Source organism: Rhinatrema bivittatum, chromosome 8, assembly GCF_901001135.1.
Source record: "Rhinatrema bivittatum chromosome 8, aRhiBiv1.1, whole genome shotgun sequence".
Classification (NCBI taxonomy): domain Eukaryota; kingdom Metazoa; phylum Chordata; class Amphibia; order Gymnophiona; family Rhinatrematidae; genus Rhinatrema; species Rhinatrema bivittatum.
In genome coordinates this window covers 180,687,988-180,748,900 of record NC_042622.1, presented here as the reverse complement: position 1 = coordinate 180,748,900, position 60,913 = coordinate 180,687,988, and the positions used below count along the sequence as shown (strand labels likewise).

Below are 60,913 nucleotides of genomic sequence, written 5' to 3'. Positions count from 1 at the left end.
CCCACTCTCTCTCACACACACACAAAACCCAGGCAAGATCCCATATACAAAACATAGGCAAGCTCTCCCACACCCATGCATCCCAGCCAGTCACACCCACATACACACGACCCAGACAGACTCCCCATCATAAGTAGAAGGGGGGAGTCTGTTCTACTGCTCCTTCTCATGTGCCTGCCCTGCGCCATTGGAAACTTTCAGGCTAACACTTCTATGATATCCTCCTGCATCGCGTGATCAGCACTGCCCCCGTGTAAGTCGCACTCGTTTTGAACACCGGATGGCCGGCACAGGTTCGGTAGGGATCGCTCTCTTTTTATTTGACGGCCTTCCGGGCCCCTAGACTTTCTTCAGCTGCCAGTGGGACAGGAATCCACTGGCGGCCTCATGAGCCCCTTCCGCCGCCGCCGCACCTGCCAGCGTACACACCCGGGAGCCTTTGCACAACGATGAGATGATCCCTTCCGGCTCACGCGTCTTTTGTTACCTCACTTTCGGTTCGCTTCCGCCGGACGCGTGGGGGGGGGGGTTGGGTATTACGTAACATCCTCTTTTTTTCCATCTCCTCCCCCCCCCCCTCCATGAGCATGCTGGGTAAAACATGGATGCTTTCGATCTGTTCCGTAAGCTGGGAGCCGGCGCGAAGTTTGACGTGAAGCGCTTCAGCGCAGACGCCGAGAGGTTCAGGGTGAGGGGCGCAGGGGCCGGCCGGGTGGGAGCCTGGGGTTGGGCGCTGCCGGTTTGGTCTCCAGTGTTGCTACGGGGGCTGTGATTTGGGAGAGGATGACTGGAGGCGAGGGCTATCCTGAACTACCACCATACTGTTCTATCCAACTACAGGCTGATCCAGCCTTGAATTTGCCCCTCTGGATGCATGGATTTGTAGTTTGGATTTTCTTAAGGAACTGGCTGGGGGAAAAGTGAGAGCTACAAGTTCATGCATGCAGTGTAGGACTGGATCAGCCTATTCAGTTCACGTCCACATTAGCTGTAAAACGTCCCACTGCCCTTCTCCTTCCCTCTTCCCTGTTTAGAATAATCGCCTGACTTCAGGAACTCCCTAACAGCTCCTCTGTTTTAAAAACTGTTCACGTTAAGAAACATTATAGTACACAGTTCTGTTGCAGAATTGTAGCATTTCTCTCCCCAACCCCAACTCTACAAAATTACTTTCATGAGGCTTACAAATGCTAGAAGGTCTGATATAAACCTTGGTCCCTTATAAGAGAGGAAAGCTGCTATTTCACAATGAAATGGATTAATTTTAATGTTTTGATTATGATGTCAATGTCTATATAGACAAAACTTGTTATGAGTAGATGACTTTAAAAAAAAAAAAAAAAGGTACTCCATCTCAGGATGGGTTGGGTGGTATACATTACCTGTTAAGAGCATAAGAAATGCTAACTGGGGGGCGATGCAATACAGTGCGCTCAGCCCGCTGTTGGTCACAGGTTAAATAGGTGCTAATCCACCCCCTAATGCAATAGTGGGATTAGCGCCTATGTAACGCACGTCCCACAGGGAGTGAATGAGTTAGCACTTACACATGCAAATACATGTGAATGAAGCTATTACTCATTCACTCCAAATGCAGGTCTGTTGGAGCAGGCGTTAATAGCTGAGCACACTGAACAAAAGTACAGAAAAGCAGAAAAAACTGCTTTTCTGTACTTTTTTTTAAAGTTAAAAAGAAAAAAAAACCTCTGCTGACCGCTTTGAAGACTGACGCCGATATGCTTGGCGTTGTTTTCATAACCGGCCGGCTGCGGTAATGAAAACAGACGTTGAGTTTATCGGCATCGGTGTTCATAACCGGCAGACCACCGGCACCTCCTTGCTAGCGCGACCCCTAATTTTTTTTTATTGCATGGCGCCCCCCCCTTGCGGGCACCATGCATGTGCTAAGAAAGCGGGCGCTGAAAAGTCAGCGCCTGCTTTCTGCAAATTTTATTGCATCGGCTGGTGGGTTAGGCCAATGGTACATTGAGCCCCACATCCTTTCTCTGACAGTGGCCAGTCTGTCAGGTCGATCCAGTAAAGTGTGCTCCGTCGGAGCGCACTGTCACCCTGCTCTGGACGCGTGTTTTCCCTTACCCCTTATTCAGTAAGGGGAGGAAAACACGCGGCCCACCCGCGGCACCTAATAGCGCCCTCAACATGCAAATGCATGTTGATGGCCCTATTAGGTATTCCCGAACGATCCAGTAAGTAAAATGTGCAGCCAAGCCGCACATTTTACTCTAAGAAATTAGCGCCGCCCAAAGGTCGGCGCTAATTTCTTCCGGCGCCAGGGAAGTGCACAGAAAAGCAGTAAAAACTGCTTTTCTGTGCACCCTCCGACTTAATATCATAGCGATATTAAGTCGGAGGTCCCCAAAAGTAAAAAAAAGTAAAAAAAAAAAAAAAAATAAAAAAATTTGAATTCGGCCCGTGGCTGTCGGGCCGAAAACCGGACGCTCAATTTTGCCGGCGTCCGGTTTCCGAGCCCGTGGCTGTCAGCGGGCTCGAGAACCGACGCCGGCAAAATTGAGCGTCGGCTGTCAAACCCGCTGACAGCTGCCGCTCCAGGCCAAAAGGAGGCGCTAGGGACGCGCTAGTGTCCCTAGCGCCTCCTTTTCCTCATTTGCATCGCGTCGCCTAATTTAAATACTGGATCGCTCGCACCAGCGAGGGGCCGGTGCGCACGCCGGGAGAGCGGGCGTTAGTCCACTCTCCCACGGACTTTACTGGATCGGGCTGCTAGTGACTTAAAAGTGCCTGTTGACTCCTGAATAGGAAAGCCTGTTCCATGTTGCTTGCTCCCAGAAGGAGGAGGTAATCCCATAAATGCATTGTACTTTTCAGCTTTACATTTAATATGAAAAATATTGAAATCTGTTACAGAGGTAAAATTATATATATACATATATATATACATTTTTTTTGACTCATCAGTTTCCTCCTCTTATACTTTCAGCTCAGTCAGAGCCAGGGCTTGGATCTGGCACATTGAGTCTACCCCTGTTTTATATTCCCAGCCACCACCGACATACCTAGTCTGGTCATTGCAGTCATTGCCCTGTGTTGGGAGCCATGCACCAGAGCTCCTCCTGGAATCCTGCAGTAATGGGTCACATCTGGCCATTACGTGTCATTTTTAAGCTTCCTCTGTCCACCCAGAGCATCACCAACTGTAACTGATCCAAGCAGTAAAAGAACTGACTTGGGGATTGAACTGGTAATCTTCCGAATGGCAGTAGCACTTGTTACCTGAACAACTAGGATAATCCAAAATTATAGTTTTAAATATGCGCTATCGCATTTAGATTGTAAACTCCCTGGGGATAGGGAAATATTTACAATACCTGAATGTAACCCACTGATCCACAGAACTCAGCAGGTAACAACTGGACATGCACAGTGGTAGCAGTACAATAATAAGACATACAAACTAAAATTAGTACATTTGTTTCCTTAGCAGCAGACTGTGATGTCATGCCTGTTAGCATTTTATTTATTTGGTTTATATTCTGCTAGTTGTACAGAACAAAAGGCAGAGCTGTAGACCAGAATTTTATTAACTCTATCTTAGGGGTGGGCAGTTCTGGTCCTTGAGTGCCAGAAGCCACTCAGGTTTTCATGATATCCACAATGATACAGGGAAGCAGTGCATGGAAGTGCATTTCATGAATATTCAGTGGGGATCTCTTGAAAACTCAACAGGCTTGCAACACTACTGCTTATCCCTTCTCTAGCTATTCATGTCAAATAATGTTGTAAGAGGTCGCTGGCAATATATTTTTATTTGGGTAAATGTTCTTTTAATTCAGATGTTGCATTGTGCCACTTCTCTTTAAAACTCTTGAAAATCTTCATCATTGTGCAAAAATATTTACATAAGTGGCATAATTTCAGGTGGTTAAACATAAGGACCAGGAATTCGGCTCACAGCATGCAGCTGGACTTGATTTTTTTGGCAGCAGACAAAAACCCTTGGAAATGGAAAGAAGACCAAACAGTAAAATAAAAAAGCATTCCTTAAACAAAACAGAGGAAGCTGAAGACCTGGGTGAGCCCATCAAAAGTGAATTAACAAGGAAAAGAAACAGAGATCTACGAGAACCTGGAAAGAAAGGGAAGAAAAAGAGAAAAAGTGAAGGTATGTTTACAAAATGTAAAGCAGTGCAGATATGAATTATGCAGTAATTAGCTATAATTTGAAATGAAAATGAAAGTTTCTTTTGGACTGTACCAGGCTAGAGAGTAGTCTTAGACATTATAAATTTCCATGTGCTTTTCTCCTTTGCATTTCAGGAATGGTAACGGATTTGTTTGGTGAGGACACAGAAGGTGATGGTATACTCTGGATGTCCTCCTTGGCAGCAAAACTGAAAGATACTGGAAACTCGAGAGAAAAGAAACCCACAGCAGAGAAACTGGAGCAGCTTAGACAGGAAAAGGTGTGGGCCCTGGTTCATTCAGCCTTGGGGGGGGGGGGGCGGGGGAAAGAAACATTTTTGGATCATTCATGCCTTTCAGTAAGCACGTTTTTATCCTTGTTGTAAAGAAAACTAAACTATTGCCATGAGAAGGAATTAGATATCCAAGGTGTTGTCCAGCTGAGATTAACCTTCTGTATATAGGATGAGCTAAGGTGGGTTCTAGGCTACTCCTTCACAAACACTGCTGGTTTTCATTTGAAAGCTGGTGAGGGCTACATTCCTGTCCATAGGTCAGAAGGTCATGACAGTTGACCTCAGATTGATAAAAGATGGATTGGTTGCAGCATTACATGGCACCTTAGCAGCTGGCAAGAACTTTTGCGCAGACCTCACTGCAGGTATTGTGGGACTGTCAAAGTGTCACATCAGTTAAGGGAGGCTTAAAAATGGAACTCCATTCCTTTTTGCACATTATTTCTTGCAAATTCACAGTGTGCATTTTTGTACGTGGCAGTGAAATATATACACAGTCAGTTGTAAATAGGAAACCAAGCCTCCAACAATTACAATAAGTATATTACCATTTCAGAATGGTTTTATCAAGCAATACAGATTTGTATGCGTTGTCACATAAATGTGGATGCATTATTGTGCATGTAAATAAAATACAAATGAAGCAGTTCCCTGTAGGTATCCGGATCAGTCCAGACTCCTGGGTTTTGCATCCCTGCCACCAGTTGTAGACAGAGAGAGTTTTACTGGCACTGCTACATAATCACTTGTGCCACCTGCAGTCCCTCAGTATTTCTCTGTCTCTTGAAGATGGTCGATGGTGCAAGATCTGCAGTAAGAAGACCACATTTCTTTTTTGTCTTTTTGGGTTTGCTGATTACGAGCCTTCCTCCCAAAGGGTTGGTGGGTCCTGGAGGGACCATCCCTGTTAGTTGAGGTGAACGAGCTGGGGGTTGGTGATCCTTGTATATGCTCGATCCTTGCTTCCGTGGGATGTAAATCTAGCGATCCATATCCCTTCCCTTCATGAGGCTGCTCTGGCGGCTGCTGGCTCAGCATAGCTGGTTTGATTTTTTTGGGCTGTCTCTTCTTATTTTTGTTGGACAGCTCTATGTTCCAGCCACTGAATAAAGTTAAAAAAAAAAAAAAAGGGCAGAAAGCTAGTGAGAGTTAGTCTTGTCTTCGGCCGACTTCCTGCCTCTTTACTTGGGCGGCTGGGGAGTACAACACTGTGCTTTTCAGTGTCTGGGGCTTCTTTGGGGCCAAGAAGATTCCCGCCTTTGTTCCCAGATGGTGTGCGGCTCGGCGTGCTCGCGTCTCAATCGCATCGGGTTGTGCGCTTCTTGTTCCGGCGGTAAGGGGCGGGGCAGTCAGATTCTCTGGGGGCCACAAAGCGAAGGAGAATAGTGCCCATTCCTGTTCCTCCAGCCCCACACACTGTGTGCCGGCTGGAAGAACTGTTTCCTCTCGCTCGGGAACGGTGGCCATTTTGAGAGCTCATGCGGCTCAGGCTGTGCCAGCAGAGGGGGAGGGCGATTTCCCTCCGAGGCGCTCCCCAGTCTTTTGGGCTCCGGGGAGGAGCAGGAGGGGACAGAGAAGGAGGGTAACATTTTCTTTTTTTTCTTTTCCTGAACATACCCAGATCAGTCCAGAGAAGTGGATTGTGTATCCCTACCAGCAGGTGGAGTCAGAACAAAACTTTGGGCACTGCCATATATACAAGAGTGCCACCTGCAGTCCCTCGGTATTTCTCTGACTCCAGCAGCTGGAAGAGAAGCACCTGCAGTCTTAGTAACTTTTTTCAGTGTAGGTAGTTAGATTTTTTTTTTTTTTTAAATTTACGGATTTTTTTTGTCAGGTTTGCTTCCTGAGGCGTTAGGCACCTTCGTGGGCCATCCCTCAGTTGAAGCCAGACTTTTGGGGGGTTGGTTACCTCTGTCTGGGTTTTGTCCGTTGTCACTCGGGGTGTGAAGGCCAGGGGCTCCTGGTTACCCACCCCCAAGGCTGCTCCCCCGAAGCTGCTTCTGCGACCCTCTGCTCTTAGAGGACTTAGTAAAGTTTGTTTAAAAAAAAAAATTTGAAACTGAGATTCTCTGTGCTAGCGTCTTCGTCTGAGGTAAGGAGCTGGGTCGGGACAGCCAGCCTTTGCAGGCACTCCAGGGTGTTTGGCAGCCTTTCTGTGAGATTTCCCTCTGTTCCCGGGGCTCCGGGTCGCTCAGAAGGGAGGGGGTAAGTGTTTCTTCGCTGACCAGGTTTTTGGCGCGGCTCTGCGTGATCGGCAGCCCAGCGGTTTTGGAGCAGGCCTGTCGGCATTTTTTTCTCCCGCCTCTGACTCTGCGCGCCTTTTTGTGTCCACTCCGGGGAGGAGGGGAAGATATCGCGGCCTCTCCTCCTTCTCGGCATCGGAACGCTGGCAGCTCGTCGTTTTTCTGCTTCGGCGCTTCTTCCCTCAGCTTGTGGACCGCGTGGCTGCGCAGTCATTCATGGGGCCCCACTCTAAGTCCGCGATCTGTCGGGTGTGTGGGGTGCGAGGGCAGGCTTTGGATACGGCCTCCCTCTGTTTATCCTGCTCCTCATGGATGGAGGGTTCGTCGGGGCCTTTGCCCTCCCCCTGGGTGGGGGGGGGGCTTCACGCCGAGGCTCAAGGGAGAAGGATTCCCCTCCAGTCTTAGCCCTTGTGGGGGAGGATATCGCTGGTGGACCGGGTGAACCGGTGCCTCAGGATCCCATGCTGGGGGATGGAGACCCGGATGGGTTTTTGCCTGTTTGTTTTATTAATGCACCAGGCTTTCCTGGCCAGAAAGCAGGCGGGGTTTAAGAGACTTAGTCAGTCTGGGGGTCTCCCTTTATTGCGGATTCACAATAGGGTGACGTTACGCAAGGTTCCTTCCTTTGTTCCTAACGTAGTTTCGGCCTTCCATGTAAATCGGACAGTGGAGCGTCCGGGGTTCTCACAGGGTTCCAGTGGGGCGCCTCAGGGACAAGGATCTTTTTCTTTTGGATGTGCTTTGGGTCTTATTGCGTATTCTAAAGGTTACCAATGACTTCTGACACTCTGATCATTTGTTCATTCTTTTCGGGGGCGCAAAGAAAGAGGACAAAGCGTCTAAAGCGACCATTTCTCGGTGGATTAAAGAGACTATTACTTCTGCGTACTTAGTTCGCGGACGCCAAGTGCCTTTGGGTCTCCGAGCTCATTCCACCAGGGCTCAGGCTACTTCCTGGGCAGAGTGTCAGTTACTATCGCCTCAGGAGATCTGTCGGGCAGCTGTGTGGTCCTCTTTGCACACGTTTACTAAGCATTATCGACTGGACGTTAAGGTTTCCGATGAAGCGTTCTGAATTGACCAAAAACCACTGTCCCTCGCTTCGCCCCCAATGAAACAACATAAGCAAATCAACTGCTATAAAAAACTGCTCCAACAATCACATTCTGCAAAAAATGAGCTCCATGAAAAAACTAGGCAAATTCTAGCCAACACAGTCTTTCGGTAACTGAAGTAAGGGGTGGGCCTCTGGACTGATCTGTGGTATTACAGGAATGAAAATTAGCGGGTAAGAACCAATTTTCATGTCTGTCCCTGGTCCTTTTCAGCCCGTGGCTGGCAACTCAAGGCCTTTTTCTTCAGATTTTGTGTTGCTCCTGCATGAGGCCTATTTGGCTCGGCAAGGGGGCTTCTGGTATGGGGGCCCGGGTCCAGCCTTCCGAGAGCTGCAATTTGAGTCCCATATGCGTTTTTTTCCCCAGACGAAAACCAGCGCTTGTTGGGTCCAGTTCCATCTTGAGGGAGCCCGGCTGATAGTTCTGATTACCCCCAGTGCACAGCCTGTCTGTTGATCCGGAGGCGGTTGGTGTGGATCACGATTTTTAGGGGGATGACCCTAAGGTGGTCTGCCTTTTTTTGGTAAGTAGGAGCTTGGGCCGTTGGTTCTTCAGGTTTTAGAGGAGCTTGGGGTCAAGGTTCCGCAGGAGGTCTCTGATCTAGAAGGAGTTGATCCGGTCCTGGACGGGCTGTGGGGCTTGGCAAAGGTCTTCCCTTATCATAAATCTGTGAAGAAGCTGGTGGATTGAGAGTGGGGAACTCCAACACTGGTTTAAGGGTCAGGAGGGGTGTGGCGAAGCTTTATCCTTTGTCTGAGCAGACGTTGGACCTGCTTTCCCTCCCTAAGGTTGATGCGGTGGTTTCGGCCATTACCAAGAAGACAACCATTCTGGTTGAAGGGTCCGCAACACTGAAGGATGTTCAGGATCAGAAGCTGGAGGTACAGCTCAAGAGAATTTTTTAAGTGAAGGCTTTGAGTTTACGGACGGCCATTTGTTCCAGTTTTATGTAGCGGACATATCTGCGTTGGGTGCAGCACCTTCAGGATGCAAAGGCAAAGCCTGGAGAGGAAGCATTTAAGGCAGAGAATTTAGAAGCGGCCATGGCTTATGTGGCTAATGCTCTGTATGACCTGGTAAGGACCTTTTATAGGATTATAGTGTTAGCCGGGAGGTTATTGTGGTTGCGTAATTGGTCGGCAGATGTATCATCGAAGTCTCAGTTGGGGTCTTTGCCTCTTGTTTGGGGAAGACCTGGAGGAATTGATGAAGAGTTTGGGCGAGAATAAAGTACACAAACTGCCTGAGGATGAACCTAAGGGCAAGAGATTTTTTTCAGGCTCGTTCCCGTTTTCAGGATACTAGAAGGTCTCACCCGGCAAGAGGAGCGGCAGGTCCGCAGAGGCAATTTCACTCCGTGGCCAGTCTCGGGGTCAATCCTTTCGGGGAGGTCAGAGACCCTTCAGGGACACTGCAAGTGGTAGCATAGCCAAGACTAAGTCTTCGCAATGAGGCGAAGCCAGCCCATTCTGTTGTTCCTTTTGTAGGAGGTTGTTTGGCATGGTTTTACGAGGAGTGGGCCAAATTTATGGAGGATCAGTGGGTTCTCAGTGTAGTAAGAGATTGCTACGCATTAGAATTTGCTTGGCCCATCTGGGATTTGTTTCTGGTTTCCCCTTGCAGTCCTATAGACAAGCAACTGGTGGTTCAGGAGACTCTGGACTGGTTGCGGAAACTAGGAGTGGTAATTCCGGTTCCATAGGAAGAAAAAGGCTCAGGAAGGTATTCCATTTACTTGGTTGTTCCAAAAAAGGAGGGGACTTTTCGTTCAATCCTAGATTTAAAAAGGGTAAATGTGGCACTCAAAGTGCCGCGTTTCCAGATGGAAACCCTGAGGTCAGTCATAGTGGCAGCCTGCAAGGGCGAGTTCCTGGCTCCTTTGGACTTGACGGAGGATATCTGCATATACCCATTCTTCCAGATTATCAGAGGTTTCTGCAGTTCATGGTTCTGGGTCAGCATTTTCAGTTTCAGGCTCTTCTCTTCAGGTTAGCCACGGTGCCACGCACGTTCACCAAGGTGATGGTGGTGGTAGCGGCGGCTTGGCATTGGGAAGGGATTCTGCTGCACCCTTATTTCAACAAATAGCTTATCAGGGCAAAGTCAGAGGATATTTGTCGTCAGTTGGTTCAGAAAGTGATCCACACTCTCGAGTCGTTTGGCTGGGTGGTAAAGTTAGCAAGGAGTTACTTGGTTTCCTCACAGTCCCTGGAATATCTGGTAGCCAGGTTCAACACTCTCAGGGGCAAGGTGTTTCTCTCGGGGGAGCGGGTTCTGAAGTTCGGTTATTGTGGTTGTTGATGCCCAGAGTCTGGGATTATTTGCAGGTTCTGGGCTTGATGGCTTCGACCCTGGAATTGGTGCCGTGGGCATTCGCTCATATGAGGCCTTTGCAGAGGGCTCTGTCTTGTTGGGACCTGCTTTCGGAGAAGTTTCACCTTCATTTGCTGCTCAAGGGTGTTGCCAAGGACAGTCTGTCTTGGTGGCTTCTAAGTTCCAGTTTTATTCGGGTGTAGAGTTGGAGATCCCGGATTGGGTGATTCTTACTACTGATATCAGTCTGTCTGGTTGGGCTGTGGTGTGTCAACAACAGTCCACTCAAGGCTGCTGGTCCATGAAGGAGGCTTCCTGGTCTATCAATCGGTTAGAGACCAGAGCAGTCTGTTTTAGAATTACGGGCTTTTCTGCCATTAGTCAAAGGTCGGTTGGTGAGAGTCCTATCGAACAACGCGACAATGTGGCCTATGTCAATCGGCAGGGAGAAACCAAGAGTCTGGCACAAGAATTGATTCTCTGGGCAGAATGTCATCTAGAACGGATAGCAGCGTCGTTTATCACGGGAGTAGAAAATGTCCAAACGGATTTTCTAAGTCATAGGTTATTAGATCCGGGGGAGTGGGAGCTGCCTGAGTCAGTGATGCAGTTCATCTGCAAGAGGTGGGGCTGTCCCCATGTGGATCTGATGGCGACTTGTCTCACTGCAAAGGCAGCTTGGTTTTTCAGTCGGAGGAGAGGGCATGGGGCCAAGGGAGTCGACGCTCTGGTGCTGCCTTGGCCTCGAAGTTCTGCTTTATGTTTCCTCCTTGGCCTCTAGTAGGCAAGGTGGTGAGTCGGATAGAGAGACATCCAGGCAATGTGGTGTTGGTAACCCAGAGTGGCCATGTCAGCCATGGTTTGCAGATCTGGACAACTTAGCCGTGCACAGTCTGTTACGGCTCGCCTATCTGCTGGGTCGTCTTAAGCAGGGACAAATATTTTCAGACCAGGCTGCTCACTTTTGTCTGGTGGCTTGACTTTTGAGAGGCGGCGATTGATACATAGGGGATATCCTGAAGCAGTCCTTACTACGCTCCTTAAGGCTAGACGGATGTCTACTTCTCTCTCCCCTATGTAAGAGTCTGGAAGGTTTTTGAATCCTGGTGTATAGCTAACGTGAGCGTTATGATCTTCAGTCTCTCAGATCTTGACTTTTTTCTTCAGGAGGGTTTGATCAAGGGTTTGGCTTTCAACTTTCCGAGGGTCCAGGTAGCTGCTCTTGGTTACATAGGAGGTAAAGTAGACGGTTGCTCTCTTTCCTCTCATCCTGACCTAGTTCGGTTTCTTAGAACAACCGAAAGCATTATCACATTTTAGTTCATTGGCCCCTAAGTGTTACAGGAAAAAAAATATTGGTACCTTCTGGAGGGAGCAGTGATCTCTAGAAGCTGTGTGTTTCCTAGCTTTAACTAGTGGTCACTATTGCACTAGAACTGTTACTCCCTCCCAACTGAACTGAGAACACAACAAAATTTAAAAACCTTCAAAAAAGAACTAAAAACTTGGATGTTCACCAAAGCCTATCAAAACAACCTATAGCTCTTTGATACTTCTTCCCTCCCAATCGACCCATATAAACATGCAGACCCAATCCAAAATATGTAATCTAACCTGTACAATATACAACCAAGCTATGTTTATAACGAATAAGATAACTATGTTAACAAGCGTATGAATTTTTGAACACTCTCTTAAACATCGAAACTTTGTAAACCGTTGTGATGGCGAAACCGAACGATGGTATATAAAACTCGATAAATAAATATAATCCCCACCAGAGATTTTAACAATATTTATTTATTTTAAAATGTTTATATTCCGCCTCATCAATGTTTGATATATCTTTTACGTCTTGGTATATGCAAAAACTACAAAAATGGATAGAAATAGCAATGTGAAAACCACTTTCTAGTTTCAGGAAAAACTTTTTGACTGCTTGTCTTTTCTGTTTTGTATTCATTTTTGTAACTTTCCAGGTAAACCATTTCAGAAAGAAACAAAAAATTTATGTTCAGGGAACTGATATTCCTGAACCGGTTGCCACATTCGAGCAGCTTCATCAGGAGTATAACATCCATCCTAGGATCATGCAAAATGTTCAGGAATCCGGCTTCCAGCTGCCCACTCCGATTCAGATGCAAGCTGTTCCCGTTATGTTACACGTATGTTATTCCTTCTTCAAACTTGCTGTGCTATGCAACAGCTTAAGAAGTTTCCCCCTTTGTAATATTCTAGGAGGAGGGGGGGTAAAAAGCCAAAGGCCGTTAGCCACATTAAATCATCTTTGGCCACTGGAAGGTAGTTAACCCGGCTTTAGGAGGAGTTTTGCCACCTTCTTACTAAGAATGTCAGGCACCGTAACATAACACAAGAAAGGGACTAATTGAAGGTTGTGTGGTATCTAAATGGAATGATGGTTATATTGAGCACAAAATATAATTGGGATAATTTCACTGGGATTAAAAAGGACAGACTCTTAAGCCTGTCTTGTCACAGTTCTAAGCGTACTGTATCTTGAATATATATATATATATATATATATATATATATATATATATATATATATATAAAAATATATTATTTTTTTTTTGCTTTGCATATGCAGGGACGTGAGCTTCTAGCTTGTGCTCCCACTGGATCTGGGAAGACCTTGGCTTTCAGTATCCCTATCCTGACACATCTGAAACAACCCATGAATAAGGGCTTTCGGGCTTTGATTATATCACCGACAAGAGAGCTGGCCAGCCAGGTGTGGTAAAATGATTTTATGTTCCTAATACTACTAACCTGTCATTTTGCTAGCAAAAAATCTTTAAGTCACTTTTTTAAAATCCTGACGTCACTGGGAGCTCCAGCGACGGTTGAAGAGCGCCTCACCATCAGGCGCCGCGACAAAGGGGCTCTCTCCTTTGTGCACCCCTTCGTGCAACCCTTGTGCTTCTAAAAAAAAATCTTTTATATTTTTCTGTTGTTTAACCTTTATTCCAATTTTTTACCTTTTCTTTTCGCTTGTTAACAATTTTAATTAGAAATGTTCATTGTATTAGACTATGGAAATTTATTTCCTGCTATTCTGTTTAATGTAAACCGGTATGATTTACATCGGATGTAAGAATGTCGGTATATAAAAATTAAAAATAAATAAATAAGTATAAATTATTCATCTTTTTCATGCAGTTAGAAGTTTAAATGTTTCCCAGCAATTTGGCAAGCTTTATTTACAAATCATTAGTTTAAAAAATATTTCTCTCATCCTATATGCATAAGAGCAAAGCTTCTCAAAATGGTGTCCAGAGCACGTGTGCATGTGTAATTTGCTTCGTAATGACAAGACTTGACTATTAGAATTCTTTATGAATTGGCTTACCAAGAAAAAGTCATTAAATGTTTGCACTCAGTGCTAAATGTTCCTGCCTGTATTGTTTCAGGGACAGGGTGGACTCCCATTTTTTAGAGAAATTATGTTGGCTCCCTGTGGGCAGCCACCTTCAATTTAAAACAGTGTGTTTTGTTTTTTAAATCCATTCACAGTCTGGGAGCCTTCTGAAGCATCGTAATGAATACATTTCTGGGCAGCAGTTCCTGTACATACCCCAGATCAGTCCAGACAAGTGGGTTTTACATCCCGACCAGCAGAGAATACAAAATTTTCAGGCTCTGCTACATAGCAGAGAGTGCCACCTGTAGTCCATCAGTATTTCTCTGCCTCCAGCAGATGGTAGAGGAGCAATCCTGCAGTCTGGAATTTCAAAAGAAAATTAAAAGAGAGAAGAGATTAGGTTGGAAGAAAGAAGACTCCTAGCAGGAAGGTTCCCCGAGGTGTTAGGTTCCATGGTGACCAGTATTCGTCTCCGCTTGAGATGAGAATTATAAATATATCTCAAAACAATCGTACTCTCACCTACAAAAAAGTTCTGATGAACTAACTACTTCGTTTTAAGCAATTAAAAAATGAATTGAGAAGAAAGAGGTAAGTTTCATATTAGAGATGCACGCCTCCGCGGCGTTACGTCCTTCTTGTAATATAATCATTAACTTGCCTCCTTCCTCCTTTATCTATTTTATTTGTAATTCAAAAAATTTTTTTCAAAATGTTTTTTAAAATATATGAATTTTTCTCTAAAAATCAATTGTTTTCTCCACCTTGCATAATTGGATCATTTGAATTTTTTCTTACCAAAAAATTTTTTTTATGTTAAATGTCCAAGGTTCTCTGTCCCTGTGCTCGGGGAGAATTATTTAAATCCTAATTTTAATCTTATAAACGCCATCTATTTCAAATCTCCTGTTTAAGGGAAATTTTATGTGAACGCCAATCTCTTGCACTTTAATTTGCCACTAAACAGGAGATTTGAAATAGATGGCGTTTATAAGATTAAAATTAGGATTTAAATAATTCTCCCCGAGCACAGGGACAGAGAACCTTGGACATTTAACATAAAAAAAATTTTTTGGTAAGAAAAAATTCAAATGATCCAATTATGCAAGGTGGAGAAAACAATTGATTTTTAGAGAAAAATTCATATATTTTAAAAAACATTTTGAAAAATTTTTTTTGAATTACAAATAAAATAGATAAAGGAGGAAGGAGGCAAGTTAATGATTATACTACAAGAAGGACGCAACGCCGCGGAGGCGTGCATCTCTAATATGAAACTTACCTCTTTCTTCTCAATTCATTTTTTAATTGCTTAAAACGAAGTAGTTAGTTCATCAGAACTTTTTTGTAGGTGAGAGTACGATTGTTTTGAGGTTCCATGGTGAGCCATCCTTCGGGGGGGGGGGGCGGGGTTTGGTGATCCCTGATCTAGCTCAACCCTCGTCTGTCGGGGGTGGGGGGAAAGCTGGGGGTCCTAGTTCTCTCACCCTCTTTGGGTCCTCATCACCCTCGGTGGTCAGCTGCCGACATCCAGAAACGGAGGTATTCAGGTTTATTTCTCCTTCCTTGGTTGCTGTTTCTGGGTGTCTGCTCCTTTAAAAAAAAAAAAAAAAGATAAACAGCAGTGTGTTGGCTGAGCAGCTTAACAGCCGGGAGGCAATATCGGGTGAGAGGGGGGGTCAGATTTGTGCCAACCACCAGGTTGGGTGCTTGAACGGCGTCTGAGCATGGGGATTGCGCCGGCGGCAGTTTCCTGCAGCAGGGAGTTATTTTTAGGTCTGATCACGACTGAATGGCACCACCCACTCAGCATGGAAAATTCTGACACAGCTGAGTGTGCGCCTCAATGCAGCCGTATTTTACGCTAATTATGTCTCTGGAAGGATTGGGACTTCCGCGGGACTTTCTGGGGGTGGTCGGTGCACAAGATCGGCTGGGCCGGTGCAGGAAACCTGGGGGGGGGGGGGGTTGGAGGAGACGGCAGCCATCTTAGCTCCAAAGGTCGGGAGCCTCGGGACTTCCCTCCCCTGCCCTTTCCTGTTGGAGATGGAAGGGGAAGAGGTCCAGGGGGATGTGGATCAGGATCAGTATTCCATTGATTCTGAAGAATTCTCCACAGATTTTGTCCTGCTCCTCCATAAGACCTATTGGGCCACGAAGGAGGCAGGATCTAAGCATTCTCTCCCCCCCCAAAAGGCCCGGGTGGCTAAGAAGCCTAGGGCAGATAAGCAGTTAGGAATGGGGTGGGGGGGGGAGGGATTCTATGACTTCTCAGCCTCAGGCAGTCCCCTGGTGACGATGGGGACACGTCAAACGAGGTGGATGACAACGATCAGCTACAGGGAGGTCCGATGGGTGATCCGGATAAGGAGCCTGTGAGCATTTTGGTGGATTTGATGCAGGATGCGGAGAACATCCCGATTGCTCTGGGGGATGATCCTAGGGTGGTGAGATTGTTCCATAAGGAGGAAGTAGGTCTGCTAATTCCCCAGGTTTTGGATGAGTTGGGGATTAAGGTCATGCAGGAGATTCTGACAATGAGGGAGTGAACCTGGTCCTGGATGGACTGCGGGGGCCATCTAAGGCCTTTCCTTTACCAAAGAAGGTGAATAAGTGGGTGGATCGAGAGTGGGAGTCTCCTGAGGCAGGCCTGAAAGAGTGATAGCTATGGCTAAGCTATATCCCTTGCCGGAGCAAACCTTGGAGTCATGGAAGATTCCCAAGGTGGATGCGGCAGTGTCAGCAGTGACAAAGAAGATGACCATCTCGGTGGCAGGTTCAGCCGCTCTGAAGGATATCCAGGATCGAAAACTGGCAATTCTGTTGAAGAGGCTATTTGAGTTTTCAGCTTTAAGCCTTCATGCGGCGGTCTGAGGGAGCTTAATATAGAGAGCCTGCTTGTGCTGGGTCCAGAAAGCACAGGAGACTGTGTCGGCAACAAATGAGCCCACTCAGGCTGCCTGCTTAAAGGTGGGAGTGGCCTATGTGGTTGATGCCCTGTACGACATGGTTCGGATCTCCACCAGGAATATGGTTTCTGTAGTTGCAGCACAGAGGCTTCTGTGGTTGTGGAATTGGTCAGCGGATGTATGGTCTAAATGCAAGCTATGTAACCTCCCCTGAAAAGGAAGCTGCTTTTTGGAAAGGATCTGGAGCAACTGATGAAGCAGTTGGGAGAGTCGAAGGGAAATAAATTACCCGAGGATAAGAAGACCACCAAGAAGACTTTTCCACCACGTGCTCATTTGAGACGCAAGGAGATTTTGATTAAGCAGAAGTTCTTTGCCTAAATCGCAGAAGCAGAGTTCGGGCAGGCAGCAGTCCTTTTGAGTGCAGCATAGGCCTTCCCATGACGGTGCGAGCCAAGCAGCCGGTGGAAGTAAGATTGGCCATTGAAGGCAAGCTGGTCCACTCGACTGTCCCTCTTTTATGAGTGGACCAGGATCACGTCAGACCAATGGTCCTGGAAGTGGTAAGAGATGACTATGCCTTAGAATTTTTTTGTCTGCTCAGGGAAGCCTTGTGGTCTCCCATTGTAGATGCAGCACCTGCATGCAATTGTTCTAGTGCCCCCTCAGGAGCGGGGACAGGGAAGGTACTCAGTGTATTTCATGGTGCCCAAGAAAGAGAGGACTTTTTGGCCTATACTCTATCTTCATAGGGTCAGTGCGGCACTCTGGGTGCCACGCTTTTGGATGGAAATGTTGCGGACGGTGATAGCGGCAGTGCGCAAGGTGGAGTTTCTGGCGTCATTGGATTTGATAGAGGCCTATCTCCACATTCCCATTAGAGCTGACCACCAGAGATTCCTGAGGTTCATGGTGTTAAGGGAGCATTTCCAATTTCGGGCCCTTCCCTTTGGGTTGATGACAGCGCCGCAGATGGTCATGAAGGTGATGGTGGTTGTGGCAGTGGCACTTAGGAGGGAAGGAATCCTGGTGCACCCGTACCTGGATGATTGGCTTAGCAGGACAAAGTCTGAAATGGAATGTCATCATTCAGTTCGTTAGTCAGCTCCTACGTTAGTTTGGCTGGGTGACAAATCTGGTGAAGAGTCATTTGGAGCCGTCCTAGTCATTTGAGTATTTGGGAGCTTGGTTCAATATCCAGGTTGGAAAGGTGTGTCTGACCACGGAGAGGGTGGTCAAGTTGCAGGACCAGGTGCTCAGACTTCTGCAACTTTTGATTCCCAGAGTTTGGAACTATTTGCAGGACCTGGTTCTATGGTGTCTACGCTGGAGTTAGTTCCATGGGCCTTTGCTCATATGTGACCCCCTTCAAAGGGCCCTTATATCCCATTGGAATCTGTTTCCTTTACTGCTTCAGGGGGATACCAGGTCTAGTCCATTACCTGCTATTAGTTAAGTTGACTTAGAAAATAGCCACTGCTATTACTAGCAATGGTAACATGGAATAGACTTAGTTTTTGGGTACTTGCCAGGTTCTTATGGCCTGGATTGGCCACTATTGGAGACAGGATGCTGGGCTTGATGGACCCTTGGTCTGACCCAGTATGGCATGTTCTTATGTTCTTGTGTTCTTAGTCTCTCATGGTGGCTGTCTCGTCCTAATTTGAAGAAAGGGATAGATCTGGAGGTACTAGACTGGGTGGTAGAGACCACTGATGCCGGTCTCAAAGGTTGGGGGGTGGTTTGTCAAGGGAAAACTGCCCAAGGACAGTGGTCACCAGAAGAGGCATCCTGGTCAATCAAGCGATTGGATATCAGGGCAGTACGCAAAGTCTTTCTCACCTTTCTCCCTCTCATTCAAGGACAGACAGTATGAGTGTTATCAGACAATGTGACGACTGTGGCGTACATCAATCGTCAAGGCAGGACGAAGAATTGTCTGGTGGCACAGGAACTGTTTGTTTGGGCAGAGAACCATCTAGCGGGACTGGTGGCGTCGCACATGGCCAGAATGGACAATCTTAGCAGGCAGCGTCTGGATCCAGGGGAATGAGAGTTGTCGGTGGAGGCCTTTGCCTTTATATAGGCCAGATGGCGTAGTCCGGAGATGGACCTCATGGTGGTTCCAGGAAATGCGAAGACAGTTTGGTTTTTCAGTCGCAGAAAAGAAGTCGGCTCCCAGGTCATTGACAGCCTCATTCAGCCATGGCTGACAGAGCTACTGGTATACGTGTTTTCCCCGTGGCCTCTCACAGGTCGCGTGTTGCTTCACATCGAACATTATCCGGGCAGGGTGATTCTGGTGGCAACAGAATGGCTGCGCTGGCTGTGGTTTGTGGACTTGGTTCATCTCGTGGTGGGCGGTCCCATTCAATTGGCCCACCTGCCTGGGTTGTTGCAGCAGGTATCTCATCTTTTCAGACCGGGCAGCTCGCTTTTGTCTAATGGCTTGGCTTTTGAAAGTTGACATTTCCGCTTGAAGGGATACTCGGAACCTGTGATTACGACTTTGCTTCAGGCAAGGAGACCCTCCATGTCTTTGGCTTATATCCAGGTTTGGAGAGTATTTGAGTCGTGGTTTTGCAGAACGAGCTGCAACCATTGAAGGTGCATGTTCCTTAGGTTTTAGCCTTTTTACAAAGTGGCTTATCTAAGGGATTGGCCTATAATTCCCTCCAGGTTTAGCTGGCCACTTTAGGGTGTCTTCAAGGTAAAGTGCAGGGAAGACTGTTAGCGTCTCATCCAGATGTGTGGTGCATTTCCTGAAGGGGACGAAGCATCTGCGTCCTCCGATCCGGAGTATATGCCCAACCTGGAACCTTAATCTGGTCTTTCGAGTTCTGTGTGGTTCTCCCTTAGAACCAATTAGAAGGGCTTCTTTGAAGGATCTAACGTTTTAAGTCAGTTTTCTTTGTGGCCATTTGCTCGGCTAGTAGGTTATCAGAGTTGCAAGCGTTGTCATGCAATGACCCTTTCCCACGCTTTTCGGAGGATGGTGTGTCGTTATGTACCATTTCTTCCTTTTTGCCTAAGGTTGTTTTCTCAATTCATATTAACCAGACGGTCGAGCATTTGTCACCAGATGCTCTTCTGGTGAGGGAGCTTCACTTAATGGATGTGCAGTGAATTCTCTTGCGATATCTAAAAGTGAGGAATGCCTTTCAGAAATCAGATCATCTTTTTGTCATGTTTAGTGGAGAAAAGAAGGGAAATAAAGCTTTCAAGGCCATGATTGCAAGATGGCTGCAGGAAGTGATAAATACAGATTACATATGTAAGGGTCAGTCAGTTCCGGAAAGGTTGTGGGCGCATTCCACTAGGGCGCAGGCAACTTTCTGGGCGGAGTGTCAACTGATTTCTCCGCAAGAGATTTGTCAGGCAGCGACACAGTCTTCTCTTCATACTTTTATCAAACATTACCACTTGGATGTGCGGGAGCCGGACGGAGGAGGTGGCTTTTGGGTAAAGTGTGTTGCACGTGGGTATTTAGAGTTCCCAACCAGTGTAGAGGGACTTGGGTACATCCCACTTGTCTAGACTGATCTGGGGTATGCACAGGAAAGGAAAATTTGCTCTTACCTGCTAATTTTCATTTCTGTAATACCACAGATCAGTCCAGAGATCCATCCCCTTCTTTCGAAAGACTTCCTTGCTTCTGGATGTTGCTGAGATAGTGTGTAATCATATGCAGAGTTCTTATGAGTGTACATAGGTTATATTAGTATAATTCTTGTTTCAGACGGGGGGGGGGGGGGGGGTCCTAGTTTTAGGGGGCTTCAACTTTTGAATCTCTGTTCGCCCAGTTTTTTAGGGTTTGTTGATTTGGACATCTTGGCTTCGGTACAGGTCAATACTGAGAGACTGCAGGTGGTACTTTTGGTTATGTAGCAGTGCCTGAAAAGTTTTTATTCTCTGCCTCCATCTTCTGGTAGGGATGCAAAACCTACTTGTCTGGACTGATCTGTGATATTACAGGAACTAAAATTAACAGGTAAGAACAAATTTTCCTTTTTGCTCATCACAAACTGCCTTGTTAATAGGACCATCTCTAACATTAGTTAAACTGAGCTCTACAAGAAAATTATCTTTTTCCCACATAGGCCCCTATTGTTAAAACCATTTGCCATTGGATGCCCAGACAATTATTCTGAATTTTTAGGAAATTGGTAAAGACCTTTTTATTTACTCCAGTTTTTTCTTAGACCTTTGTAAGTCAATTTTAAATCTGTACCTCCCTGAGAATATTTGTAGCATTTAATAAGTTTAAATAAACTGTTCCCATACCTTACCTTATCCTGGTTTCCCATACAGAAGGCGGGGCCTGGAAGCCGAGCATGTGTTGCTGCTGCCTCCACAGCTACCCTGGTCAGGTCAAGGACCTGGCCCCTGCTTCAAGAAGAAAAGATCTGGGGAGGGTTGTGAGAGAGAGAAGATCTGGGCAGGGGCAGAGTGGGTGGTTGTGGAGGATAAGAAGAAATGAGATAGGAGTGGTTCGTCTTTTTTAAAAATCTTTATAGTTGGCTAATCTAATACATTGTTCCCTGTATGTACCCGGATCAGTCCAGACTGCTGGGTTTTGCCTACCTTCCAGCAGATGGAGACAGAGAAAAACTTGAACACCTCCTCTTAAACCGGTGTGCTACCTGCGTCTCTTCAGTATTTCTCTGTCTCCAGCAGATGGAGGTGGTGCAAAACCTGCGGTCTTGAACTTACAAAAAAAAAAAAAGTGGGATAAGAGATTTTTATTTTTTTCACCTTGGCAGATCAGGCAGGACAACAAGGTTAATCCTCCCGGGGGGGTTAGCAGGTCCTGGTGGGACCATCCCCCCTGGTAGCAGGTACCCGGAGCTGGGGTTGGATATCCTGCCTGCTCCTTCATTCTGTGAGGCACTAGGAGTGAATACCGGTGGTCCGGTCCCTCCTCCTCCCTGGTCCTGGACCCAGAGACAGCACCATACAACATGCTCTGGTAAAGTTTTGGGATTTTATCTTTAAAAAAAAAAAAAGAGCCAAGCGCTCTCTTTTTTTCTTCTGCCGTGGCGACCATCCTCAGCTGCAGTGCTCTTTAGTGCCTGCATTTTCGTCTCCCAAGCTCTGTTGCCACTTGCTTCTTCAGCTTTTCTTTTTCGGCGGCCATGCCACATGCCTCACGGTGCTCAGCCTGCGGGCAGTCAGCTTCGTGGCTCTTCCTCGCAGGCCTCTGTTCCCAGTGCCTCCCCAGCGGGGAGGGGACATCAGATGTTCACGGAGTAAAAGCGGCTAGGTCCCATGGAGCGGGCAAACGGCCAGACAGACAGGAGACCGCAGCTGCCCCGTTCTCACCGAGCACGGGAACAGCGGCCATTTTGAGTTCCTTTGTTGCTGCATCATATATAGCGGCTGGGGGAGGGGATCTCCCTCCTTCCCTTTCTCCCGCTGATTTGAGTCCTGGGAGCCCTCAGGGCTCGTTTTTAGAGGGCTGTTATGATGACTCCGGACCCCTGGTGGGGTATGTTAGGGGTGAGCTGGCCTTTACCGCGGATTTTGTGCTTTTGATGCACAAGGCGTATCTGGCGAGCCAATCTCAGGAAGGTGAAGCATCAGTGTGCAGGCCAGCAGTCAGTCCTCTGCCCTCGAAGGTCCCCAGGCGGCTGGAGCCACAAGGGGCAGTTAGACTGAGGAATAGCCACTGCCATTAGCAATGGTTACATGGAATAGACTTAGTTTTTGGGTACTTGCCAGGTTCTTATGGCCTGGATTGGCCACTGTTGGAAACAGGATGCTGGGCTTGATGGACCCTTGGTCTGACCCAGTATGGCATTTTCTTATGTTCTTATGTCCCGGTAATCCTCCTCAAGGGGACTCTGGCTCCTTTGAACCTCCAGGGTCTGATACTTCCATGCCACCCCCTCCCTTCACCAGGGTAGATTAGGGTGAGGAATTAGAGAACCCCTTGCCGTTGGATGGTGACGATCCTAGGGTCGTGCACTTACTTCAGAGGGATGAGCTTGACCCGCTAATTCCACATGTTCTCGCCGAGCTGGGGATTTCGCTTCCTCAGGATGTTCCAGGCCACGACACAGTGGACCCTGTTCTGGCTGGGTTGCGTGGTCCGCCTACTACGTTCCCCTTTTATCCTATGCTCCAACAACTAATGATCCGTGAGTGGGATACTCTGGAATCCGGCCTGCATGTGGGATGAGCTATGGACAAGCTCTATCCTCTGCCTGCGGACTCCTTGGAACTCCTGAAGGTTCCTAAGGTGGACGCTTCGGTATCAGCTGTCACCAAAAGGACAACTATTCCGGTGGCAGGAGCGGCGGCCCGTAAGGATCTTCAGGTTAGAAAGCTCGAGATCCATCTCAAAAGAATATTCGAGGTCTCGGCGCTCAGTGTTAGGGTTGCTGTCTGCAGCAGTCTTATATAGTGAGCGAGCCTGAGGTGGGTTCAACAACTCCTCTGTTCAAAAGATCTCTCTCCTCAGATAGAGTGTTTGGAGGCAGCGGTAGCATTTTGGAGTGGATGCCTTATATGACCTCCTCCATACCTTGTCCAGGACTATGGTGTCCGTGGTTTCGGCCAGAAGGCTCTTGTGGCTACGCACTGATCGGCCGATGTTTCGTCCAAGTTTCAGCTGGGGGTGCTCCCCTTCAAGGGCAAGTTTCTGTTTGGGGAAGATCTAGAGCAACTGATCACGTCCTTGGTGGAGAATAAGGTGCATAAAATGCATAAACTCCCTGAAGACAAGCTTAGAGGGCCTAAAAGTTTTCTCCCTCCCTGCTCTCGCTTTCGAGGTCACAGGCGTTTGTCAGAGTAGGGAGCGCCCCCCCCCCCCTCTTCCCGGGGCAGAGACAGTCACGGGTAGATCTCAATCTTGGTCTCCCTTTCGGGGACGTAGACCAAACCGTGATGCATTCAATCAGGGGTCTTTGGGACCCAAGTCCTCTCAGTGAGACAACACCGGCCCATTCCTCTGTTCCAGTCATAGGGGGACAGCTGTCCCTGTTTTACGAGGAGTGGGTCAAAATAATGTCGGACCAGTGGGTTCTAAACATCATAGAACACGGCTATGCATTAGAATTTGCTCGACCTCTGCGAGACCTGTTTCTGGTCTCTCCCTGCAGGTCACCAATAAATAAGCAGATCATGAACCAGACCCTGCGCCGGCTGGAAGCTCTTGGGAGCCATTGTTCCTGTTCCTCCAGACGAGTGCAGGACCGGGAGATACTCCATCTATTTTGTGGTGCCCAAAAAGGAAGGTTCTTTCTGTCCGATCCTGGATCTCAAGAAGGTGAACAAAGCTCTCAAAGTGCCACATTTTCGGATGGAAACCCTGTGCTCAGTTATTGCAGCAGTGCGCAGCGGCGAGTTCTTGGCTTCCCTAGACCTCACGGAAGCATATCTGCACATCAGGATCCACAAGGAGCATCAAAGATTTCTCTGCTTCATGGTCCTTGGAATGTATTTTCAGTTCCGTGCCCTACCATTCAGTTTGGCGACAGCTCCTCACACCTTCATCAAGGTGATGGTGGTGGTGGCGGCAGCTCTCCGGTGGGAGGGAGTGCTGGTTTATCCATACCTGGACGACTGGCTCATTCAAGTGAAGTCAGAGGATCTTTGCAGGCTGGCAATATTCAGTCTTACACCGCCTGCACTCCCTCAGATGGGTCATCAATCAGTCCAAGTGCCATCTGCTTCTTTTCCAGGTCCTGGACTTCTTGGGAGCGCGATTTGATTCCAGAGTCAGCAAAGTCTTCCTCAGAGCTGACTGGAGAACAGAACTGATGTCACAAGTTCAACATCTCCTGACAGCCATTTCCCAGAGTCTGGGATTACATGCAGGTTCTTGGCTCCACGGCGTCCACTCTGGAGTTGGTCCCGTGGGCGTTTGCTCATATGAGGCCTTTGCAGATAGCATTTCTTTCCCACTGGGATCTGATGTCAGAGGAATTCCAGGTTCCCTTGCCACTCACGGAGTCCGCCAGGTCCAGTCTTGGTTGGTGGCTTGTCCTCGACCACTTGAGGCGCGGTATGGATCTCGAGGTGCCTCAGTGGGTAATTGTAACCACAGATGCTAGTCTTTCCGGTTGGGGAGCCGTGTGCCAATATCAGTCGGCCCAGGGCCAGTGGTCGCAGGAGGAGGTGCAATGGTCCATCATTCGCCTGGAAATGAGAGCAGTGCGCTTGGCGTTGCAGAGGTTTCTCCCTCTCGTCCGTGATTGGGTGGTTCGAGTTTTGTCCGACAATGCGATGACAGTGACCTACATCACAACACAAACAGCCCAATCTACTAGAAACCGGGAGTAGCAATACCAACACAAATAAGGTTTCCAGATAAGTCATACAATTTATAAACGCCAAATATTATGTAAAAATTTTTTTATATATATGTAGGACCACTACGGACTGGATCTGCCAATCAGTCAGACCCAATATAGGAGAAGTCACATTGCTTTATTTAATCTATCTTTCAAGTCCCGAATCATATTTCAAAAAATATTGCCATGGGGAATACCAAAGCCACAAAAGGCTAATTATTAAATCCAAAACTCGCAACAAAATAATGGCAGTACTTAGCTTCGGGACTTAGTACAAATATTTGTACTAAGCAGGGAGGGAGTACAAATATTTGTACTAAGCAGGGAGGGAGAAAACTTTTAGTACAAATAATGGCAGTACTTAGGGACTGCATTTTTCGAAGCTAAGTACTGCCATTATTTTGTTGCGAGTTTTGGATTTAATAATTAGCCTTTTGTGGCTTTGGTATTCCCCCTGGCAATATTTTTTGAAATATGATTCGGGACTTGAAAGATAGATTAAATAAAGCAATGTGACTTCTCCTATATTGGGTCTGACTGATTGGCAGATCCAGTCGGTAGTGGTCCTACATATATATAAAAAAATTTTTACATAATATTTGGCGTTTATAAATTGTATGACTTATCTGGAAACCTTATTTGTGTTGGTAGTGACCTACATCAACCATCGAGGGGGAACCAAGAGTTGTCCTATAGCCTTAGAAGCGGAGAAGCTGATGGCCAGGGCGGAACGACATCTAGCCCTGTTGGCGGCCTCTCCCATAGTGGGGGTAGACAATGTGCAGGCGGATTTTCTCAGCTGTCAGCAACTGGACCCCGGAGAATGGGAGCTGTCCTGGGCGGCAATGATGTTCATCTCTTGCCGATAGGGCACTCCTCATTTGGACTTGATGGCGACTCAGAAAAATGTGAAGGACCCATGCTTTTTCAGCCGCAGAAAGGAGCATGGGGCAGAAGGGGTGGATGTCCTAGTACTTCCTTGGCCCAACGACGTTCTGCTCTTTGTTTCCTCCATGGCCTCTGGTGGGAAAGATTCTGAGGCGCATAGAAGCTCACCCAGGAACGGTTGTCCTAGTAGCTCCGGAGTGGCCTCGGAGACCATGGTTCGTGGACCTTGTCAATCTGGCTTTCGACAGTCTGCTGCGATTAAGTCATCTTCCAAACCTGTTGCGTCAGGGTCCGGTATTTTTCGACCAGGCGGATCACTTTTGTCTAGCTTATGAGAGGAGGCAGTTGAGAAAGAAAGGTTATCCTGAGGATGTCATCTCCACTCTCCTACGAGCGCGGAAGACCTCTACTTCTCTAATGTACGTTAGGGTGTGGAAGGTCTTCGACTCTTGGTGTAGCGAACAAGGGGTCCTTCCTCGTCAGGCCTCTGTGGCACAGATTCTTGCCTTTCTACAGATGGCCTCAGCAAGGGGTTATCCTTTAGTTCCCTCCGAGTGCAAGTAGCAGCTTTGGGTAGTCTTTGAGGCAAGGAGAATGGTGCATCTCTGGCAGCGCACCCTGATGTGGCACGTTTTCTTAAAGGGCAAAGCACTTGAACCCTCCGGTTCGTCCGATTTGTCCTTCATGGAGTCTGAATTTGGTACTTTGGGTGTTATGTGAACCTCCCTTTGAGCCCCTCAAGAAGGCCACCTTAAAGGATTTAACTCTCAATTCGGTGTTTTTGGTGGCTATCTGTTCCGCTAAGAGGATCTTTGAGAGTTAAGCTGTCTCCTGTAGGGAACCTTTCTGGTTCCGTCCTTTCTCCCAAAGGCTGTTTCGGCGTTTCACTTAAATCAGTCCGTGGAGCTGACAGCCTTCCTGGTCTCTGATGAGGATACTCATCACGCCAGAGAATTGAAGCGTTTAGATGTCAGAAGGGTTCTTTTGCATTACCTTGAGGTCACCAATGCCTTTCGGGTTTCCGATCACCTTTTGGCTCTGTGGAGTTGGACCTGAGAAAGGACATAAAGCGTCTAAGACTACCATTGCCCGTTGGTTGAAGGAGGCTATCGCTTCCGCATATATTTACTGCGGGCGACCGGTTCCGGATGGTCTAAAGGCTCATTCGATTCGGTCACAAGCTGCTTCCTGAGCAGAGAGCCAGTTGGTATCACCGCAAGAAATCTGGAGAGCGGTGACCTGTAAGTCTCTGCATACTTTTGCCTGGCACTGTCGTTTGGACATCCAGGCACCGGATGTCAACTGATTTGGGGCAGTGTCATTCGAGCGGGACTTTCCAAGTCCCACCCCAGTTAGGGAAGCTTTGGTACATCCCAGCAGTCTGGACTGAGCCGGGTACGTACAGGGAAAGGAAAATTGCTTCTTACCTGCTAATTTTCGTTCCTGTAGTACCACCAGATTCCCACCCATCAAGGGGGTTGTTTTTCTTGCAGAGTCCGCTCGTTGATTTCTATTCACAGCATTTTCTATTGGATCTACTAGTTGCTGCAGAAGAAGATTACATATTTTTTCTCATACGTACATAGTTTCTTTGGTTTCTTCTTGTCCTGGCTTGATCTGCCCATTGGTTAAAATGGTTATTCTGCTTTGGTAATATTAATACTGAAGAGATGCAGGTGGCACACCGGTTTAAGAGGGGATGCTCTTCAAGTTTTTCTCTCTCTCCATTTGCTGGACTGATCCGTGGTACTACAGGAACGAAAATTCGCAGGTAAGAACCAATTTTCCTTTATCTCATTTTCTGCTCATTTTGAAGATTACTGTCTGATTTTATTTTTATTTTTTTAATCAGCCATCTTAATATGTTTGGAAAACAACCTTCTTGAACAGGCTTCATTAGTACTGTGGGCAGGTGTTTAAAACCAAACAAGTATTTCTCTGTAGTAGCATTTATGATCTTTTTTGAATATTAGGTTCTGTATGAAATGTTCTTGGGACTCGCTCTGTTTTTCTATTGCAGGTATGACAGGGCTGTATTTTTTCTTTTGAATCGTTCTCATCTCTACTGCTTATACAATGTGTGTGTCCTAAGAACAGAAATGTGTATAACCTAGCAATGCATTGCCTTTATGTATATTCCAGACACAGCGAGAGTTGGTGAAACTTTCTGAGGGGATAGGCTTCAAGGTGCACATGATCCACAAAGCTTCTGAGGCTGCAAAGAAGTTTGGACCTAAATCTTCTAAGAAATTTGGTAAGCTATATGTTTTTATTTTCTTGACCTAACAAAATCAGAAGGATCCACCAAAACTGCCATATTTATATTTGCTCCTTGGGAAGGCAGCAGAGAGATGAACATACGCTGAGTCAGCCTGTGCACTTCTTCCAGCAGGCAAACATACGCACGCTGTGTGCAGAGAGACTGGGCATTTTTCAAACTAAGCACATTTATATCCACATGAAACATGCAGAAAAATTGCAGTTTTGGGGCCCGATTCACTAAGTTTTTCCTTATTGACACAGAATTGGAAAATTCCTTAGTAGTAAATGAGTCCTATGAGAAAATTATTTTGATTGTATTTCATCTTCACTTAAGGTTATTAAATCACAGAATATATAGAAAGACATGGTTTAATGGACAAAGTCAGCATGGCTTTTCCCAAGGCAAGTCTTGCCTCACAAATCTGCTTCACTTTTTTGAAGGAGTTAATAAACATGTGGATAAAGGTGAACCAGTAGATGTAGTAGACTTGGATTTTCAGAAGGCGTTTGACAAAGTTCCTCATGAGAGGCTTCTAGGAAAAGTAAAAAGTCATGGGATAGGTGGTGATGTCCTTTCATGGATTGCAAACTGGCTAAAAGACAGGAAACAGAGAGTAGGATTAAATGGACAATTTTCTCAGTGGAAGGGAGTGGACAGTGGAGTGCCTCAGGGATCTGTATTGGGGCCCTTACTTCTCAAAATATTTATAAATGATCTGGAAAGAAATACGATGAGTGAGGTAATGAAATTTGCAGATGATACAAAATTGTTCAGAGTAGTTAAATCACAAGCAGATTGTGATAAATTGCAGGAAGACCTTGTGAGACTGGAAAATTGGGCTTCAAAATGGCAGATGAAATTTAATGTGGATAAGTGCAAGGTGTTGTATATAGGGAAAAATAACCCTTGCTGTAGTTACATGATGTTAGGTTCCATATTAGGAGCTCAACCCAGAAAAAAGATCTAGGCATCATAGTGGATAATACATTGAAATCGTCGGTTCAGTGTGCTGTGGCAGTCAAAAGAGCAAACAGAATGTTGGGAATTATTAGAAAGTGAATGATGAATAAAACGGAAAATATCATAATGCCTCTGTATCGCTCCATGGTGAGACCGCACCTTGAATACTGTGGTAAATTCTGGTCGCCGAATCTCAAAAAAGATATAATTGCGATGGAGAAGGTACAGAGATGGGCTACCAAAATGATAAAGGGAATGGAACAGCTCCCCTATGAGGAAAGACTAAAGAGGTTAGGACTTTTCAGCTTGGAGAAGAGATGGCTGAGGGGGGATCTGATAGAGGTGTTTAAAATCATGAGAGGTCTAGAATGGGTAGATGTGTATCTGTTATTTACTCTTTCGTATAATAGAAAGACTAGGGGCACTCCAAGAAGTTAGCGTGTGGCACATTTAAAACTAATCGGAGAAAGTTCTTTTTTACTCAACGCACAATTAAACTCTGGAATTTGTTGCCAGAGAATGTGGTTCGTGCAGTTAGTATAGCTGTGTTTAAAAAAGGATTGGATAAGTTCTTGGAGGAGAAGTCCATTACCTGCTATTAAGTTCACTTAGAGAATAGCCACTGCCATTAGCAATGGTTACATGGAATAGACTTAGTTTTTGGGTACTTGCCAGGTTCTTATAGAAACATAGAATGACATAGAAACATAGAAATGACGGCCCATCCAGTCTGCCCAGCAGGCTTCGCACTTTTGGTTTTTTTTCTCATATTTATCTGTTTCTCTTGGCTCTTAGTAACCTTTTGGTTCTATTTCCCTTCCACCCCCATCATTAATGTAGAGAGCAGTGTTGGAACTGTATCTAAGTGAAATATCTAGCTTAATTAGTTAGGCGTAGTAACCGCTGCAATAAGCAAGCTACACCCATGCTTATTTGTTTACCCAGACTATGTAATTAAGTCCTTGTTGGTTGTCTGTATATAGATCCACTTTTCTTCATTCCCCCTGCCGTTGAAGCAGAGAGCTATGCTGGATATGCGTGAAGTATCTGTCTTTCTCCACTGCCGTTGAAGCAGAGAGCTATGCTGGATATGCATGAAGTATCTGTCTTTCTCCCCTGCCGTTGAAGCAGAGAGCTATGCTGGATATGCATTGAAAGTGAAGATTCAGGCTTATTTGGTTTGGGGTAGTAACCGCCGTAACAAACAAGCTACTCCCCGCTTTTTGTGAATGCAAATCCTTTTTTCCACATTTCCTCTTGCCGTTGAAGCTTAGAGCAATGTTGGAGTCGCATTAACAGTGTGTATGTTTATTGAATAAGGGTATTATCTCCAGGCAGTAGCCGTCATTCCTGCGAGCCACCCACTCTTCATTCACGTCCTCTAGACTTTATGGATCCACAGTGTTTATCCCATGCCCCTTTGAAGTCCTTCACAGTTCTGGTCTTCACCACTTCCTCCGGAAGGGTATTCCAGGCATCCACCACCTTCTCCGTGAAGAAATACTTCCTGACATTGGTTCTGAGTCTTCCTCCCTGGAGCTTCAAATCGTGACCTCTAGTTCTATTGATTTTTTTCCGACGGAAAAGGTTTGTCATTGTCTTTGGATCATTAAAACCTTTCAAGTATCTGAAAGTCTGTATCATATCACCTCTGCTTCTCCTTTCCTCCAGGGTGTACATATTTAGATTCTTCAATCACTCCTCATAAGTCATTTGATGAAGACCCTCCACCTTTTTGGTCGCCCTTCTCTGGATTGGCCACTGTTAGAAACAGGATACTGGGCTTGATAGACCCTTGGTCTGACCCAGTATGGCATGTTCTTATGAAGTCAGGTTTCAAAGCTGACTTCACCTTAGATATACCCCTGCAGTGACCTCAGCCCTCCAGTATCTCTCAGTCTCCTAGCAGATGTGGACATGCTTTCCCTTCGGGATTGCAGTACTCCTTAGAAGAAGAAATTTTATCTTTTAAATTGAAGAAAGATGGAGCCCCACTCTCCTGCAGTGATACCTCAAGGTCCCACCCTCAGTTGAGAATTCCTGAGGTGATTTCCGAGATCCCTCAGAGGAGTGCCTTGGTCCGGTAGCTGGTTCCCAGCGTGGACTTTGCTGCTGAAGCAGCTAAAAGGCAGTGGATGCAGGAAGCTGAGCGCTGCAGTGACGGCCAAAGCCCTCTCCCCCTGCAGCCGGAGACTGTCTCTCTACTCAGCCGGTAAGCGCTGAGCCCAGTTAAATAAAGAGAGAAGAGGATTCCTCCCGATTCAGAGACGTAGAAGGGCTTCGGTAAGTCTTTACTCCAGTCTCCTTGCTCGGCGCGCCATACTGACTATGTTCCCGATCCCGTTGGGGTAAGGGAAGGGGGCTTCCGAGTGGGTTGAGCGGCCCCCTGATAGGCTAGGCCCCGCTTCAGGCTCGGTGGGCACACCGTGTGATAGGCTACAGTGGCACCATCTTGCGAGTGGTTTTGTGCGTCTCCATTGCCTTCCATAGAGCGTCGGTACACGTGGTGTGTGCCGGCTCTGCACACGCTTTGTGTGTGTAACGTCACGCATACGCACGCTTTAGCTTACGCGCATTGGTACGGGATCTGTGCGCACTTGATTTCAAGCGCTAGACGGCTGAGCGCACAGTTACCGTTCATAATGGCTCCAGCAGCAAAGAAGCATAAGCGACACACTTTGTGCTGCCTGCCATATTAGGGCCACACAGTCTGATCATGATTCTTACCTATGTCAGCACTATGACTGAACCAAAGAAGAATCCCATCCTGGTATCTCTATGGAAGGCCTCTTGCTATTTTCCAAAGCTGGAAGCCATCCAGGAGTTGATTGACCTGGAATGGGATGTCCCGGAAGCCAGTTTTAATGGTGGTCGAGCATTGGAAGCTCTGTACCCACTGGATCCAATGGCCAGAGAACGCCTGCATTTCTCCAAAGTGGGTGCCCTGGTCTGCGCCGTTTCGAAGCGAATAACTATCCTAGTGGAAGAGCGGCCTTAAAGGATGCGCATGATATGCATTTGGAGTCCATTCTTAAACAAGCCTTTGACGCGACAGCAATGACACTACAGATTGCTTCCTGTTATGCCTGGTGGCTTGCTTATGCCTGCTTCTCTCAAGAGAGGCAGATAACTTAGGGGCGCATTCCAGAGAGGCTATGCAGCCCACCGCTGCCTTTTTAGCGGATGCGGGCTCTGACTTAGTCCATACCTCAGCCAGAGAAGTGGCCTCAGTGATGGCTGTGAAATTGGTCAGCGGACTTGACCTCTAAGGCAGACCTCACAAAGATGCCCTTTAAGGGAAACCTCCTAGGGAGTGAATTGGAAAAGCTGGCTAGTAAGTGGGGTGAATCTCCAGTACCTCGGCTACTGGAAGAGAAAGAGGTTGCAGAACCCCTGGCCTATGAGGGGCTCCCAGCGCTTTCGGCCCTACAGGAACTCGGTGTTTCAGATATTTCAGTCCTCGGGAACGTCTGAGTCCTTTCGGAGTCGACAACCAAAGAGAGGGACTGGTTCAGGTTTGGCTCGAACTTCCCAATGAAGTTTTGCTGACCCATCCTCTGGATGAGGAGATAGGGGGTCGACTTTCCCTCTTCCACCAGCGGTGGGTCAAGATTGCGTCGGACAAATGGGTACTGGATATCATACGAGAAGAATACATGCTAGAGTTTCGCAGCACTCCTCGGGGCATATTCATGAAGTCTGTTTGCCACTCCCAGCACAAGAAGCTAGCAGTGGAATCTACCTCAATAAGGCTTCTCAAGTTGAGGGCTATAATTCCAGTACCTACACCCCAGAAAAATACGGAGTGTTATTCCATCTGTTTCATCGTACCCAAGAAGGAGGGTTCCTTTCGCCCCATCCTGGACCTCAAGAGTGTCAATCGTCATCTACGAGTAATTCATTTCCGTATGGAAACTCTACGCTCAGTCATAATGGCCGTGCAACCGGGAGAGTTCTTAACCTCACTGGACCTCTCTGACAAGATCACCAGCATTTCCTACGCTTCCTGGTACTGAGTCACCATTATCAGTTCTGGGCATTGCCTTTCGGCCTGGCTACCGCCCCCAGCACATTTTCTAAAATTATGGTGGTCATGGTGGCTGCACCGAGGAAAGAAGGGATCCTGGTGCACCCTTACTTGGACGACTGGTTGATCCTGGTGAAGTCATTAGAAGAGTATCTCCAGGTGACAAGCAGGTTGATGTTCCTGCTTCAGCAGCTTGGTTGGGTCGTGAACATGGACAAATGTAGTCTCAAGCCCTCCCAGTCCTTAGAGTATCTGGGAGTCCAGTTCGACACCAAGCAGGACAAGTCTTCCTCCCACTCTCGAGGATAAGAAAGCTGATGTTCCAAGTGTATCGGTTGACGAGCACAATGCACCCCAGGGTTTGGAGCTATTTTTCAGGTCCTCTGTCTGATGGTGTCAACCCTAGAGGTAGTACCATAGGCGAGGGCACCCATGAGTCTGCTCCAATGCTCCCTGCTGTCAAGTTGGAACCTGCTGTCCCAAGACTATTTAGTTCGCCTCCATCTACCGATGGAAGTATGTTCTCGACTCCAGTGGTGGCTACAGGAAGTTCACCTGAGCAAGTGTGTAAGCCTGTTCCCACCGAACTGGCTAGTCCTCACAATGGATGCAAGCCAACTGGGGTGGGGAGTGCACTATCAGGAACTGACAGCCCAGGGGCGTTGGACCAAGAAACATAAACTGCCTGGAAGCCCGGGCAGTCAGATTAGCATGTCTACAGTTCAGCCACATGCTCCAGGGTCAGGTGGTCTGCATGATGTCAGACAACGCAACAGTGGTAGCCTACATCAACCGACAGGGAGAAACCAAGAGCCAGCAAGTGTCTCTGGAGATAGATCTCCTTATGGAATGGGTGGAGTTGAATCTACAGATAATCTCGGCCTCCCACATCACAGGAAAAGACAACGTCAGAGCAGACTTTCTCAACAGGAGAGCCTGCATCCAGGAGAATGGGTGTGGTCAGCCAGAGCCTTTCAGCAGCTGGTAGATCACTTGGGCCTCCTGTCCATCGACCTGCTGACCACATCTCACAATGTGAAAGTCTCCCGATTCTTCAGCCGCAGAAGAGATCAACATACCCTGGGGATCGACACCCTTGTTCAGACCTGGCCAGAGGAAGACTTACTATATGCCTTCCCTCTGTGGCCCCTGCTGGGCAAGGTAATTCGCAAGATCGAGCACCACAGGGGATTAGTCCTTCTAGTGGCTCCAGATTGGGCCAGACACCTGTGGTATGCAGAGGCTTCTGGTGGAGACCTCCCTGTGCAGTCCTCCGCACAGGAACCTGCTCCAACAAGATCCAGTCCTTCACAAGGATCAGACTCTGTTTTGTCTTAAGGTCTGGCCCTTGAGAGGGCTTGCCTGATGAGGCATGGATATTCAGCAGCAGTAATTACACCTTTCTCTGTGCGTGGAAGTTCTCAATGTCCTTTGAGTATGTGCGGTTCTGGAGAATATTTGATGCCTGGTGCGAGGAAAGAGGGGTTGCTTCTCGAACAGCCAAAATCCCACTGGTTCTGGAATTTTTACAGGACGGCCTGAATAAAGGGTTGTCCCTTAGCCTCTACCTGGACCTTCAAGGAGTTATCTCCTGTTTCAGAGGCGAGGTGCATGGAACCCGCCTGTCAGCACATCCAGACATGACCCGATTTTCTAAAGGGGTAAAACACCTCCGGTCACCCCTACAATGGTTGGTCCCTTTGTGGAATCTTAATCTAGTACTGGACTTTTTAGTAGGGCCTTCCTTTTGGCTGCTGTGTTGTCTATCCTTGCGTCTGTTAATGCTGAAAATGGTGTTCTTGGTGGTGATATGCCCGGCTCATCGCATTGTCGTGTCGGGAAACTTTCGTCCGGATGACTCCAGGAGCGTTAGATCTTCATACCGTTCCATCCTTCTTGCCCAAGGTAGTCTCAGATTTTCACTTGAATCAGTCTATTTCATTACCATCTCTAGATAGGCACAAGGGCACGGAAGACTACCGCCTCTTCCGCCATTTAAACGTCAGTAGGCTGTTGGTGTGGTATCTGGACCTCTCAGAACCAGTTTGCAAGATGGACCGCTTGTTCGTTGTTCACGGTGGAAAGAAGGCAAGGCGAACCAGCTTCATGGGCTATCATAGCTTGTTGGATCAAGGAGGTGGTCACGGGAGCTTATGTGGAGGCAGGAAAGCCATTACCTTCTCGGGTTAAAGCTCATTCCACTAGGGCTCAGGTAGTCTCATGGGTGGAAGCTAGACTGCTGTCTCCTGTCGTCATCTGCCGAGCGGCGACGTGGTCCTCCTTGCACACCTTCTCCAGGTTCTAGCGCCTGGATGTTCAGGCCCGAGAGGATGCAGCCTTTGCGAGGGCGGTGCTAATCGGACTGCTGGCAGCCTCTTGCCCCTATCGGGAGTAGCTTTTGTACATCCAATTGGTACTTAGTCCATCTGACTAAACACTAGGAAATGGAGAAATGACTTACCTGATAATTTCCTTTTTCTTAGTGTAGACAGATGGACTCAGCATCCAGCCCACGGCTGCCCAAGAACGGTGCCAAGGAATCTCTCCTGAGGTGAATGTTAATTCCAAGAAGTTATGGCTAAGCTGTCACCCTATCCCTAGATCAGGGCATCTATGATCTTGCTGGGATTTAGTGCTTGTGTTTGGCTGAATACAGTTACGGTTATCCATTGTTAATCAAGTTTGTCAATAGTATGCCCACAACGGCTTTTGAAGAGAATACTGAATGGCTGAGGTCACTGCAGGGTTGTATCTAAGGTGACATCAGCTTTGAAACCTGACTCCGTCTCCATCTGCTAGCAGGGAAGCACATAACCCACTGGTCCTGAGTCCATCTGTCTACACTAAGGAAAACACAATTATCAGGTAAGTAATTTCTCCATTTTTTGGTGGGATTCTGAAAGAATACCCTAAGGAAACAAATCATTAAATGGATTTGGATTTTGGATAGAATTTACTCACTTTCCAAACCTGTGCTCAGTGCAAATTACAATTCAAGTACAGTAGGTAGTTTCTTGTACGTACCTAGATCAGTCCAGACTCCTGGGTTTTGCCTCAATGCCATCAGATGGAGACAGAGAAAGTTTGACAGACACTGTACATAACTCAGTGTGTCACCTGCAGTCCCTCGGTATTTCTCTGTCTCCAGCAGAATGTAGATGGTGTAAAACCTGCAGTCTGGAAAGAGAAAATAAAGATTAAAAGACAAAATGTCTGGATCCTCCCAGGAGTTGTGAAGTCCTGCTTGGGCTATCCCCCCTGGTTTGAGGTGGACGAACAGAGGGTTGGTGACCCTTCTGATAGCTTGGTCTGGAGATCCATGAGGTGGGCATCCGGTGGTCCAGATCCCTCATCCCCCCAGGAGACAGCAATGGAACCTGCTGGCAGTTCAGCACTGTAAGCCCAGTGGAGCAGGGAAGTAACCCTTTTATATGGTTTGTCCTGGGCTGGGTCACTAAAGTTTGATGAAAAGAACTGATAGCCAGTGGTCTGGCTCTTTTCTGATCTGCCTTGTGGCCTGTGCTCCTAGAACCGAAACCTATGCACCAAAGGAAAGTATTGGTTTCCATGTTTCTTTACTTGTTCTCAGAGAATAAAAAAAAAAAAAGAAAAAGAAAGAAAGAGAACAAGGAACTAGTTAGAGGTATCTGTGCAGCAGCAGGGCTCCAGGGGAGCTACCTTAGCAGCTTGGGAAGCTCAGCGATGGGGTTTTTCAGCAGCTTCTCTGCCTGCAGAGGAGACCGGGTGTTGATTCTGTGGTGCTGAGGGACTGTTCCCCTGCTTGCCGTTGAGGTGCTAGTGGTGCAGTGGGTGCAGGGAGGAAGTGTGTGTGTGTGTGTGTGTGGCAAAAAAGGCATGGCATTCAGGAGTCTGTGTCCAGCATGACCGCACCAGTAGAAGAAGCCTTGCAGGTGACCGGGTCTAGCGCTGAGGCTTTTCCCATCAGTGCAGAATCGGCGGCCATTTTCAATTTCCTACCAGTATCGGCAGGAGAGGCAGGGGAATCCCCTCCTCAACTATCGCCAGCGGTTCCCTGTCCCGCAGAGGTGCAGCGTGGCACTTACACTTGGAGGAGCCTCTGGTTCTGGTAGAGGCCTTCTGCCGGTTTTAATTTGCTTATACGCAGAGCGTGTTTAGAGGGATGCTGGCTCCTTGCCCCAGTCTCCATGGATTCTCAGGCAGTCAAGATGACTGAGCTTTTGAGAAGCTCTTCAGGCCAATGACGTTCGGTGCCGGATGTTAAATGGATCTGGGCCTAAACGTGCTGAAGGTGCAGACAGGCCACGGCAGCAGTTCTTTTCCTGCATGTGCATGCATTCTTGCAACATGGCGGTTGCATGCACAGGGACCTGTGTGCATAAGGCTGCAGCCTAGATTTGAGCGCGTACATCTGCGACCTAGGCTTGAGGGCGTACTTGCGCAAGTACTTGAGCACGTATTGGCGTAGGGGCTTGAGCACATATGACTGCAACCTGAACTTGAGAATGTATTTGTACAGGTACTTGTGTGTGTGTGCGACCGTGGCCTATACAAATGTGTATTTGCGCATGTACTTGGGCACGTATGACTGCAACCTAGTCTTGAGCACATATTTGCGTGCATCTTAGAGGGCTGTGCATGTATGCCTGGGTGGCATTGGTGTGCGGACAGGAGGCCACCTAGAGCTAAAGTTCAAGAGAGCTAGGTGCTGGAGACAAACAGGTCCAAGCATCTTGTTATCTGTGAGGCTTGCCGTCTGATAGCAATTTAATCCTCATTCTCTCTCCATTTTTGTGTCGGCGCTGTTTAGATGCTCAAAGCGATTTGAATACTTCACATTTTGCCCATGTTGGGACTTCCCCTCGGCCTATGGTGTCTCTGGAGGGGAGTGGAGTGGGAGGTGAGGCAACAGTCAGTTCTCCTCCCTCGTTCCCGAGGGCACAAGTTTCCCTAAGAGAGAGAGATTGGAGAGAGCAAGTTTGGGCCTAAGGGCTCTGGTATAGATCCATCCTCCTCCTCCATGGAATGTTTCTTTCTGCAGGGCACTCAGTAAAGGCAAAGCAACCTACTATATAGGGATCGTGTGCTCAGGCCTCCCATTTGTCAGTCACTGTGGGCAAATGCCACAGGGAGGCTGTTCCAGATAATGTTCAAGGGTGTGTGGATCATGAAACACTGGAGGACTCCAATGGGGAATTGGCTTATCACCACTAGAAGAGGGACAAATTATATACGATTGAGAGCTGCTTTGGATTCTGCTCAGATTTTTTCTTTTTTCACAGAGACCTCTTGCTGAGTTTGTTGGTTTAGACCCTGAACATGCTTAGTGTAGCCAGAGGTCAATTTTAAGTTAAGCGTCCTGTTTCTTTTTCCCTCATATCTAATTCAAGAGATAATGGATTTAAAGAAGTTAAATGTGGTTCTCAAGATTCCCAGTTTCCGCATGGAAACTCTGACGTCCGTCTTAGCGGTGATACGCAAGGGAGACTTCTTGGCATCTCTTACTTTGACAGAGGCGTATCTGCACATAAGCCATCAGGCCGGAGCACCAGATTCCTGAGGTTCATGGTCCTAAGGGAATATTTTTGGTTTTGAGTCCTTCCCTTTGGCTGGTGACGGCTCCACGTACCTTCACCAAGATGATGGTGGTGGGGGCACCCTCATTGCAAAAGAATGGTATGTTGGTGTATCCATATGTGGACGACTGACTCATTCGTACAAAATCAGATGACCCCTGTGAATATCAGTACAAAAGGTACCAATGCGCTTTAAGTCTAGGATGGGTGGTGAACCTAGCAACGAGCCATTTAGTCCTCTTAAAAACTCTGGAGTATCTCGGAGCTCAGTTCAACATGCTGATGGAGAAAGTGTTTCTCACAGAGAGAGATTGCTGAAATTGCAGAGTCAGATTAGCTTCTGCTAGTGCTTTCGGTGCCTAGGATCTAGGACTATTTACAGGTCCTGGGTTCCATGGCATCAACATTGGAATTAATGCATTGGTCATTCGTGTATATGCGGCCTCTGCAGGGGGCTCTTCTCTCCTGCTGGAATCTGTTATTGGAAGAGTTTCATCTTCCTCTTCTGTTAGAGGGGGAAGTCAGGGACAGTCTTTTGTGGTGGTTTACTCGCACCAATTTCGAACATGGTATGGAATTGGAGATTCTGAATTGGATAATAGTCACCTCTGATGCAAGCCTCTCTGGATGGAGGATGGTATGGCAGGATCAGTTGGTGTAGGGCCAGTGGTCGAAACAGGAGGTCTCATGGCCTATCAATCGCTTAGGGACGAGCGGTGCATTTCACGTTGCTTGCCTGTCTGCCAAGGTTCCATGGCCATCTATTACAGATCCTATTAGACAATGAGACGATGGTGGACTATATCAACCATCAAGGCAGAACCAAGAATTAGGCAGTGGCTCTAGAGGTCCAGGAGTTGATAATCTGGGCAGAGCAGCACTTGGAGTGGCTGGCTGTGTCTTACATCGCTGGAATGAATAAAATTCAGGCGGATTTTATCAGTCAGAGAAAGTTACACCCCAGGGAATAGGAGCTGTCGGAGGCAGCAATGTGTTTCATTCACGTAAGATGGCGGTGTCCCAAACAAAGAGAACACCAAGGCGGCGCAGTTTTACAGCCACTGAACAGAATATGGTACAAAGGAATTGGAGCTCTGGTGCTGCCATGGACTCGAGGGTTTCTTCTTTGTCTTCCCTCCCGTGGCCTCTGGAGGACAAGAAATTACAGTGGATAGAAATACATCCTGGTAGCCACATCGACCATACTTCCCAGATCTGATCAACATGGCCATAGACTGGCCCCTGAGGTTTAGACAGTCAACTGTTTTCCATTTGGGTCCAATATTTTTGGGTCAGGCGGCTCACTTCTGTCTCGCGGCTTCACTTCTAAGAGGAGATGACTGAGATGGCGGGGATTTTCTGAAGCAGTTATTTCCACCTTACTGCAGGCTAGGCGAGCTTCTACATCCTGGACATATGTGTGAATTTGGAGGATCTTCGCGTCTTGGTCTGCTGTTGATGGAGTGCAGCCTCAGTCTGTTCAGGCTATGGTGTTGCATATTTTGGCTTTTCTACAGAAAGGTTCTGGTCAAGTGTCTGGCCTTTAACTCTCTGAGAGTCCAGGTAGAAACATTGGGTTGTCTCTGGGGTAAGGTGCAAGGGTATCCTTTGTCTGCACATCCAGAAGTTATACAGTTCCTTTGAGGAGATAAGAACTTGTGTCCTTGGGTGCGAAACATTTGTCCATCTTGGAATCTGAATCTAGTCCTTAGAGGATTGTGTGAGACTCTGTTTGAACCACTAAAGAGCACTACAGTTAAGGACTTGACTCTTAAAGTGGTTTTCTTGTGGCTATTTGTTCAGCCAGGAGAATTTTGGAGCTCCAGGAACTGTCATGTCGAGATCCCTTCCTGCAGATGTCTGATTCGAGGGTATCTTTATGCATGGTGCCTTCTTTTCTGCCTGAGGTAGTCTTGGTGTTCCATCTTAGACAATAGAGCTTCCAGCTTTTATGGATTTGGATTCCTCTCCTCATCACGCAGGGGAGCTTAGGCTCTTAGATTGGAGGCATGCATTAATGAGGTATCTATGGGTTACTTTGATTTCTGTAGATTGCATCACCTCTTTGAACTGTGGAGTGGTCCAAAGAAGGGAAATAAGTTGTCTAAGGCTACAATTGTGCAGTGAAGTGATTGAGTCGACTTACGTTTCTAAAGGACGCCTGCTGCCAGGGGGTTTATTGATGCATTCAACATGTTCTCAGGTGACTTCCTGGGCTGAGTCACAACAGGTGTCTCGCATTGAAATTTGCTGGGTGACTACTGGCAAATTGATTTAGAGTGTATAACAGTAAATGATGAGATTGACATAATTAGCATCTCAGAGACCTGGTGGAAGGAAGATAACCAATTGGCCAGTGCTATATCAGGGTAAAAATTATTTCACAATGAGAGGGAGGATCAACTTGGTTGGGGTGTGGAACTTTATGTCTGGGAGCTTAAAGAGTCCAACAGGATAAAGATCATACAAGAGACTAAATGCTCAGTAGAATCTATATGGGTAGAAATCACATGTGTGTTGGGTAAGTGTATAGTGATAGGCGTATACTACAGTCCACCTGAACAAAATGGTCAAGACAGATGATGAAATGCTAAGAGAAATCAGGGAAGCTAACCAATTTGGCAGTGCAGAATAATGGGAGATTTCAATTATCCCAGTATTGACCGGGTAAATGTAACAACAGGTCATGCTAGAGACCTAAAGTTCCTGGTTGGAGTAAATGAGTGCTTCATGGAGCAATTGGTTCAAGAACCAACGAGAGAGGGAGCTATTTTAGATTTCTTACTGGAACGCAGGACTTGGTGAGAGACGTAACGGTGGTGGGGCCACTTGGCAATAGTGACATTAACATGATCAAATTTGAACTAATAACTGGAAGGGGGACAATAAGTAAATCTACAGCTCTAACACTAAATTTTCAAAGGGGAAACTTTGATAAAATGAGGAAAAGAATTAGAAAAAAACTGAAAGGTGCAGCTGCAAAGGTTAAGTGTTCAACAGGCATGGACATTACAATCTTAGATGCGCAGTCCAGATGTATTCCACGCATTAAGAAAGGTGGAAGGAAGGCAAAACAATTACCAGCATGGTTAAAAGGTGAAGTGAAAGAGGCTATTTTAGCCAAAAAATAATCCTTCAAATATTGGAAGAAGGATCCATCTGAAGAAAATAGGATAAAACATAAGCATTGTCAAGCTAAGTGTAAAACATTGATAAGACAGGCAAAGAGAGAATTTGAAATGAAGTTGGCCATAGAGGCAAAAACTCATAATAAAAATCTTTAAAAATATATCAGAAGCAAGAAACCTGTGAGGGAGTCGGTTGGACCATTAGATGACCAAGGGATTAAAGGGGTTCTTAGGGAAGATAAGGCCATTGCAGAAAGACTAAATGAATTCTTTACTTCTGTGTTTACTAATGAGGATGTTGGGGAGATAACCAGTTACAGAAATGGTTTTCAAGGGTGATGAGTCAGTGAACCTGGAAGGTTCACTGACTCATCACCAATCTGGCCTATTACATCTTCCAGTGAACCTGGAAGATGTAATAGGGAAAAATAGTGAAGACTTTTCTAAAGATCAAAATCACAGAGCATATAGAAAGACATGGTTTAATGGAACACAGTCAACATGGATTTACCCAAGGGAAGTTTTGCCTCACAAATCTGCTTCATTTTTTTTGAAGGGGTTAATAAACCTGTGGATAAAGGTGAACCAGTAGATACAGTGTATCTGGATTTTCAGAAGGCGTTTGACAAAGTCCCTCATGAGAGGCTTCTAAGAAAACTAAAAAGGCAAGGGATAGGAGGTGATGTCCTTTCGTAGATTAGAAACTGGTTAAAAGACAGGAAACAGAAAGTAGGATTAAATGGTCAATTTTCTCAGTGGAAAAAGATAAACAGTGGAGTGCCTCTGGGATCTATACTTGGACTAGTGTTTTTCAATATATTTATAAATGATCTGGAAAGGAATACGATGAGTGAGGTTATCAAATTTGCAGATGATACAAAATTATTCAGAGTAGTTAAATCACAAGCGGATTGTGATAAATTGCAGGAGGACCTTGCGAGACTGGAAGATTGGGCATCCAAATGGCAGATGAACTTTTATGTGGACAAGTGAAAGGTGTTGCATAGAGGGAAAAATAACCCATGCAGAATTTACACAATTAGGTTACATATTAAGAGCTAAGACCCAGGAAAAAGATCTAGTCATCATAGTGGATAATACGTTGAAATCGTCAGCTCAGTGTGCTGCAGCAGTGAAAAAAAAGCAAACAGAATATTAGGAATTATTAGGAAGGGAATGGTTAATAAAATGGAAAATGTGATAATGCCTCTATATTGCTCCATGGTGAGACTGCACCTTGAGTATTGTGTACAGTTCTGGTCACTGCATCTCAAAAAAGATATAGTTGCACTGGAGAAGGTAAAGAGAAGGGCAACCAAAATGATAAAGGGGATGGAACAGCTCCCCTATAGGGAAAGGCTAAAGAGTTTAGGGCTATTCAGCTTGGAGAAGAGACGGCTGAGGGGGGGGATAGGATAGAGGTCTTTAAATCATGAGAGGTCTAGAACAGGTAGATGTAAATCTGTTATTTACACTTTTGTATAATAAAAGGACTAGGGGCCACTCCATGAAGTTAGCAAGTAGCACATTTAAAACTAATCTGAGAAAAGTCTTTTTTCCCTCAACACACACTAAGCTCTGGAATTTGTTGCCAAAATATGTGGTTAGTGCAGTTAGTGTTGCTGGGTTCAAAAAAGGTTTGGATAAGTTCTTGAAGGAGAAGTCCATTAACTGCTTTAATCAAGTTGACTTAGGGAATAGCCTCTGCTACTACTGGCATCAGTAGCATGGGATCTTCTTAGTGTTTGGGTACTTGCCAGGTTCTTGTAGCCTGCTTTGGCCACTGTTGGAAACAGGTTGCTGGGCTTAATGGACCCTTGGTCTGACCCAGTATGGCACTTTCTTATGTTCTTATGTACTTTTGCTAGGCATTATCATTTGGAGGTGGGGTATCCAGCTTCCATGTGCTTTGGTGAGAATGCTCTGTGAGCAGAACTCACCACATTCCATCTGGGTTAAGGGGAGCTTAGGTACATCCCAGGAGCATGGATTGATCTAGGTAAATACAGGAAAAGGAAAATTGGTTCTTACCTGCTAATTTTCGTTCCTGTAGTACCACAGATCAGTCCAGAGACCCGCCCATTCACTTGCGTTTGGAGTCAGCCGCTCATAGTGTTGCTTTGTATATAGTGCGGAGTTGTTGGAGGTTTTCAATGCTAATTGCTTATGTTAAATTTGGGAAATGAGTTTTCCATTGTCTTTTTGGGCAACTTCACCTTCTTCCGGCTTTGTTGGAAGGGAGCGAGTTTGCTTAGAAATTTATGGTTGCTGTCATCTTTGCTTGGGTACAGGTGAATACTGAGGGACTATAGGTGGCACACTGGGTTATGTACAGTGTCAGTGAAACTTTCTTTGTCTCCATCTGCTGGCAGGGAGGGAGAACCCAGGAGTCTAGACTGATTTGTGGTACTACAGGAACGAAAATTAGCAGGTGGTAACCAATTTTCCTATCCCTGCCCAGAGAATTTACAGTTTAAATTGATACCTGTGACATTGGAGGGCAAAGTGACTTGCTGAAGGTCACAAGGAGCGTTAGGGGGAGAAACAGGATTAGAAGCATGGCTTCCCTGGTTCTCAGCCTTGAAAGGGTAGCACAGATATAGGTTTTTTAACACGACTGACAGAGTAACCAACTCACAAATGTAGCAAATTATATGTAGGTTTTAATATATCCTTCTACATGGAGAAAAGGTTTTAATGTTCATTTTCTATAAAACATCCACAGTGGGATTTCATTCTAATTCAATTTTTTTGTACTTCAGTTCATTATAATGTGCTGAAGAACAGCCAAACAGGACTTGTAAGCTAGTTATATTTTTGTCCCCATGGATACTAATGGTAACAAATCCCCTGCAAGCTCATTTTAGAAATTATAGGCCAGAATGGTCAGCTGTCATGTTAGTAACACCATCTCCCATGCCACCCCCCTGATGATGCTACTAAGGTAATCGTAGAATAAGTGTATCTGATTACATTTAAAAATGTGTAGCCTTCTGTTAATAAAATTAAAATCACAGAATTGGCGTATTAGTCCTGCTACTTCCCTTATTTGATCAGAGTGGGCAACTTGCTTGGAGAACCGTGGGGTGACAGTCTGAAGTTTTCTAACATTATCTTTATGTGACGTTATAGTTATAATGTTTAACTGAATTGTAATTTACATAAATGTGGCAGCCAGGTTCTAGGTGTTGTAAAGAAACACATTTTGTGCATTTCAACGGCTTTCCTGCTTTTATTAATTTCTGCCCCTGTTCTTTTTCCGACAGACATACTAGTAACGACTCCTAACAGACTGGTTTATTTACTAAAGCAAGATCCGCCACCAGTAGACCTCTCCAGGTATTTGAAGGATTTACTTCTGAGACTCATCCTGCAAATTGTGGAGGAAGAGAGGGATGGAAGGCACCTCTTGGGCTGTATCTTAGCAGTTTGAAATATGAAGTTCTTACAGAGTACAGTCAGACTTCAAAAAAACAAAAAACATTGTCAAGTTAGACGTAGGCTGGCTTGGGCTTCACAGTTATGCTTATGATGACACTTCATTACCAAAATCCCACTCTTTTGTGAGTCTCATGACTAAGTGGCCAGTGCACTTTCATTGCATTACATATGTATGTATGTGTATGTATGTGTGTGTGTGTGTATATATATGTGTATGTATGTAGACATGCTACAAATCGTACCTTGATCTAAAATGCGTTTTGAAGGATAGAGGATTGCATACGTGGCGATTCTTGTATTTCTAAAAACTATTAATTTAGCTTGTTTTGTGTGTGACATAAAGGGATGTCTTTGTGCACAGTGCTATACAGGCAAGCTAAGTGAGTGGTGCAGATTTGGTTATAGCCTGGGTCTGGAAGCATCATGGCTCTCTGCTTGAACTACTGAACTGTAATACTTTTCCTCCATATCTATATATCCATTTGCCTCTTTCTGTTTATATATACACATCTATGTGCAAAGTGTATAATAAAACACATATATTTATTCATCCATTCAATTTTTTTTTCATGCTAGATTGCCAACATTCTCCAAGCATGTCACAGCAAGCTATAAATACCCCAAAATGATGTTATGTGTTTTTTACCTGGCAGTTTCCTTGTACTCCCAAGGGCTTGCAGCTTGATTGGACCTTGCCTGTACTGGATATACTGCCACTAGCCTTCATTCATAATTGCCGGGGGAGGGTTCTCCTCTATTTTTCATAACCTTTCTGTCTAGCCCAGCCATTGCAGTAACAAGCTTTGGCCAGGGACCACAGACTGTGGCTCCCTCTGGACCCTGGAACACGTGCATATTGAGCCTTGTCACTAAGCATCACTGTCATTCAATGAATAAGATGCCTTCCCCAGCTTCAGCTGACCCAAAGACTAGATGTCTGGTCCAAAAATCAAACACAGTACTAACTGTGGTATCAATTGGACTATTCAGAGGTTTTTATGTTATTTTTCACGCTATACCATGCAATTATTTTTAGATCAGCTTGCTATGTGGTTCCTGATATATTCATTCACTTTTTATGTATTAATGTAAATTGTACTGAATTTGCTACATATAAATATGTTCTATTCTTCCTAGTGTTGAGTGGCTGGTTGTTGATGAGTCAGACAAATTGTTTGAAGATGGGAAAACAGGTTTCAGAGAACAACTGGCATCCATTTTCTTGGCTTGTACATCTCATGCTGTCAAGAGAGCTATGTTTAGTGCAACCTTTGCCCACGATGTGGAACAGTGGTGCAAACTGCATCTTGATAATGTCATTTGCGTGTCCGTTGGAGCTAGGTAAGTGTGATCTCACTGCTGTTGCGCTTGGGGGTGGACCCTTGTCCTGTGGCAGTGGAGATACGCCTCCTGGTAGGGACCAGGAAGCACCTGCCCCCAGGGGGCGGAGCACAGAAGGAGACAGAGGCTAGGAAGAGCTTCACCACTGGAAGCCCGAGGTTCCCCCGGGACGCTTGTACTTAGGTGGGCCTTGCAGGGTCTCCTGGGAGAGTGGAAGTCCGGCGTGCCCACAGACAGAAAGGGAGCATGGTCAGGTTCGAGAGTGTAGGTGATGACAAGGCTAGGAACAGAGCCAGAATCTGGAGATGAGGTCAAACAGGCAAAGGTCAGAGTCCAGGAGTCATTCCAAGGAATGGTCAACAAAGCAGAGGTCAGGTACCGGAGGTTAGACGAGGTCAGAGGCAGGCTGGGGTGAGAAGGCAGGCAGCAGGCAGACAAATCGAGGAGCAAGCTGGAGGCAGGCAGGCAGACAGACAAGGGAGTCAGAGGACAGGCGGCAGGCAGGCAGGTCAAGTAGCAAACCGAGGTCAGTACCAGAGAGACAGTCTGGGGTACTACCCGGGTAGACGATCAGACGAACAGGAACAGGAGGATGCTGGAACTAGGAAGCAGGAACAGAACTGGAACAGAAGGATCCTGGAAAGAGACTTGGAACAAGACATGAACAATTACAGGCGTGGAGACAATCTAGCAGAAGCCAACCCGATTGCCAAGGCAAGGAAGTGCAGGCAGGGACTTCCTTATAACAGACTCTCAATCAGGGTGCTCCGTGGAGCTAAGACCCGCCCTTGGTCCTACAAGAGGCCGGGCGGTCCATGCGTGCATAGGGGCATGGCCACAGCACCGAAGATGCCGAGCTCCGGTGTGAGGCCTGGTGCGCAGTAGAAGGCTCGGCGACCGCCGCCGTGGGACGCCAGGGCCTGGAAATGCTAGCAGTTGCCGCTAGGGAGGCCAACCCGGGACCTGCCGTGGAACCATGAAGGTGAGCAGGCCTGGACGCAACAGCTATCTCACGCCAGCCTACCAGATCTGGCCTGCAGTATTGATCTCACTGCAGTGGCGAAGCAGTGAGCTAGCTTTCACTTTTTCATTTTCACTGTCTTGCCTCACTGTGCTGACTCCTTTCTCCTTTTTTCAGAAAACATGAGACATATTTAAATTAGAGCAGTTTGCAGACAAAACCTGGATTTCTGTATTGCTGTTTTAAGTCCTTAGGTACTAAATTTGTATCATGCAGAGAAGAGCAAACAATATATATACATCACCTTGTGCTAATTGTCCGGCCATCTCTCTTGGTATTCTCGTGCGCAGTAGTGGTTTCCAGGTGATTACGCAGTCTAGCTTTTTGTTTCTCAGGTATGGTTTATGAAAGGGTGACTTTAAGTATATAACCCAGGTGGTTTTGTTTGCAGGAACTCAGCTGTTGAGACTGTACAACAAGAGCTTTTGTTTGTTGGGTCTGAAACGGGAAAGCTGCTGGCAATGAGGGACCTCGTCAAAAAGGTATTTTTGTGATCCTGCTAAGTCTGAAACATTTAAAGCAACTCCTTTTTCAAATAACATTTGTTTATTATTTGAAAGCTTACTGCGTAAACCTTCATAAATGATAAGATTTTGGCAACTTTTCTGCTACATTAATACTTGGTTCCTTGTACGTACCCAGATCAGTCCGGACTGCTGGGTTTTGCCTCCCTTCCAGCAGATGGAGACAGAGAAAAACTTGTAAGACACCCCCTCATAACCTGCTGTGCTTCCTGCTTCTCCTCAGTATTTCTCTGTCTCCAGCAGATGGAGGTGGTTGAAAACCTGCGGTCTGCACTTCTCTTTGGGGTGTAGACTTTAAAAAAAAAGGATTAACTTAGTGAGGTTTGTGGCAGCAAACAGTGCATAAAAGTTATTAAAAAAAAAAAAAGGGAAAAAGGCCAGATAGCTTCGGCAAGCCAGCGGCACTGTGGATTCAGCCTCCCAGAGGGTAGGTAGGTCTCAGTGAGGCCATCCCTCCTGGTAGCAGGCACTTCAGGAGCTGGGATTGGGGATCTCGTGGAGCTCCATTCGGATAAGGATCTTGGGGTATACCGGTAGTCCGGTCCCTCCCCCATTCCCCCTGCGGTTCCGGCCGAGAAGGAAAAAAATATATATATATTTGTACAGCCTTCTTCGGGGGTTTCTCCAGGGTGCTGCGTGGCCGGACCAACTTGTAGTGGTGTGTTCTTCCCGCGGGAGCGCTGAGCCATGGGGGAATACGTTTTTGGAGGCAGCGGTGCAGCTCGCGCCATTTTTTTCTCTCCTCCTTCCCCCCCCCCCCTTTACCGTTGTGATGCCACAGCCATTGCATTGTACAGTTTGCGGGTGTCCGATTCTCAGCTCTCCTGCGCGGGTCTCTGTGCCAGGTGCCTCCCCAGTGGGGAAGGTACCTCGGATTCCTTAACGATTTTAAGAAGAAGACGGGCTGCTCGGGGCACTCAGGCCGACCCGTTCCCGCTGAGCGCAGGAATGGCGGCCATTTTGGATACTTTCGCCGCGGCTGAGACCAGAGCGTAAGGGGAAGGGGATCTCTCTTCCCCCCCCCCCTTTTCTCCAGGCCCTGGCAGCCCTAGGGACCCACGGAACCAGCCCTGAGACAATGTAGGGGACGACCTCGATGCTCTGCCGGGGGGGGGGGGGGGGGGCGGCTCGGAGGCTTTTTCCCAGGATTTTGTGCTTCTTATGCACAAGGCTTTTCTGGCTACCCAGTCACAATACAAGGACCAGTAGCACAGGGACTGCCTGAAGGACCTTCGGCCAAGGTACCTCTATTGCAAGACTCCCAGGGGACGCTTCGGATAAAGAAGCTTCGGGGCACTTCCATTCTGGGGGCTATAGCTCCGGTACCTGATCTGGCGGGCATGGGACAACCGGATGCATCTCTAGCTTCTCCGCCTCCCCCTGGGGGGGGGACAGGGACCTGGAGGAGGACCTTAGCAAGGCTGCTCCTCTGGAAGGCGATGATCTGAAGGTGGTCCGCCTTTTTCACAAAGAAGAATTGGACCCACTTATTCCGTGGGTCTTAGCGGAGCTCGGAGTGGACCTTCCTCAGGAGCCAGTTCATCAAGGGTTGGTGGACCCGGTCCTCGCTGGTTTACGGGGTCCCGCCAGGACATTTCCGCTGCACCCCATGCTCCAGCAGTTGATGTCTCGGGAATGGGACCTTCCATACGCAGGTCTCTGTGTGGGACGCACAATGGAAAAGCTGTACCGGCTGCCCGAGGAGGTTTTGGAGCTTCTGAGATCTCCCAAAGTGGACGCTTCGGTGACAGCGGTCACGAAGCGTACTACGATACCGGTGACTGGAGCGGCGGCCCTTGAAGGATCTTCAGGACAGGAGCTGGAAGTTCTCCTCAAGCGGATTTTTGATGTTTCCACCCTAGGCATTCAGGCAGCAATTTATAGTAGTTTTATGCTCTGGGCCAGTTTACGATGGGTACAGCAGTTGTTAACTTCTCAGAACCTACTACCTTAGGAATCCGCTCAGGCAGAATGCCTGGAGGTGGCGGTTGCATATGGGGTTTGGATGCCTTGTATGACCTCCTACGGACTTCTTCCAGGACCTTGACGTCTGCTGTCTCAGCCAGGAGGCTCCTGTGGCTATGCAATTGGTCCGTGGATGTCTCTTCTAAGGCTCAGTTGAGCTCCTTGCCTTTCCAAGGGTAAATTCCTCTTTGGGGACGATTTGGAGCAATTGATCAAGTCACTGGGCAAGAACAAGGTTCATAAGCTTCCGGAGGATAGGCCGAGGCCCTCCAGGGCTTTTCCTGTGTCCCGCACTTGTTATAGAGGCCAAAGAAGGTTACGGCAGAGCAGAGCCCCAGGGGCGCCTCAGTGGCATCCTGTGGGCAAGATCCAGCCGTGGACTAATTCCTTTCGAGGTAGACGGCCCACCAGAGAGAATGCGGGCTCCGCTTCCCTTGGAGCCAAGTCCACACAATGAGATGCGGGTGGCCCATTCCTCAACTCCCAGACTAGGTGGACGGCTCTCCAGTTTTTACGAGGAGTGGGTCAAGATAACCTTCGACCAATGGGTTCTCAATGTCATAAAACAAGGTTACGTGTTGGAATTTGCGCGGCCTATCCGGAACCTGTTTCTGGTATCCCCTTGCGGGTCTCTCGCCAAGGGACGGTATGTGCGTCAGACACTCGATCAACTCCTGAGTCTGGGGGCCATTGTCATCGACCCTCAAGAGAAACTTACAAGAGGACGTTAGTCCATATATTTCATCGTTCCCAAGAAGGAAGAGTCCTTTTGGCCGATCCTCGATTTAAAGGTGAACAGGGCCCTCAAGGAACCGCGTTTCAGGATGGAGACCCTGCGCTCCGTCATAGCGGAAGTTCACAGGGGCGAGTTCCTGGCATCTCTGGACTTGACCGAGGCATACTTGCACATAGTCATCTGCAGGGATCATCATAGGTTCCTTTGCTTCAAGATCCTCTGCGACCATTTCCAGTTTTGTGCAATGCCCTTCAGTCTTGCGACAGCACCGCAAACATTCACCAAAGTGATGGTGGTAGTGGCAGCATCCCTTTGGCGGGAGGACGTGCTCGTTCACCCGTATCTCAACGATTGGCTCATTCGGGCAAAGTCGAATGAGCTGTGCGAGACAGCGGTCAGCTGAGTTGTGGGGCTCCTGGAATCGCTGGGTTGGGTGGTCAATCAAGCGAAGAGCAACCTTCTCCCATCCCAGGTATTGGACTTCTTGGGAGCCTGTTTTGATACCCGGGTGAGGAAAGCTTTTCTCCAGCCAGACAGAATTTCCAAGTTGACACAGCAAATCCGACGCATAATGTCCCTCCCGATTCTCACAGTTTGAGACTACTTACAGGTTCTCGGTTCCATGGCATCCACTCTAGAGTTGGTTCCTTGGGCGTTTGCTCATATGAGACCATTACAGAGCACATTACTTTCTCGATAGGATCAGAAATCGGAGTAGTTCCAGATCTCTTTGCTGCCCCCAGAATCCACAAGATCCAGTCTCGAGGAGTAGATCTCTAAGTACCTCTGTGGGTAGTGATCACCACGGATGCCAGCCTGTCAGGTTGGGGAGCAGTCTGCCAGTCGCAGGCGGTTCAAGAAACCTGGTCCGAGGAGGAGTCGAAGTGGTCCATCACTCATCTAGAGACGAAGGCGGTCTGACTGGCTCTCCAATTCTTCCTGCCAATTGTGCACAAGAGAGCGGTGCGCGTACTGTCCGACAATGCGACGATGGTGGCCTACATCAATTGTCAAGGTGGAACAAAAAGTTGTCCGGTAGCCGCAGAGGCAGCACTGCTCATGGTCTGGGCAGAGAAGCATCTAGACATCCTGGCAACATCACACATCGCAAGCACGGACAACGTGCAGGCGGATTACTTGAGCCGCCAGTAGATCGATCCCAGGGAGTGGGAGTTATCCGAGGAGGTGATGGCCCTCATTATTTGAAGGTGGGGTCGTTCCCATCTAGACTTGATGACAACTCAGAGGAACGCTAAGGCCTTCCATTTTTTCAGTCGAAGGCGAGAGCACGGGGCGGAAGGGGTTGATGCCTTGGTGCTCCCTTGGCCGTCCAAGGTCCTACTCTGTCTTTCCTCCGTGGCCGCTGGTTGGGAAAGTGTTACGCCGCATAGAGGTTCATCCAGGAAAAGTAATCCTAGTAGCTCCGGAATGGCCCTGGTGCACGTGGTTTGTGGACCTAGTCAATCTGGCGGTGGACGGTCCTCTTCGCTTGGGTCATCTGGCCCCCACCTACTGCGTCAAGGTCCTATATTTTTCGATCAGGCGGATTGCTTTTGTCTAGCGGCCTGGCTTTTGAACGGAGGTGATTGAGGAAGAAAGTTTATCCGGAGGAAGTTATAACTACTCTCTCTTACAGGCGTGTAGACCCTCTACCGCCTTGACGTATGTTAGAGTATACAAGGTGTTTGAATTGTGGTGCAAGGAACAAGGGGTTCTTCCCCATAGGTCTTAAGTCCCTCAGATTCTGGCGTTTTTACAGAAGGGATTAGCCAAAGGTTTGTCTTTTAATTCCCTACGAGTCCAAGTGGTAGCTCTGGGATGTCTTCTAGGGAAGCTTAATGGCAGCTCCCTCGCATCACATCCAGATGTGGTTCGTTTTCTTCGGGGGGTGCGAAGCATTTGAATCCTCCAGTCTGTGCAGTCTGTCCATCATGGAGTCTGAATCTGGTTCTCCAAGTCTTGTGTGAGACACCTTTTGAGCCTCTTAAGAGAGCTACCTTGAAGGACCTTACCTTAAAGGTGGTGTTTTTAGTGCTATTTGCTCAGTTCGTAGTGTCCGAGCTTCAAGCCCTGTCCTGCTGGGAGCCTTTCCTACGTTTTTCGGACTAGGGGGGGGGGGGGGTCTCTCTTAGGACCGTTCCATCTTTCTTACCGAAGGTGGTTTCGTCGTTCCATTTGAATCAGTCGGTGGAGCGTCCGGCATTTTCGCATATTGATTCACAGACTCTGCATGCTAGGGAATTGAAGCGACTTGATGTCAGGAGGGTTCTCCTGCATTATTTGGAGGTCACAAATTCGTTCCGGGTTTCGGATCATTTGTTCGTCTTGTGGAATGGAGCTAAGAAAGGTCAACAAAGCGTCTAAGGCAACTATAGCCAGATGGTTGAAGAAGGCTAACTTGTCGGCGTACATTTGTCGGGGCCGGCCGGTTCCGGAAGGCTTGAAAGTGCACTCGCTCCGCACTCAGGCCTTCTTTTGGGCTGAATGTCAGTCAGTCTGTTGTCACAAGAGATTTGCAGGGTGGCGACGTGGAAGCATATTGACACTTTTGCTCGTCACTACCGTTTGGATGTTCAGGCTCCAGATGATGGTAGTTTTGGCAGAGGTGTACTACAAGCGGGACTCTCAATGTCCCACCCTGAGTAGGGAAGCTTTGGTACATCCCAGCAGACTGGGCTGATCTGGGTATGTACAGGGAAAGGAAAATTAATGCTTACCTGATAATTTTCGTTCCTGTAGTTCCACGGATCAGTCCAGACGCCCATCCCTCAGAGGGTTTATCGTGAGAGTCCGCATTAATTACTCAACTGTTTTTTCTTCTACTCCAGAAACCGGAAGAAAGCTACATGTTCTTCAGTTTTATTATTAGGTTCCATAGTTGGTTGTTTGGAAGGCAAATTACAAATTTCTGAACTCTTTGCTGCACCATGTGGTTACTACTTTGATATTGATTTTACTGAGGGAGAAGCAGGAAGCACAGCAGGTTATGAGGGGGTGTCTTACAAGTTTTTCTCTGTCTCCATCTGCTGGAAGGGAGGCAAAACCCAGCAGTCTGGACTGATCCGTGGTACTATAGGAACGAAAATAATCAGGTAAAGCATTAATTTTCCTATTTCTTTGTAAATGTGAGTTCTGAGTTTAATTCAGTGTAGCGATTATAATGTAAATTTGTATTGTTAACGTTTTCAGTAGTGTGTAGTTGATGTTAATGACTCCCATTCTAGCATAACAAAATGTTCTTTTGAAGAATACTTAACTTTTTCATTAAGTGTGATTGCCAAGTGATTTCTTGTTCGTTTGATGGCAAATGACCGCAAAAACTTTAATATATGTACCGTAAATGATTAGGCATGAGAGTTGTGCTTTTTGATTAACCCAAACTGGGTAGCGATTATAATCTTTGGTGCTAACTTCCTGGATGGTTCGCTCACCTTTGCTTTGACTTGCAGGGATTCATGCCCCCAGTTCTGGTGTTTGTGCAGTCCATCGACAGAGCAAAAGAGCTTTTCCATGAACTCATCTACGAAGGTATTAACGTGGATGTTATTCACGCAGACAGAACACAGCAGCAGGTACAAGATAGCCCTAATCCACTACGCACAAGGCTGCAGATGCGCCAGCCAAAAGCTACTTTCTTTGAAAGAGAAACAATTGCATGCTACAAACATAGCGTTGCTGAGGGTATTGCAGTCTGTCCATCTTATTTGAGTGATAGTCACTTGGGTTACGTCATCTCTTTATTTTATTGTTCATGCCATATGCTTGAAATGTAGCTTTGGAAATGTATTTGTCTTTTTTTTTTTTGTACTTGAAAAAACAAATTACCGTATTTTTCGCTCCATAAGACGCACCTGACTATAAGACGCACCTAGGATTCAGAGGGGGAAAATAAAAAAAAAAAATTTGTACTAAACCGGCTCTGCGTCTGGGCGTCTTATGGAGCAAATTAGGGGAGTGCATAGCTTTTTTTTTCCTCCCCATTTTGTTTTCGGGTCTGGGGAGGGCCATTTCGGTCCACTCACCAGATCAGAAAACTTTTCTTTCTCTGGGAACCCCTCCCCCCCAAAAAAAAACCCCATCCCAACCCTTTAAATTAACAACCCCCCACCCTCCTGACCCCCCCAAGACCTGCCGACTTAATTTACTACAACCCCCCACCCTCCTGACCCCCCAAGACCTGCCGACTTAATTTACCGCAACCCCCCCCCCCCCCAAGACCTGCCAAACGTCCCTGGTGGTCCAGCTGGGTCCAGGAGCGGTCCGGGAACGATCTCCTGGGCTTCGGTCGTCGGCTGCCAGTAAACAAAATGGCGCCGACGGCCCTTTGCCCTCACTATGTCACTGGGACCGACCGCTGCTATTGGTCGGTCTCAGTGGACATAGTGAGGGCAAAGGGCCGTCGGCGCCATTTTGTTTACTGGCAGCCGACGACCGAAGCCCAGGAGATCGTTCCCGGACCGCTCCTGGACCCCAGCTGGACCACCAGGGACGTTTGGCAGGTCTTGGGGGGGGGGGGTTGCGGTAAATTAAGTCGGCAGGTCTGGGGGGGTCTGGAGGGTGGGGGGGTTTGTTAGATTTTTTTTTTTTTTTTTTAATATTCGCTCCATAAGACGCACATACATTTTCCCCCCACTTTTGGGGGGAAAAAAGTGCGTCTTATGGAGCGAAAAATACGGTACATGCCCACTGTCCTGGTACCACTATAAAAAAAAAAAAAAAAAAATTAAAGAACTAAAAATTTTTTGGGTTTTTTTTTTTTTTTTTTTTTTTTTGAGTTGGCAGTTTTCTCCTGTTCCTTTGCACTTTCAGCTCAGATAGAACCAGGGCTGGAATCTAGTGCCAGGTGTCTTCATTCACAACAATCATCTGGGCATCTTTTCTGTTTTATATCCTTTCTGGTCATTGTAGTGATGGGCCTGAGTTGGGGGGCCATGCACTGGGGCTTCTTATGCAACCCCATAATTGTTGGCCCTGAATCTGGCCACTAGGCATCACCCTTAATCAACGATTAGGACTTGTGCTAGTTCCCCCAGCCTTCCCAAAGGCTGTAAATGCTTCCTCTGCAGCATCCCTGGCCATCCCCCCGGGATCGCACAGGGGGACTTCCACACCACTTACTGCATGAGCCACCAGGTTGACCCAGAACTAATTTTTATAAAGCGCAGTTCCCAAATTCACAACCTCTTATAATAAAGGATGAACGTAAACAGTAATAATCTTTTAAAAAAAAAACTGGCTGTCTCTATTCAATCATGGTCATTATCTTAATATTACTGAAAATTTAGTGTGTGTATGTTTTTTTTAATCAGAGAGATAGCGTCATACAGAGTTTCAGAGCCGGAAAGATTTGGGTCCTTATCTGCACAGCTCTGTTAGCACGAGGCATTGACTTTAAAGGAGTGAACATGGTAATCAACTTTGACTTCCCAACAAGCTCAGTAGAATACATCCACAGGATAGGTGAGCAACCTCCACCAGACCAGTTTGTGCTGTGTACACACTACCCTGTCTTTGGCTAAGAGAAATTAGAAAGGGATTGTGCTTTGCTGTCCAATTGGATTAGGAAGAAAAGTCTGAAGTACAATGAAACCCTACTTAAGACCAGCTATTGTGTGTACCAAATTATTTATTCTTCAAAAGACTTTTATTACTGCTAGTTACAAAACATTTCAGGGTGGCGAACAAAGAACAATGCAGAGCAATATAACTATCAGACAAGTAATCCTAATTAATGTACATGTCCTAGAGAAAGCAAACAATAAGCAGGTGTGCATGCACAAGATCCACAGAGCCAAGAAAGAACAACTTTGATGTTGCCCAGTGGATGGAGTGAGGGGAGGTTTGAAAACCAAAGCTCGGGAAGATTTTACTAGCGCGTGTTTCTCGTGGGTCAGTGGCAGGGGTGTGAATAGACTGAAGTATATGCTTGACTTGCGTGATCTTCCTCCTGACTGATCACCTCCCCTTTTGCAGGCCGCACTGGCAGAGCAGGACAGAAAGGAAAAGCGGTTAGTTTCTTCACAGAAGATGATAAACCTTTAATACGAAGGTAAATTTTAATTGTTATACCTGAAGTGTCTCCTGTGGGTTATTTTTTTTCCTTTGGCTGTTTTTGGTTCTGTGCATTTTGGACAAAGTCCACTTGTATCTAGTCAGAAGGAATCGAGCTGTGATTGCTCTGTACAGGGAAAGTGCTTTCCTTTATACAAGATGGAAAGGTGAATTCAGAACGTTCATTACTTTTCAGGGCTGTCTTTATGCAAGAAGCTGGCATGGACCTTGAGGTTCCATGCCAGCACCTCTGGGTGCTTACTCTGTCTCCTCTACGAGAAGTGCAGTGATATAGTGCCCTGATTAAATAACTTGAATGCACTCAATTAACTTTGTATTCCATTAAGTATACTGTGCAATTGGCTTTTATTAAAGATGGAAATGTACACACTATAATGGATTTATCATCTCTGCACTTAAGAAATATGTAGATATAACAAATTTTTATATTGTGGCATTTAGATTTGAGACTGTATACAATGTCAAAAGATTTCTACTGTATTAGATAATTAATGCGACTGGATTATAGAATTAATTGCACCATGCATTTTCTATACGGGGTAGGAAAGAAGGCCAATGAAGCACAGCTTCACGTAGGGGGCTGTTTATCAAATTGTGCTAATGGTGCATTATGAGATTAATGGGGCCTATTAGAGAACAGCTTGCATTTAACACGGTATCACAGTTTGATAAATAGGCCCCATGTTTTGATGATCTGTGTGTTACCCAGCAGAAGGGAAGCCTCCCATCACATGGTGTGAAATTAGAGCTGGCGTTCCAGTTTCAGAGCTGGTACATAGTAAAACACTGGATGGTGGCAGGAAAAGATCAACTGACCCATGCATTCTGCCAAGATATATCCCAACTACCAGCCGAAGAGCGATATCACTATCCAAGACAGCTTTTTTTATTTTTGTTTGGTCATCTTCCTTCTGTGTCCTCCACCTTCTTGGGCAAATGAATATACAGGATCTCCAACGTAATTCACACTTAGGACCACTCTCTTCCCATGTTTAGCCACAAAGCTTTGTAGTAATATTCCATACTAGCATGGTGGTTGCTCAAACAGCCAGCTTTCTAGGTCCCCTGCACAGCCTGTTAAACCAGGGGTGGGCAATTCCAGTCCTCAAGGGCCGCAAACCAGTCAGGTTTTCAGGCTATCCCTAATGAATATGTATGAAATAGATGTGCATACAACTGAGGCAGAGTGCATGCAAATCTCTCTCATGCATATTCATTAGGGATATCCTAAAAACCCGACTGGTTTGCGGCCCTTGAGAACCAAAATTACCCAACCCTGCACTAGACGGACCTGGCTGCTTGAGTGCTTGTGTTTCCGCTAGGACTTCTAGTAATTACCATACTTAAGGTCTGCCAGATAAACCCAGCTGCTAGTTATTTCTATTATCAGAGTCTAATTGAAAGAGTTACTAATACCAGCATAGCCGTTCTCTGAAAATCCAGCCTGCTAGGTCCCCTGCACCTGCCTTATAAATTTGGCTATGCGAGTTCCTGCATTTATATTATTGCCGTACTGTATTCTACTGTTGGTTCCCATCCCTGCTGCAAACATGTGCCTTTTTATTCCACAGCATAGCCAATGTTATTCAGCAAGCTGGCTGTCCTGTGCCAGACTACATAAAGCATTTCCAGAAGCTGCAAACGTGAGTACTCGGATGAAAAGTGTATCAAACACACTCTCATAGGTACAGGCTGCATCTGTTTATTTACCTTTTGCAATCTCTGAGTCCATGCTTTCTGCTCTGCTTTTCCTCGAGGGTAATTGTTGATCTTGTCTCAGATCCTGTCATAGACTACAGCAGGTTACGATAGTCTGCGCTGGTTTATTGTGACCATGTGGTTTGCATGTGAACACAACCCGGCAAATGGAAATATCTTTGTGCTCAAGTCTTGGCAAACGATAACCAGTTTACATAATGAGAACGTTAACTGACAATCTTTCTGTGTATTTTAACTGGGCTTTCACTGTTGATTCTTTTCAGCAAACAGAAGAAGAGATTGATCAAGAATCCTGTGAGAAGGGAACACATCCGCACGACACCTCAGTACTTCTTGGGAAAGGCCAGGAGAAGAAAGTAAGTGTTTCTTTTCAAGCAGGCTGGGAGAATCCATGTTCTTCCAAGGTCAGCATTTTGGCATTATGGGAGGGTTTTTTTGTTTGTTTAAAATATTAAGCTAGAAAAAAAACTGAAAAAAAAAAAAAAATTCACTTGTGCTCTATCCTGTTTATTTTAGAAATCCTCTAATCTTCTTTCCTTTAAAGAAGTATTTAAAAAATATTTTGTAAAAAAAAAAAAATATATATATATATATATATATATATATGGCCCGATTTTAAATGTCCCACACGCATAAAATACAGAGGTTAAGCGCGTGGCTAGGCCTTGTGCGCGCATTTTAAAACCCTTGTTATGTGCACAAGAGGTGGGGGCTGGAGCCGCTGGTACAGCAGCCATTTGCTGCTGTGCTGGGGAAGCACGGACCGGCAGTCAGCCAGCGCGTGCAAGTTGCTGCTCCTCCTCCTCCTCCTCCGGAGGAGGAGCAGCAACTTAAAAAACAAAAAATTCCCGAAGGAAGGGAACATTTAGGGGGTGGGGAGGAGAGGGGAAGGGAGGTTAGGGAAGTTCCCTCCCAGTCCGCTCCTTAATTGGATGTTATAAAATCGCATGTTATAAAATTGCACGTCCATGTGTGCGGGCGAGTAGCACGCTCACATGGATGCGCGCACGTATTTTTTAAAAATCTACCCCAAAGCTTGGATGTGCAATTGAAGTACCAATATAAAATGTGAAGTAAAATGTACAGTTTTTGTGTTACCTAATTTGGCCTGACATCACAGCACCTGCTGTGGAGCATAAGGGAGATAAAATAAACCTATAAAAAATGTTATTAAAAATAAAATTATAGCGTGAGTTTTGAAGAATACAGGAAGGCAGACAGTGCAGTGTCCCTTCCATTCTTCCGGGGCAACGCAGATGGTGGTGTAATAAAATAAACTGGAACAGTCCACTGAGCATCCCAAAGCACTTTATTTAAATTTTAGCCTGCTCCTGTGGACTTCCAGCTCAATCAGAACCAGCTTCAGTAGAGCAACAGTGTCATGAGACTTTATTTGCAGCTACTTGGGCATTTGTCTCCTGTTTTCTATACCCTTCCCACCTCACTTAGTTCAGTCATTCCAGTGACTGTCCTCAGATGGGGCTTACGCACCAGTGTGTCTTCTGGGAACCTTGCAATCACGGGCCTAAATCTGACCACTAAGTGTCACTATTGCTAAATGACTGGGACTCTTAGTGCCACCTTTGGCACTAAGAGTCCCAGTCATTTAGTGCCACCTTTGAATGCTGTCTCTGCAGCATTTCTACTCAAGGTGCTGCCAAGGCACTTTATTTTCCATTTTCCTACAGATAGTAGTTGCTGATGTGATTAATTCTATTTTAGCATCATGTATCTGTGTAATTTTTTTTTTTTTTTTAAACAGAAAAATGAGCCAGGAAAATCGTAAAGAGAAGAAAAACATTCAGGACTTGCCTGCTACTAACCAGCCTCGGGTGCAAAGTTTAATAGAAAGCTGAATTTCCAGATATTTTTAGTTTTATGGGAGGTGCTTTCTTCTTATGATCAGTGAATGGATTCACAGTTTAGGACTATAACCCTGAAAATGTTTGGGGTTTTTTTTTCTTTTTTGAATAATTAAAAAAAAAAAAAAAAAAGTAAAAAATGTAAGTAGTTGTCAATTACTGTGATTCACAATTAGAGAAAAGCCAATAATAAGGCAAGTGAAAAAACTCTCAGATGAGCCAAGGGCATTATGCATGTGTGTTTCTCGTATGTTCACTTATATCAATAACAACTTATTTGTTGCCAAAGTGTTACAAAATGCCCGCTCCAAACTGTGTAATCACAGGGTTCTTCACTTATTGCCTTTTAAGTTACACGCCACCGTTTTGAAATGTTTGCTAATGAAACCCAATATTAAATGTTAAGCAAAAGACACTGGTCATTTCAAAGTCACAGCAGCACTGGTTTGTATGCTCTGCATTGCCCGACATGCAGTGTGTTTCGTGACCTTCATCAGGGGCTTGGAAAATCTTTTCTAAAAATAAAGCAAATAGCATTAAAATACTAGCTGATGTACAACATCTAGAAAAATTTAAACTAAACGAAAATACATACATGTCTTTGCAAACCAACAAATTTCTCTTCTACAACATTGTGGCTAAGGCGTTTCCAAAGAGATCCACCATTTTAAAGATTTACGCTTATAAACGTA

The 60,913-nt window shown here is 46.5% G+C and overlaps 1 protein-coding gene across 1 annotated transcript; it reads left to right on the top strand.

The window, feature by feature from the left end:
* The first annotated feature begins 536 nt into the window (after positions 1-536).
* On the top strand, positions 537-60,634 carry DDX52 (DExD-box helicase 52). Its single transcript, XM_029613440.1, has 15 exons — positions 537-688; positions 3,898-4,141; positions 4,297-4,442; positions 12,111-12,296; positions 12,740-12,883; positions 27,750-27,861; positions 44,807-44,879; positions 46,119-46,322; positions 47,735-47,825; positions 54,018-54,140; positions 55,878-56,028; positions 56,542-56,617; positions 58,212-58,283; positions 58,623-58,715; positions 60,122-60,634. Exons 1-15 carry the CDS (start codon positions 602-604, stop codon positions 60,213-60,215), a joined length of 1,896 nt encoding a protein of 631 aa, XP_029469300.1. The 5' UTR covers positions 537-601; the 3' UTR covers positions 60,216-60,634.
* The last annotated feature ends 279 nt before the right edge of the window (positions 60,635-60,913 follow it).

Excerpts from the sequence above, each read along its gene's own strand:
- DDX52 (XM_029613440.1), top strand. The coding sequence starts at position 602 with ATGGATGCTTTCGATCTGTTCCGTAAGCTGGGAGCCGGCGCGAAGTTT. Across the intron at positions 689-3,897 it reads CAGACGCCGAGAGGTTCAGG|GTGGTTAAACATAAGGACCA; the intron begins GTGAGGGGCGCA and ends GCATAATTTCAG. Across the intron at positions 58,716-60,121 it reads GGAAAGGCCAGGAGAAGAAA|AAAAATGAGCCAGGAAAATC; the intron begins GTAAGTGTTTCT and ends TTTTTTAAACAG.